This window comes from Felis catus, chromosome C1, assembly GCF_018350175.1.
Source record: "Felis catus isolate Fca126 chromosome C1, F.catus_Fca126_mat1.0, whole genome shotgun sequence".
NCBI lineage: Eukaryota > Metazoa > Chordata > Mammalia > Carnivora > Felidae > Felis > Felis catus.
Genome location: NC_058375.1, coordinates 178,381,542 through 178,453,630, shown reverse-complemented (window position 1 = coordinate 178,453,630; position 72,089 = coordinate 178,381,542). Strand labels below are relative to the sequence as shown.

Genomic DNA, 72,089 nt, shown 5'->3' with positions numbered 1-72,089 from the left:
AATTAGTAGAAGAGCCAAAATTTAAACTCAGACATTATGAACACAAGTTGAAAGAAACAATCCTCTCTCAAACCCTTGGAACATCAATACTATTTAAGTTTTGACCACGAAATAAGAATAAATATGTTACTTTAATTAACTAGATTATTAGGACAGATAAAGATTTTTCATTTTTCTTTGCTGAATTAGCTGTGAATTTTCAATGTATTTCACACCTCCAAAACTTCTGTTCTGTGGCTTAGAATCATTGTGTTCTTAGCTTTCCTGACTTTCTCTTTATTACCATTAGCAACACTAACAGATGATTTTCTTTTATAGCCCATTTTACACAAATAAACTAAGTTTTTATCACTTTAGGGGAGTTTGTGTGCATGCTAATGAGCATAGAACAAGACTGCCAAGTAAAAACTCAGAGGCTGTACTGGACCCTTCCTTCCTCTGTGAGTCACTCCAGCACATTAGTGTTGCAAAGCCTGCAACCAAACTTCATTCCTCAGCCCAACTGCAAATCAGTACATGTTACGTTGCTTGAAAATAGTCAAAAGCACAAATGGTTAAGCCTCAAATCCCCGTCCTATAATTGCATTCAATCATCACAACAGACACCATGAAGTAGGGGTAGGACACAGATGAAAAAGGGGAAAGGATGGAAATCCAAATAGCTAGGAGCTCAGTATTTCCAACTAGAACTTTTTCTGCTTCGGGCAACCCTTTAACTCTTCCAGGTGGTGGCAGCAGGAAGGTAGCAAATGCAACAACGAACTGTCAAAGTAAAAATGTCTTAATGTTACAACTGTGACTCGTTAAGATATAAAGTGTGTCAAAATTTACATAACTCATTAATGAGGAAATCAGCAGAATGATAAAGCTGGTTCAGAGAGTATTTACAGGGGCGCCTGGCTCAGTCGGTTAAGCATCAGACTTTGGCTAGGTCGTCATCTCACAGTTTGTGGGTTTGAGCCCCGTGTCAGGCTTTGTGCTGCCAGCTCAGATCCTGGAGCCTGCTTCAGATCCTTGTTTTCCCTCTGTCTCTGACTCTCCCATGCTCACGCTCTCTCTCTCTCTCTCAAAATGTAAATAAACTTAAGGAAAAAAGAATATTTAGATAACTGAGCAGGTATAGAAATTGAAGAAAGTATCTTGGAATAAGACTACTGCATTAGATTCAAAACTGATGGATATTCTACAAAGCAATAAAAATGTAACCTTAGGAGTTATACTTTCTAGTAGACAGAAATGTTTGCATCTCTACCAGATAAAACTCTATGCGTGGACATGTAACTTCACAGAATTCAAGCCCTAATCAATAGCAAATGATATGCCAAACAAAAGGATGTTCCCCCAAAGAATTAAGTTATCCTTGGATGGGCCTCAATGACGCTGCAAGGACACATAGCCATCCCTTTGTCTTATTTTTAAGTTTTTTGGTATAAATTTTTTTGTAACAAAACTTAAGCAGAAGAGCCTTGTCTTAGCCACCTTTAGAGAAACACTCTATTCCATTACAATAAAAACGTATCTGGTCTGCTTTGCAAAAACAAACAACAACAACAACAGCAACAACAACAAAAACCTTCCAGTTCCAAACTCTAAAAAGATTCCTTCAGACTACAGCCTATTTTAGTCATAGAGTATTTTTGTTGGATAATGTATTTCGCCTATAAACAAGAACATAATGAATGAATGAATGAATGAATCCCATATTTCAGTTTGATTTATATATTCTCTGTATGCAAAGAATTCATTTAGAATTCTTTTTAGAAATGCAAAAGCACCTTGGCGAGGTGATCTTAGAGTCAAATGATGTCCAGAGAGGTTAAGCAATTTACCTGAGGTCACACTATGACTCTGAAACTGAGCTCACAGAGAAACTTCAAGTTGCACAGAAAAACATATGGGGCTCTAACAGGTGAATTTCTAACTTCCTGTGATTGGTCTATTGACAACCCCCGTCTCTGACCCTCAAATCATGCTCCTGTGGCAGAAAACAGGCTTTTTATCAAGGAGCTCATGTTTAAGGACTATGAGGACTTTTTAACTATTACTAATCTTCTCCAGTAAGATGCACAGCAAAATAAACAGGTTAATTCAGCTGCAGAAAAAGAAAGATGAAAGTTTAGACACAGCACCATTTACATTGGCTAGTCAATTTATTTCGCTTTTTACAATTCAATCTTCTTCTTTTCTAATTTTTTTTCTTTTAAGTATTTTTTCTTCCAAAGAGAAATCTGCCTCACTGATGAACACTTAAATTGTAGAAAACAAAGCTGTATTGTTAAAGTAATCAGGTTTTACAAAAGATAGAGTATATTACAAAAGAAAAAAAAAAAAAACAAGGGAATTTGACTACTGAATAACCTTGATGGCAGATTAGAACGCATGCCATTTCTCATCTTCTTTTTAATTCTCCTTATCTTCAAATTGAATTTTTGAATACAGGATGGGCTGACAGTATTGAGAGAGTTTTGTTGCTTACTTTGAAGTATTTATGTCAGCCGTAGTAATTATGCTTGAGCAATAGTAGTCTTTCATCGTGAATTTGTAGAAGACGGATTTTTCCCCATCAAAATTATTCACTTAAAATGAGAGATTTGGCATTGGCAGATAAAGCTCAATGAGTGTTAAAATTGGATGCTAATTGCCACCTTGACTCTGCAATCCCTGAAGAGTCTTTGAACGAAAGGTTTCACACAATTTTAAGTTAATTCAAACCTATATTAATTGAAAATACATATGCATGCCACAGTGGCATTTTTGCATTGATGGAGACAAAGAAATCTGTCAGAAAAATAGAATAACCAAACTGGAATGTCAAAATCTGAAAAGTTTAGGAAGAAGTGTAATATCAAGAATACACCTTTTCAGTTGCATTTCAAGTTTTAACCCCATAGTATCCTGTAATTATCTTAAATTCTAAGGGTGGGCTTAATATTTACCATCCAACCTGGACAATTGAAAATATCTTTTTTATTGAAATACTCTTAAGTATACCATTCAGGGGCGCCTGGGTGGCTCAGTCGGTTGAGCATCCGACTTCGGCTCAGGTCATGATCTCATGTCTGTGAGTTTGAGCCCCGCGTCGGGCTCTGGGCTGACAGCTCAGAGCCTGGAGCCTGCTTCATATTCTGGGTCTCCCTCTCTCTCTCTCTGCCCTCTCCCACTCATGCTGTCTCTCTCTGTCTCTCAAAAATAAATAAACACTAAAAAAAAAAAAAATTAAAAAAAGTATACTATTCAAAGTGACTTAATAGAAATCTTTTAAAAAAAAAATTGAGAGAGAGAGAGGAGAGAGAGTGCGTGAGCACAAGCGGGGGAGCAGTAGAGGGAGAGAATCTTAAGCGCGTGGGGCTCATGGGGCTCATGGGGCTAGGTGTCACAAACCGTGAGATCATGACCTGAGCCAAAATCAAGAGTCTGAGGACGCTTAACCGACTGAGCCACCCAGGCATCCGTGAAAAGAAATCTTTTTAAATGGAAGCTGATGATTCTTATTCAGCTTTCTCAAGGTTGTTAATAAACATTCCTTTTTAAATTAAATGAGTATATCCAAATACAGAACAGATGTATCAATAAAATTTGGACAGCTTAAGCTGCCCAAAGCAGTGTTTCCTAATAGTTTTCTTGGCACATTCAAACAATTTCATATTCTCCTGTTTGGGCTAAATGTAAACTAAAAAGGAGAAGTATGACTGGTTTCACACAAGTGACCAGAATGGGGCCCTTGGGGGTGCCAATCCTAGGCTATGACGTGACAAATTGGAGCCGTAAAAGAGCAGAGATCCTTTATGACCCAGAAACCAGCCCCTGAAGGCTGGGGAAACATCCAGGGTCCCATTCCCCCAGGGGAAAAAAATTTTTCTAATTGTTCTTAAAAATACAGTGAAAAGACAATGACGCTGTCCATTTTGGGTTTTTTTTTAAGCATCTGAATTAGATGTATGTGAAGGGGCATGCCTTGGGGGAACAGGGAGCTGAAAATCTCCAGGATCCTAAAACAGAGAAACTTTTTATTTTGTTAAGTGAGAGTCACAAGTCCAAAAAGGTCCTCTGGCCATTGAATCATGTCTTGTGTTCCAGGTGACCCCTCCCCCCCTTTTTTTCAATACCTCCTTAAAGTCATTAGAAATTTATATCTTGAGCGAAATGTACCATTTAAAAAAATTTTTTTTAATGTTTTTATTTATTTTTGAGACAGAGAGAGACAGAGCATGAGCAGGGGAGGGGCAGAGAGAGAGGGAGACACAGAATCTGAAACAGGCTCCAGGCTCTGAGCTGTCAGCACAGAACCTAATGCGGGGCTCGAACTCATGAATCGCGAGATCATGACCTGAGCCCAAGTCAGACGCTCAACAGACTGAGCCACCCAGGCGCCCCCGAAATGTACCATTTTAAAAATAAAATTCCTTCCTGGAACTCAGATACAAAGTCACGAAGGTCACACTTTGACCTATTCTAGTGAATTGATAGATGGGGACTGGATGTAACAAGCTGCTACTGTTCCGATTCCTTGAATTCCGGCATCAGGTGCGTATTCACACAGATTGAATGGGAAAGGCGTGGACATTAGCTATGATTTTTGTGCCCAGGGCATGAAAGATGCTACCTAAGTGCTAACTTACAAGGTTTCGTTTGTCTACCAACTTCACAGGTGATGGGATAGAAAAGGGAAAAAAAAAATTGTTGTTGTTAGATAAAGAAAAAAAGCCTCAAACTAAAAATGTCAAAGATAATCTAACCAAAGGAGATATTCTAAAGCCAGTGGTGACATCATTGCCTTCCACCTTACCATAACAAACACCGTATACTTTTACTGGAATTACATTAAAGCATGTTCATGTAATTCTAAAAGAATGAAATATCACTATCTCAAGAGATGATACTATTTCCCAAGGTATACATGCCCTTAGGGATTTTAGATTAGAATATGATATGTGCATTACATATATAAACAAGGTAAAAAAAGGTTGTACTTAATGATAAAATTGAGCAAATACACTGGGAGCATGACGTACCGTAAAGTTATCATTTATAATGAAAACAAAAGTAATCTGGGAATAAAGACTTTGAAAAAGCAGGAGAAATAAATTCACAATCTTGTAGACAGTCAGCGTGAAGCTAGAAATTGAATTTACTAACGTGTTCTATGCCATTAGTAATAAGTTTCAGAAGTCCCTAGGTTTTCCTCTGCTATGTTCAGTCTTTTTGTTGTTGTTTCCAGCTGTTGTTTTAATAAATGGAAACATTTCATATGTAAAAGAAATGACATATTAATGACTAGAACCTACAACAACGTTATTGGTAGCATATGTTCAAGACGTAAAATAAATCATTTAAAATATGTTTAAGTTACTCAAATCCCAATTTTTAAAAAATGAGCCACATCAAGGAAAACACCTAATCAAATGGCTCCTTGGCCAGGCAGCCAGATCTCATTTTCCCCTCAGCCTCTCAAGCTTGGTAGGTCTATGTTGCATTTTCCCTGGTAAGGACTGGTATTTTCCTTTTTATAGTTCCTATGTAGCAAGGTCAAGCTTGAATCTACTTGACTTTTTCTCTTTGTAAGCAATAAGTCTCCTGTAACCAAGGCAACTGATATTGGCTCCGATTACCTATTCCATATTGGTGAACAGTCCAAGATTATATTCACAGCCATAATGAATATGTTTGATAGCTTCAGAGTTCCAGCTAATATAGACAATCTTGGGAAGAACTTTTCTAAATAAAGGGAGATACTTGCATTTTCCTTGTTTTTTTCTTTTTTAATTAAACCAACTTTTTATTTTGGAATTATTTTAGATTTACGGTAAAGTAGAAAAGATAATACAGAGAGTATACCATTCATCTATTAACATCTTACATTACCATAATACATTTGTCAAAGCCAAACGAAGAAAAACAAAAAGATAAAAATCCCACAGAATACAAAAACATACCCAATACAATCCTTGGTACATTGCTATTAACTAATCTTTAGATTTATTTGTATTTCATCAGGTTTTCTATAAATATTCTCTTTCTGTCCCTGTGATTCAATTCAGGGTACTATATTTCATTTACTTTTCATGTCTCTCTAGTCTCCTCTGGTCTATGATGGTTTCCCAGTATTTCTTGAGAGAATTTCCCAATATTCGCCAGCTTTCTCCACTGTAAGTTCTAATTCTCCCTTCCTATAGTCTATTATTTGGAATTTAGTCACTAAGTCTAGCCCACCCCTCAAGGCAAGAAAGTTTCCATCATCTGAAGGGGAGAGTATCTATAAATACAAAATGGAATTCTTTTGTAAGGAAGATCTGTCTCTCTGCCATTTAATCATTCATTTATCCATCCATCCATCCATCCATTCATTCATTTTGTTGTTCAAATGATTCCAGCTCTTTCAGGTTGGCTCCTATGTTACTCTAACATGAGCCCATTCTTTTGTTTTTCTCTCCTAGGTTTTTGGAGCTCCTTTTCTTTAAACTATATCATTGGGGCGCCTGGGTGGCGCAGTCGGTTAAGCGTCCGACTTCAGCCAGGCCACGATCTCGCGGTCCGTGAGTTCGAGCCCCGCGGCGGGCTCTGGGCTGATGGCTCGGAGCCTGGAGCCTGTTTCCGATTCTGTGTCTCCCTCTCTCTCTGCCCCTCCCCCGTTCATGCTCTGTCTCTCTCTGTCTCAAAAATAAATAAAAAACGTTGAAAAAAAATATAAAAAAAAAAATAAACTATATCACTTACTTCCTCGGGTATCTCATCTAGTCTCTTGGCTTTAAATAATACCAGTATGCTGATGTCCCTCAAATTTGTAGCATTAGCTCAGCCTTCGCTTCTGAATTCTAGACTTGTATAGTCTTCTGCTTCCTCCTCATCTCCACTTGGGTAGCTGACAGGCATTCCATCTCAACAAGTTCAAATCAGAACTTTTAATCTTCCTCTCCCACCCACCCCCAATCTTCATCTTCCCATGTCAGCCAATGATAATTCCATATTTCTTGTTGCTCAGGTCATATCTTACACCCTTCTTTCCATCCATTCATCCGCTCACTCAGAATCTCACTATCTCTTATCAACTCCACTGCTATCAGCCTGATCCAATTCACAGCCATCATTTCCTTGGCTTATTGAAAGAGCCTCTGCACTGGTCTCCTTATTTCTTCCGCTCAAGTCCTTCTCCAGCCCATTCTTACACTGCTGTCAGGATAATCTTTTTAAACATAAATTAGATCATGTTATTCTCCTCCTCTAAACTCTTTATTGGTACTCACAGTAATGATCAAATTCCTTAGCCTAAATTCTTGTAGCCCACAACTCTCCATAAATCTTCTGTGCTTCCCCACTACCACCGACACCACACACACACACACACACACACACACACACACTCTCCCAGTGTCACTCTCTGAGTCCTTCTCCTAACAGTCTCTCCCACGTTCACTGTGTGCCAACTACACAGGCTCCTATGCTACTGACCAGTCCACCAGGCATGCCCCTGCCTTAGGGTGTTTGCACTTACTGTTTCATCTGTCCAGAATGCTTTCTCCCCACCCACCCACATGGCTCATTCCTTCACCTCCTTCAGGCCTTTCCTGAAATGTTATACACTTAGTGAGGCCTTCCTTAGCAATGTCCCCTCCAATCACTGCCCACCTCCTTCTTTCTTAACACTACTTATTCCTTTGCCTGATTTAATCTTTTCCATAGCACATCATCAACCACGCTATGTATTGTATCTTTTTATTGTCTAGATTCCCCCTTGAGAATAGTTAGCTTCTAAAAGCAATGTGTTTATTTCTTATATTGATTACTGTACCCTCAACCCCTAGAACCATCTCTGCCCTTTGTAGGAACCCCCAGTGCTGCCACAACCTAACACTGCAATTATATGTCATCACTGACAATATTATAGCACTTCCTAATGTTGGCAATGGAAACGATTTTGTGCCAGAAGTTCATGTCCCATCCAGCAGATGTCGAATGTTGCTGTGTTTCACTCAAAAATATAAAATATCCCACCGCATCTCTGTTCAATAGCCTTGGAAAAAAATTCCTGAGTCCAAGTCCAAGGCAGAATATATACAAGATAAGCGTCAGACATTTTTTCACACTCATAGGGGAAGGGAAAAAACATCTTGAAAACTACTAGAGTCATGTCAGAGGGATTCTGGAACCAGCTTGAAGAGATTCTCATTGGCCAAGGAAGGGAGAGTTTGAGCATGATAAGAATAATAGCTTTAATGGATTTAAACACATCGATATGTTTAAATCCATGTGTTAACAATGATGCCCAAAAAATCTAAATGATCATATTGTAGATACATTAAGTCATTATTTTGAAAACTGGTAAATAAAGAAAAGTAATCTAATGTTTAGCCTCCCTTTCTATATGAACTTGACCATTAATAACCAAATAGTACATGAGAGGTATTTTTCTTCATACAAGTATTTCAGCTAGCTAATAAGTAAAAAAGAATGACATAGTAATAGGATATTACCATTTTGCAATATCTAATAAATTATAAAGTCTAGATATCAGTTATCAATGGCTGATGGCATCACAAGAAAGAGAGAGAGAGAGACCCAGACACCCTCTTCCTGCTGACAGAACACTACAATATTCTATGAAATAACCCTGCTCCCCCAAAAAATCCAAATCACCTCATGAATCCAATCAACCTTCAAGATCTAATCAATAATTTGCAGGAAAGATAGAGGACAGCAGAGCATGCTAAGAGACACTAAACGGACGCAATCAACAAATCCAGGTTTGCAGAAACTCAAAAACTCGTTTTTTTCCACAAATAAATTTCAAGTACAAAAGAAGGGGGCAGGGAAACCATAGGAATTTAGAGTGTAGTAAAGGTGGCATGTCACATCTTTATGGAAAATGCAGATTATTTAACATGGGATATTAGAATTCCTGACAGGATTTTGAAAAAAATGAAATTAAATCACTTATACTGAAATAAGTACAGGAATATAAAAGATTTTATACATCAGTGATTTGTTTTTTACGATATTGAGATACAGAGGGTCCATCTAAGCAAGGTGGCAGACCAAAATCCATGATACAAAGTAATCATAATTTTGACAACACTAATTTTAAACTTTTGTAGAGAAAAACACCACAAAATATGTCAAATATAAACAGCAAATTGGGAAAAAATATTTGTGACATGCATATCAGAAAATGAGGTATTTTTTTTTAACATTTAAAGACCTCATTTTAATTTTAATTTTTTTTTTTGAGAGAGAGAGAGAGACAGGGAGTGCACACAAGGTGGGGAAGGGCATGGGGAGAGACAGAGAATCTGAAGCAGGATCCTTACGCAGCCCAGAGCCCAACACGTTCCCCAATCCTGGGATCAAGACCTGAGCTGAAATCAAAAGTCAGACACTCAACCGACTGAGCCACCCAGGTGCCCCAACGTTTAAAGATCTCTTAAAAATCCATTTGGAAAAAACACAAACCCTCCAATAAAAAATAGACGAGGACATGAAGCACCAATTCCCAGAAAAAGACAAGGAGATTCATTGCAGTCTTGTTCATAATAGTCAAGTCTTAGGAATACATGTTCATCAGTGATGAAAATAAAAAACAAAAATTAAAGGGGAACATATAAATTAAAATAAAATTAAAAGACATATCAACTGGGGCACCTGGGTGGCTCAGTCAGTTAAGCAACCAACCTCAACTCAAGTCATGATCTCGGGGTTTGTGGGTTCGAACCCTGCATCAGGCTCTGTACTGACAGCTCAGAGCTTGGAACCTGCTTTGGATTCTGTGTCTCCCTCTCTATCTGCCCCTCCCCAGATCGTGCTCTCTCTCTCTCAAAATAAATAAACATTAAAAAACATCACAATGTCCACAATGTGTGGACACTATTTGAGTCATAACTCAAATGAAAATCTTTTCCTAAAGGAATGATATTTATGAAATAAATGGAAATTTGAATATTGACTGAGTATTTGATATCAAGAAATTGTCAATTTTTTGGCTTGATATGTTTTAAAAAGTTCCTATCTTTTAGACTGTCATACTGAAATAACTATGAATGAAATTATATGATGTCTGAGATTTCCTTCAAAATAAATAAGGAAAAAAGAGATAGGAAAGACCATAAGGTGATAGTTGGTAGAGTTGGGTGTTGAGTACACGTTGGTTCATAGAATTATTATATCTACTTTATTGCACAAAGTTCCCATAATAAAGTGGAGGCTTTTTAAATTTTTATTTTGTAAAAGAAGAGACAGCATAGCTTGGTTTTAAGATCATGGGCTTCATAGTCAACTGCTTAAATTTAAATTTTAGCTCAAGCAATTACTTGAATAGCTTCTCTCTCAGTTTTCTGACATGGAAACTGGAGGTAATAATACCCACCTCTAAATAAATAAATAAAAATGCAAAACAAAACAAAACAGAATAATAATATCCACCTCATTGGACCGCCACGAAGATGACTTTGCGATAACACCCGAAAATTGGCAAACAAAATGCCTTTGACTTTGATTTCCGAAAATCATGACATAGATGTAATTCTTCCTGTTGCATGCGGTATTACTTCTAAATTTTCCTCACACCGCCCCCATCAGTCCAAGTAAGTAGACTATCAGAATCCCAAGACAAGAGGTGATTTTAGAAAATTCCACAGTCTCTCGTTTACTTGCTACCGGGGATCACGTTCCCGCCAGACCGTTACTCAAACGGTTTCTCAGAGATGCTCACCTGGCAAGACGCTGACAACCAACACCAACTTGCGAACCATGTGAGTGAGCCAATTTGGAAGTGGATCACCAATCCCCAGCTCGGCCTTCACATGGCTACCACCCCAGTCAACAACTGACCCAACCTCATGAGAAACCCTGAGCCAGAACCACCCGGCCAAGGCACTCCTGAATTCCTGACCCACAAAAAGAATGAACACTGTAAGAGACAATGAATGTTATTTAAAGCCCCTAAGGTTTGGAGTAATTGGTTACACAGTAACGGAAAACTAATAGACATAAAAATATGTGAACATTAAAATTCACTGGTAAATATAAATCTAGCTGTAAAATGCTACGCTGGTTTGCATAATTCTCAGAAAAATGTTCTTGAATGAACTTCAGAGAAGTTCCTCTACAAAATCAGTGCTACTCATGGTTAATACATGGATTAATTAATACAAAAGATTTAGTACTGACCAAAAAAAAAAAAAAAATGAATTTGCTTTCTTGGGTACATTATCCACTTGTGTGAAAACAAAGTATATTCTTGAAAAATAAATATTTGATTAAAAACTATCTAATGTAAAGCATGAGATGTAATATAGATTGTCAGCAACAAACTGTTCCTCATGGCATGTGTAATTTTGGTTTGCGGTCAATTTTTTTTTTTTTCTCAAGTGATCTTAGTATTTTTGTTGGAACCATCTGGCAATACTATTTCCAAACATGCATTGGAAGTTCCAGTATGGAACTCTGCGTGGAGCTATGCAAATAAGGTCAGGGATAGTTAGAGCTATAAACTATAATTGACGAAGATGTTAGTTGAACAGAAGGTCCTCTATTTGCCAAGCACTGTGCTAGATGCTTGAAACAGAAAACTCAGTCGAGTGTAGATTTTAAAAAGCTCAAAGAGTCTGAGAACTCTTTTAAGCATTAAAGGCACTGATACAAGGGAAGATCAATTCAAAACGGAGGGGAAGAGGACAATAAACAAAATCATGGGCCATAAAGAACTAAGAGGATTGAAGAAAATAAAGGCTGGCTAAGAGTTATTAAACTTCCATTGCAGAGATACTGGAGGTTCGGCTAACACCATCACAATGTCTAGTAGCTTTAGATTTTCTCTGATATAATTATTATATCAAATGTTGAACTGATAGGAAAGGTCATTGAAAAACCGTGACTTCCGGTTACCGACGAGCTGGAGCCTCTCAGGCAGAGGCTCTCCTCCTGTCCCTGGACTGTGGGTTCCACTTGCCTTTCCAGCTCCCAGAGTCGGCTCCAGACACACAGTCTTGAGATGATGATGTGATATTGAAAATACCTGCACAGTATACACGATTGAATCCCGGGTTAGGCCACTTTTTTGCATTTTTAAGATTTGATGGCGCAGGGATCCATTTGTCTTGCTACCGCCCAACACAAGCCCTCTAGGTGAGTCCTCCTTGCATATTAAAACTGTCCCGTGCCAACCTGGAGTGGCCTGCCTCTTTCTTTGGTCTCTTGCTGCCCTCCGTGCACGGGGCGATTTCAGATTTCAGGGAAGCTCCTGAGAGCGATGCGAGCTGACAGAGCAAACTCAGCTCTCAATTAGCTCTCATTCCCTGGGGGTGGTTTCCATCATTCTCAGTATTTTAGATAACCACACAACTTGTACTTGAAAAATATTTATGCAGAACTATGTATGTCACACGACAGTTTTTAAGTGAGAAAAATTTTAAGGAACTGCTTAATAGCTCTGCACATCCTAAACCCAGTAATTCCATCTTTTTTTTTTTCAGCTTATTTCTTTATTTTGAGAGAGCGAGAAAGTGGAGAAACTGCGAGAGTGAGCGGGAGAGGGGCAGAGAGAGGAAGCGAGAGAGAGAGAATCCCAGGCAGGCTCTGTGCTGTCAGCTACATCTCACAAACCATGAGATCATGACCAGAGCTAAAATCAAGAGTTGACTACTTAAACAACCGAACCAGCCGGGAGCCCTCCCCTAATAATTCCCCTTCTAAGGAGAAATCTTTTTAAAAAAACTTGCATTTATGGGCAAAAATAAGTGTAGAGAATACTCTTCGCTGTATTGTTTATAATAGGTAATGTTGGGTAACTTTAGTGGAAGAAATAAAGGATGGTTCTTTCCTTCCTTTTCATTTTAGGGTTTGTCTAATTGTTCTTCCTTGTTTATTTTTTAAAATTATCTTTTTTAAAATTATCTTTAAATTCAATTTGTCTGGCTCTAAGGAAAATGTGCATTAGTATGTTTACTGGTTTTGCCTTAAATTTACACACTGACTTAAGAGAATTGACATCTCTACAAGGTTATGCCATTCTCTCCAAGAACAAAGAATATCTTTCCATTTGTGTTTTTCTTTCTTTCACGTAGTTCACAGAGACATCCTTCTCTCACAGATTGCTGATATTGGTAAGGTGGAGCCTAATGTGATTGAGGGGAAAGAGTGGGCATATGACCCAGGTTCTACCCATCAGAGTAAGTGTTGGGCTCAGGGAGAGATATATGACCTGACCCGGACCGATGAAACTGCTTGAGAACTCTTTCTGGATCTATTAGGAGAGACACTCTGCTAGTGTTACTAAGTCAGCAGCATGTAAGCTTTCAGTTATTTGGGAAGACGCTATGAACAAAGTCAACACCAAGGAAAAGGCAGTTCAAGTAATGGAGTGAGTCAGGTGCCTGACAACAATCTTCACGTACCAGGATCCAGCCTTCCTGACTGTGCACGCTGGAATCGATGCATTTATTTTCTTTAAGCCAATTCAAGTTGAAGTTTTATTACTTGCAACTGAAAGAGACAACAGGACTAAGAGAATACTTTTTTTTGCTAGTTGAGAATTCCATGTAGAGCATGACTCTGTTGTTAGCGAATCATTTCTGTCTTCTACCTTGGTCACTCATATGTCACTTCATCTGGATCAAAGTCTTGAGATAGGGAAAGGACATAGTGGGCGATTTCCAAACCCTTTCCTCCCTAGAGAGAGCTCAGGTCAGCAGCCGCACACGTCACTTTCTTTGCAAACTGTTTTGTCTCTGTAGCCGGACAAGAGGTTCTTTACTTAGGGGATGTAATTAAACTCGTAAACATGTAATTAAACATGTAAAGATTCAGCTCAGGAAGAATGAGCCTTTCTCAGCCTAGTCCTTTCCAGCCACCAGACAATTTCATGTGCATGAGACTCCTGATAACAGCGAGCCTGATACGTCCTTTATTTCTGAACATAACGATCAGCCTCCTAGTTATTGCTTTACAAAGCGGAGATATGCTGTGTTACTGATTAAACACATATAAAGGACAGAAGGTATGAACCTGGAGCCACTGTTGCTAAGCAGTTTAAATATGTGCAACCAAACACTACAAGATAACTTTAATATACTGGTCCTCATTTCACATATTCCGCTGCTTATGTCTTGCACCACAAAACACAAAGAGGCCCGTAATACAAGAGACCCAGCAAATGCACAGACAAAATTTCCCAGCAGGGGCCTCAGCCTCTCACAGTGTGGGGCTCTGCCTCTCAGTGATGTGAAAAGCCTGTCACCGACTGACTTTCCAGCTGATGCTGCAGCCTTCTTACATTCTGGATAAGCAATTTCTATACTGTTAGTTTCTCACATGAATTTCACAAATGCTTCAGATGAGTTTGGCACAACCTAGTCATCCAAAATTTCTGAAGAAATGACATTTCTGTCCCTCGGAAAGTAAAGTAAACTCGCAAATGCATTTGAGAATTTTGCTTTAAATATTATGTTACAGATTTCAGTTACATTGTATCTATTGGCAGTTATGACCTTATTTCTCTTTAGTCATTCTATATAATATGACATATAGTCTCTAAAAAATGTATCAGAATCTCTAGAAAACTGTAAATCATTACTTGCTCCTATCCATTCCTCTACCTTAAATTATTAGGGATTTATGATGTGCTCAATTTCTTGAATTCTGCACTAGAGAGCTTTCATTCTTTATTCCATTCTTCCTCCTTCATTTCCTTCCCTTTTTCATTGTCTCCCTCTTGTCCTTTCCCCCTTATTGTGCAAGGTCTTTTGCTGGGCTCTGGGTTAATACATATGCATACATGTATTTTGGTGATAGAATTAAACTAATCTGTTATAGGTACATCGACCTGACCCTAAGCTTTGCTTACTGAAGGATTTAGAATGTATTCGTATATTGGGGTGCCTGGGTGGCTCAGTTGGTTAAGCATCTCACTCTTGGTTTCAGCTCAGGTCATGATCTCATGGTTCATGGGTTCAAGCCCTGAGTCAGGCTCTGTGCTGACAGTGCAGAGCTTGCTTGAGATTCTCTCTCTCTCTCTCTGCCCCTCCTCTCTCTCTCTTTCTCAAAATACATCAATAAACTTAAAAAAAAAAAAAGAATGTATTCAGATATCTCGATGGATGGTGGACCAAGCCAACCAGGAGCCCATTTCCAGCAGAAAAAAAAAAAAAAAAAAAAAAAGAAAAGAGAAAAAAATATTGAGAAAGAATTCATTCTTTTTTTTTAAGTTTATTTATTTATTTTGAGAAAGACAGTGCAAGCAGGGGAGGGGCAGAGAGAGAGGGGGACAGAAGATCCAAAGAGATCTCTGTGCTGTCAGCAGTGAGCCAAATGAGGAGCTCAAACCGTGAGATCATGACCTGAGCCAAAATTGGATGCTCAACAACTGAGCCACACAGGTGCCCCAAGAAAGAACTCATTCTAAGAGAAGAGAGAGTCAAGATGCACATTTTAGTCATAGGGATGAGGGTACAATAAAAGAGTGAGAAAGCCAGGTGATGTCACCACCATGGTTGAGTAGGAGACCCCAGCCTCTGCCTCCCCGCCAAAAAGATCAACAAATACACAGCCATCCATGAACAAATATAGTTCTGGAAGAGCTTAGATGTTCACTTAGGAAAGTTCAGATTTGAATGAAAATCTTCTGAGAATAACAAAGCTACAAAAGGGAGGAAGAATAACTTCATTTTCCCTGCATCATCTCACCCTCCAGGCTGATGTTACACAGCACCAAGAAGGAACTTCCCAGTTCAAAAGAGTCCCCTTACCAGGAAAGGGAGAATAGGGTAAGCAGCCAACTTCGCCAGCCTTTCATGGATCTACAAAAGACCCTCTTCAGTTTCATTTTATCCACAGACCAACAAAACAGAGACGTTTGGAGATGGCTAGGAACAAAACAGAAATTTTGGAGCTGAAGAATAGAATGACTAAACTGAAGAATTCAATATAGAGCTTCAATCACCAACTAGTTGAAGCAAAGAAAGCATCAGTGAATTCAAGGACAGACCATTTGAAAAGATCAGTCAGAAGGGCAAAAATGAAAACTAATGAAAAGGAATGAAGAAAGCCTATAGGACTGATGAAACACAATGAAAGAAACAACCTATGGATTACTGGAGTTCCAGAAGGAGAAAAGAGGGAGGAAGAAGCAGAAAGCTTATCTAAAGAAATAATGACTGATAACTTCCCAAAGCTATGGAGAGATTTCAACATTCGAGTTCATGAAGCTCATAGGGTCTCCCAAAATTTAAACCCAAAATGATTTTCTCCAAGACACATTATGATAAAACTGCCTAAAATTAAAAACAAAGAAAGAACCCTGAAAATAGCAAAAAGAAGCTTATCACTTACAAGAGAACCCCAAGAGGCTGTGAGCAGATTACTCAGCAGAAACCTTAGAGGCCAAGAGAGAGTGAGACAATTTATTCAAAGTACTAGAAAAAAAGTTGCCATCCAAGAACACTTTTCCCAGCAAATATGTCTTTTGGAATGAGAGAAAAACACTCCCAAACAAAAGCTGAGAGTTCATCACCTTATAAGAAATGCTGAAATTTCTTCAAGCTGTAATAAAAGGATGTTAGCTAGTACCATGAAAATCTATGAATATATAATTGCAGGGGCGCCTGGGTGGCTCAGTCGGTTGAGTGTCTGACTTCGGCTCAGGTCATGATCTCACAGCTCCTGAGTTCGAGCCCCACATTGGGCTCTGTGCTGACAGCTCAGAGCCTGGAGCCTGCTTCATATTCTGGGTCTCCCTCTCTATGTCTCTGCCCTCTCCCACTCATGCTGTCTTTCTCAGTCTCTCAAAAATAAATAAACATTAAAAAATGAAAATAAATAAAACACAATTGTAAAGATAAGTTTATCATTAAATTCAGAATTCTCCAAAACTGTAATATGATGCAGTGTGTTACTCACTGAACTCTAATATAAAGATAAAAGGACGGAAGCTGTAGCTATAATACTTTGTCAATGAATACACAATGTAAGAACATGTAAATTGTGGCATGAAAACATAAAAGGTAGGGAGGAAGTAAAATGACAGAATTTGGGTATTCAGTTGCAGGTTAAGTTGCTATCAGCTTAAAACAGGCTCTTCTACCTATAAGATGTTTCATGCAAGCCTCAGGGTAATCACCAAGCAAAAACCTATAGTAGATACAAACAAGATAAAGATAAGGGAATCCAAGTATACCACTATGGAAAATCATTAATTTACAAAGGAAAATAGCAAGAAATGAACAAAGGAACTACAACCAGCCAGAAAACAACTAACAAGATAGTAATAGTAAGCCCTAACCTATCAATAATTACTTAAAATGTAAATGGATTAAATTTTCCAATCAAGAGGCACAGACTGGCTGAATGGTTAAAAAACAAGACTAACTATATGCTGCCTACAAGATATCTACTCAGCTTTAAGGATATATGTAAGTTCAAAGTGAAGGGATGGAAAAAGATATTTTATGCAAATAGAAACCAAAAGAGAGCAAGATTAGCTATACTTCTATCCCACAAAATAGATTTTTAATAAAAATTTTAACAAGAGAAAACAGTCATTATATAATGATAGAATGGTTAACTTATGATGATAGGGAGTTAATTTCTCACAAAATGTATAATAATAAATTGTATAAATATAAATGCAACCAACATTGGGTCACCTAAATATGTTAAGCAAATACTAAAAGATCTTAGGAGAGTAATAGAAAACAATACAATAATAGTAGAGACTTCAATATCTCACTTTCAACAATGGATACATTATCTGGACAGGAAATAAATAAAAAAACATTAAATCTGAGCTATACTTTAAACCAAATGGGCCTAAAAGACATATACATAACATTCTATCCGATAGTGATAGAACACACATTCTTCTCAAATGTATACTGAACATTCTCCGGGATAGATCATATGTTAGGTCATAAAACAAGTCTCCACAAACTCGAAAAGACTGAAATCATACCAAGTACATTTTCTGACCATAATGGTATGAAACTACAAATCAATAACAAGAGAAAAACTGGAAATTTGACAAACCTGTGGAAATTAAGCAACACATTCCCAAACAACCAATGAGTGAAAGAAATAATCAAGAGGGAAATAAAAATATATCTTAAATAAAAATGGAAGCATGACATACCAAAACTTATGAGATGTAGCAAAAGCACTTCTAGGTAGGGAGTTTATAGCAGCAAGTGTTTACATTTAAAAAGAAGAAGAAGAAGAAGAAGAAATATCTGAAATAAATAACCTAGCTTTACAACTCAAGGAAGTAGAAAAAGAAAAGCAAGCTAAGCCCAAAAGTAGCAGAAGGAAGGAGAATAACCAAGATCAGAGAAGAAATAAATGAAATTGAGAATAAAAATAATTTTTAAAAAATCAACAAAACTAAGAGTTGTTTTTTTGTAAAGGTAAATAAAACTGACAACCTTTAGCCAGACTAACCAAGAAAAAGAGAGAGAGAGAGAGTACTCAAATAACTAAAGTTAAAAATGAAAGAAGAGAAGTTAAAACTGATAGCACAGAAATACAAAGGATTATGAGACTACTATGAATAATTATGCATCAACAAACTGAACAAACTAGAAGAAATGATAAATTCCTAGAAACATACAACCTACCAAGACTGAATCATGAAGAAATAGAAAATCAGACCAATAATAAGTAAGAGGATTGAATTATTAATCAAAAATCTTCCAACAAAGAAAAGCTTAGGACCAGATGTCTTCACAAGTGAATTCTACCAAACATTTTAAAAAGAACTAATACAAATTCTTCTCAAAATCCTTCCCAAAAGTTGAAGAGGAGGGAACACTTTCAAGTTCATTTTATGAAGCCAGCATTTCTCTGATACCAGAGCCAGATTAAGATACTATAAGAAAAGTATAGGCCAAGCTCCCTGATGAAAATTCCAAAATTCTCAACAAAATATTAGCAAACCAAATTCAGCAGTGCATTAAAAGGATCATATACCATAATCAAGTGGGATTCGTCCCTGGGATGCAAGAATGGTTCAATATATACAAATTAATAAAATATGATGTATCATATTAATAGAATGAAAGGTAAAAATCCTGGTTATCTCAATAGATGCAAAAAAGTCTTTGACAAAATTCAACATCCTTTCACGATAAAAACTGTCAACAATGTGGGTACAATAAAAACATACTTCAACATATAAAAGCCATATATGGCAAGCCCACAGCTGACATCATACACAGCAGTGAAAGTTTGAAAGTTTACCTTCTAAGATCAGGAACAAGGCAAGCGCCCACTATCACCACTCTTATTCAGCAGAGTACTAGAAATCCTAGCCAGAGCAGTTAGGAAAGAAAAAGAACTAAAAGGCGTCCAAAACTAAAAGGAAGAAGAAAAATTGTCTCTGTTTGCTGGTGACCTATTCCTGTCTATAAAAGATCCTAAAGACTTCACCTAAAAACTGTTAGAATAAACAAATTCAATCAAGTCTCAGGATACAAAGCTAACATACAAAACTCAGTTGTATTTATATACACTAATAATAAACTATTTGAAAAAGAAATAAAGAAAATAATTTCATTCACAATAGCATCAAAAAAGGTAAAATACTTAGAAATAAATTTAACCAAGGAAGTGAAAGATCTATACATCAAAAATTGTGAGACATTGATGAAAGAAATTAAAGAAAACATAAATACATAGAAAGATATCCATGTTTATGGATTGAAAGAGTCAATATTGTTAAAATGTCCATGCTATCCAAAGCATACTACAGATTCACTGCAATCCCTATTAAAATTCTAATGTTTTTTTTTTACAGAAACAGAAAAAAAATAATCCTAAAATTTATGTGAAGCCTCAAAAGACCCAAGTATCCAAAAAAAATCTGGAGAAAGAACAAACTTGAAGGCATCACACCTCCTGATTTCAAACTATATTCAAAGCTATGATAATCAAAACAATATGATACTGGCATAAAAGAGATACATAAGCCAATGGTACAGAATGGAGAGCCAAGAAATAAACCCATGTACAGGCAGTAGACTAATATTTGAAATACTCAACAGTGAAAGAATAGTCTCTTCAATAAAAAGTATTGAGAAAACTAGATGTTCATATGCAGAAGAATGAAATTAGACCCCTATCTTAACACCTCTCACAAATATTAACTACAAACGGAGTAGGGACTTAGCTCTACAACCTGACATCATGAAACTCCTAGAAGAAAATATAGGGGAAAAAACTCTAAGACATTAATCTTGGCAAATGGTTTTTGAACATCACAACAAAAGCACAGGCAACAAAAGCAAATATCAATGACTCAAAAGCTCTGCACAGCCAAAGAAACAATCAACGTAATGAAAAAGCAGCCTATGGAATGGGAGAAAATATTTACAAACCATGTATCTAATAAAGGGTTAATGTCCAAAATATATATATGGGACTCCTACAACTCAATAGCAAAAATAAATAAATAAATAAATAAATAAATAAATAATCCAATTTAAAAAGGGGCAGAGGAATGAATAGACATTTTCCAAAAAAAAATAAAAATCCAAATGCCAACAGAGACTTGAAAAGATGTTCAACATCACTAATCATCAAAGAAATGCAAATCAAAACCACAGGGAGATATTACTTCACACCTGTTAGAATGACTATTATACAAAACAAAACAACAACAACAAAAAAACAAGAGATAGCAAGTGTTGGTGAGGACATAAAAAGAAAGAGAACCCTTGTGCCCTATGCGTACAGCCACCCTGGGAAACAGTATGGAAGTTCCTCAGAAAATTAAAAGTAGATATACCATATGATCCAGTAATCCCATTTCTGGATATATACCCAAAGGAAATGAAATCACCATCTCAAAGAGTTAACTTCACTCCCATGTTCATTATAGCATTATTCACAATAGCTAAGACATGGCTGCAACCAAAGTATCCGTCAGTGGAAGAATGGATAAAGAAAATATGATATATGCACAATAGAATAGTATTCAGCCATAAAAAAAAAAGGAAAGCCTACCATTTACAACAATATGAATCTTAAAGAGAATTATGCTAAGTAAAATGTCAGACAGAGAAAGACAAATACTGTATGAGCTCATTTATATATGTGACCTAAAAAAGCTGAAATAGAGTAGAACAGCAGTTGCCAGACTGGGTGAAGGATGATGGAAATGAGGAGATGTTGGTTAAAGGGTGCAAGCTTCCAGTTACTAGAGGAATTCATTCTGGAGATCTAATGTACAGCATGGTGACTATAGTAAACTATATGTTTTGAGTATTGGATACTTGAAAATGGCCATAAGAGCAGATTTTAAATGTTCTCACCATAACAACAACAAAATGGTAGTTATATGAGGCAAAGGATGCGTTACCTAACCTCACCGTGGTAAACATTCCACAATATTTATGTCTATCAAGTCACTGCATTAGACACCTTACACTTCCACAATGTTGTATGTTAGTTATATTTCAGTAAAACTGGGTGGTGGAAAGAATGAGAAATGCTAAAGCAGACAGAGATTTAGAAGAGCAGAGTGGTTGGCATTGAAACCATCAGCCTTAGCAGCATCAGAAGGTGGCACTCTCAGTATATATTATGCATGCTCTCACAGCCCTAGCTGCCCTGAGCCCAGATTTAGGGACAGATTCAGCTGCTTCACTACCACATCTTACAGTCTCTAATACTAGGCAGTACTAGGTACTAAGGCAGTGGGGGCGTCAACAAGAAAGTAGTAGGTTCGTGAGGTCATCGACCAGTAACACTGACCATCATTGATGGATATCTGTGGACACTGCCGGAAGCTTTGGTGTTTCATGCTCTAGCAGCAATAGGAGATAGCAGCACACCCAGGGTCTGGAGGGAACTATCTCCCAGGACTCATCATCAGAAGCTGATGATGTGCCTGTATTGCTAATCATTATTATGCCAGCGTCTAACACAGTATACCTAACACATAGTAGGTATACATTGAATATTTATGGTATGTATGAGTAAATAATGGACGGATGAATGAATGGATGGATGAATGAACTAGAAAATATCGACACCACTGGAGATATGTTTTCATATAAAGGAATAAACTCCAAGGGTTGTCTTTAAAAATGTACGAAGGGAATATTTATGAACACTTAAAATTCCAGAAGTCTGAGGGAGGCAGAATTGGCATTTGATTGTAAGTAGAATCCTAATCAAGGATATTGGACTCATGTTTGAAAGAAAAACCACATGAATAGAGAAGATGATCAGCCACGTAAGCAGGGGAAGAAGGAGGATCCCAGAGGAAGAAAATGTTTACAAATAACTCCGCAAGTGTTATCTACAGAAAAAGAAATTCTGACTGAACAGTAACATTTTCAATTTCTTGGCAACATTACCCCTAGAGTACCTCAATCCATCCCAACTGGGGGACGCTTCTTGAGTCAAATCACTCCTAATATTTTGGATTCGTTGCTTACCAATCTTCTACCAATTCAGGCATTTGGTTATAATGCTCTCTAAAATGTGGCAAATTTTCCCATAGGAGACAAGGCTCTGAGAGCCCAGTCAATGCTAGGCCACCTTAAGGGATGGTGCTATCTCAGTATGCTGGCATAGTGATGCCGTCATGCAATGCCCTCGTGGTGGTGGAACTCTCAGGGTCAGTATTACAAGCTGTGGAAAGTGGTTGATGACTAGCCAGTGTATTAGACTTCTCTGCCTTGCCCTGTGCCTTTTCCAGCATAACCTGTCTCCCAGAGAGCCAAAGAAGAGAGGAGGAAAATGGTGGACACCACTTGTCAACTAGTGGTTTCTAGTCAACACGAGAAACATTCTGGAGTCCTCCAGATATGTGTAACGAACTTTTAAATCTCTGAATTTTTCTACAGAGTAAATAAAAGCAGAATCAGAGAAAATCCATTCTGGGTCTGCCACTATGATTATTCTTTGCTGGCCAGGGTCTCTGGTAAACTTTGTTTACCCTGTGATTATCCCAAATCTAATAAAAGCCAAAGTTACGTACTACTTGTTTCTGTGCATCTCATCAAATTATCAATTACCCCCAAATTACCAAGTTCATAGTTCACTGGTTATCTTGGTGCCTCTGAAACATTTGACATTGTAGATCGCCAGCTCTTCATGTAACTTTCTTTCTCATTAGACACAGTGATGTGACAACATGCTGCCTCCCTCCCTTTCTCTCCAGTAGCTTCTTCATTAATTCTAATTTCTCCTCCTTGGGGCGCCTGGGTGGCTCCGTCGGTTGAGCGTTTGACTTTGGCTCAGGTCACGATCTCTCAGTCTGTGAGTTCGAGCCCTGTGTCGGGCTCTGTGCTGACACCTCAGAGCCTGGAGCCTGCCTTGAATTCTGTGTCTCCCTCTCTCTCTGCCCCTCCCCCACTCATGCTCTGTCTCTCTCTCTCTGTCAAAAAGAAATAAAAACATTAAAAAAATTTTTTTTTAAATTCTAATTTCTCCTCCTCATACCAACTGAAGTTTTGGTCTTCAGACTTCTACTCTCTGTCCATTCTCCTAGCCAGTCCTGACCTATTCTGACTATTCCAACAACACTCCACCAGTATTTATTTACTGAGCAGCTCCTGTGTGATATCTATCATCTCCTTACTTGTGACTCACTCCCAGCCCTGACTGGAGTCTTGAACTTTAGATTCATGCCCATACCAAAATTTCTGGATATTTACACGTTGATGGCCTTAACATTGTCTCCAAAGCACAGTAAAAACAATTGTAAATTCTGTCACAAGTAACAAGATACACAAATCAAAATAGCCTAAACATACACGGAACTTATTGACTTAATCCCAGGTATACAGTAAAGTTCAGGATTCTGGATTCTTCTTTGTATCCATAAAGGTCACAAAAGCAAAAATATGGAAAGGGGAAGGCCGGGGGCACTGGTGCAAGTTGTTAGGCTGCATGCTATGTCTGAAGTTGTTTCCATGGACCTAGAAATTCCATCACATCCAGCCACCACAACCACTGAGAAACCCACCTTTCTCATACCAGACAGGCCCTTTTGGTCCCTTACCCTGGACCTGTAATATTCTGGACTAGTTGTGTTCTCAATTGTGTTACATGTGTAACATATATATACAATAAATCATCTCTTCTGCTGTTTTAAAAACAAAAATCCTCAGATGAGTTTCCTCATGGTAACAAAATGGTTGCAGCAATTTCAGGACCCCAAAATCTGAAATTTTGGAGATCACTGTGGCTAGAAAAATGCTTTTAGCCATTAATTAAGGCCACAGCTCCAGGCTTATTCCTGAATCAGTTATTGGGCAAGAGGATGTGATCATCATGATTAACTTAGGCCAAGCAGAGTCCTTCTCTAAAGCAAGAGGTGAGGCCAATCCCACCAAAAGCATGGTTGCTACAACATGGAACAGAATGGAATGGATGCCAGAAAGGAACCCATAGTTTTAGCTACATCTTGTCTATGTATTTGGGACCCAGGGAAAAGGAAGAATTCTGCATAGTTCAGTTTATAAATAGGTAAGGGTTCACTTCACTCCTTATGTATATTAACCAGTTTAAATGATATAGTTCAAAAGTGTATTCCTTATATCCCTGACTTTTAACAGAAGTATACAAAACACAATTTAAGCATTTAATGATGATTTGAGGTCATCATGATGTAAATGTATTACTGGGTTTTTGGGGGGTTTGTTTTTTGGTTTTGGTTTGGTTTCTGTAAATGTATTATGATACCAATTATAATGCAGTGACGGACCACAGTAGTTACCGAGCTGTGCGTGGCGGTGGCCAATTAGATGATTCCAGAGCACTATGCACTTTAACACGTTACCAACTTTTTGTGACTTTTCTTTCTCGTCCCTTTCTCCAAATTGCTATTTCTAATCTGCAGTGGAATTGGGAACCACATAATGAAGCTTGAAAAATTACGTATAAATTAAAAGTAAAACTGAAATTGCCTAGGAGGAAATACGCCGAAATGCAAACGGGTTGCCTCGGGACATTAACTTGTTTTTATTGATTTTTGTTTTCTCAGTATTTTTTTGTTCTATAATGGCTAAGAGTAGCTTTTATGATCTCTCCCTCATACACACACCACACACACATGCAAAACTAACAAAGTAAACACGATTTGGGTGGCGACTTAGAGCTCCCCAAGTGGAAAAATGTCCCAGGTATTACTTCCACGGCGTGTGACAGTTCCTCTAGGAGATTGGAGGCCTTGTTGTTGATTTCCTGATTCCTGTTCTCTGGTGTGCTCTGAGTCAGGAAGTATACATGCTTGAGAAGAGATCATGGGAAAGTCAGAACATACGAGAGGGAAGGTCCGCTGCCTACCTACCGTGAGGCCTCGAGCTGGTGGGTCACACCAGGCAGAGACTGGCCCTCAGCCTTACGGATGGGGAAACCCAGTTTGGCCTGTGCCCCGGGGTTGGACAGATCATGAGGATGATGACTCAACACTGTGGAAGCTCCTAAGTGACACATGTGCTTCTTACCCAGAATTCCAATTTAATGACAGACAATGAAAAGAGAGCTGCTACTCACAGGAATTTCTCTCCCGGCATAGAAGCCATATGGGGAGCCAAATTATAACTAGAAGACTGATTTGGTAAGCATAAAATTAGAACAAACTACAAAGTGGCAAAACATTAAAATAGCCTGGTACCTCCATTCATCATCACACTGGGTCTTATCTGCTAACCACACTGGCCTGCCTCATAAGGCCTTAGGCCACACCAAACACTGTGTTGTGGGCACTTTCTAACTTTGTCTCTATGACTCTCCATTTTGTTTACTTCCTTACCAAAGAGCCTCCTTTCTAATGAGCTGTCCTTTCTTCAGAGAACGTGTTGTACTTTCACAGGTTATAGATAAAGATTACTGCTCTTAAAGTTACTTTGCATACTTGTCTAAGCATAGCTCTGGGACAGCCATTTTCAAGTTCCAGGGTTGCCCCATGGTTACCTCCCATTCTACATTCTACCTTCAACTTCTAAGAGAGCTGAAATCCAGATAGAAAAAGGTTCAGATAGGGGCACCTGGGTGGCTCAGTCGGCTAAGCGTACGACTTCAACTCAGGTCATGATCTCACAGTTTGTGAGTTCGAGCTCCGCGTCGGGCTCTGTGCTGACAGCTCAGAGCCTGGAGCCTGTTTTGGATTCTGTCTCCCTTTCTCTCTGCCCACCCGTGCTCACACTCTGTCTCTGTCTGTCTCAAAAATAAACATTAAAAAAAAAAAGAAAAGGATTCAGATAAAACCGAACTCATTATTTTCCCCACAGCTCCCCCAAGAGTCCCCAAGAGCCAACTAGTTCCCCAAACTAACTTAAAAAATAAACTAGTAATATGCTTACTGTATACTCTTTTCCTTCTGCTGCCCCTTATTCTTGGGGTGACCAAGTCTTGTTTGTTCCTCTGCTCAGTGTCTTTCCCATGCATCATTTTCTTTCCACTTTCATTGCGCCACTATTTTTTTTATATCAACCTGAATTTCTGCAATAGTCCAGTCATTTCTTCCCTTGCCTCCTGTCTCTTCTCCTCTACCCTCCTCTACATATTAATCTTCTAGAAACTTTCTCATGCAAGATATTTAAGAGTTCTTTATTCCACAAAGAATGAAGTACAAAGCCTTGGACCAGTGCTCAAAGCCCTCCCAAATTTGGCCTGTTTTTTCTTTACTTTCTCAACATGAAACTCTTCAACATGAACCCACCTTTTCAGCCTCTGTATATCCTCTGGATAAAGGAAAAAGTCAGACAAACGAGGCTTATGTTTTGTAATCCAAATCTGTAGAGAAGAAGTCTCAGAAATTAACACCAACAGATACAGTTTGAAGATTTTCATTTTAACAGTTCATTCAGCTTTTTTTATCTAATTTCCTACATTTACCTTCACAGACACATACATAAACTGATAGAATCATGACTGGTTACCAGGTAATCAAGAGGTTTCCATGGTTTCAGTCATGCTTTTGAAGGAAACCTACACCTGTTCAAGGTAGGTTGTAAACCAATGACAACATTACACAGACATTGAGTAAACTGTATTGACTTGTGACATACCATCATTCATAAATATCCTGAAACAAAAATGTTTCTGACATTTAATGTGATAGAAACTCTGCTTATTTCTTACATAGGTTATGACCTGGAGGAACATAATATGAACTGTCAAGTTTAGTCACCTTTCGATAAGAGCCCAACACAAAATTATTTGAGTGATAAAGGGAATATATTGACTCACGTAAGCCCAAAGTCCAGAAACGGCTACATGCAGCTGTTCAAACATGGTCACTGGGTCACTTGTCCATATCTCAGTTCTGCATTTCTCTGTGTAGATTCTTTCTACATGGGAGAAAAGATAGTCACCAGCAGCGCAGGCCTGGCAAGCCCAGAAAAAAGATGGTGTCATTTTCCCAATATCAATAAACATCCTAGGTTGAGCTCTCAGTGAGCCACCTCAAGTCATGTGCCCATTACTGAACCAATCCCTTCTCCCTGCTGAGGCCAGAGGATGCCGTCAGCCCTGTTGATGTGGAGAAATCCGCATCAAATTAATTAGAATCTGGGGAGTCCAATGTTTGTCTCTTCCTTTACAGGAATGGAGAAAATATGATTTCCAGAGGAAAATCAAGGTGCTGTCATCAGAAGAAAGAACAGTTAGGAAACACACAGGTGACTCCTGGGGCAGATTTTTACACTCATGAACATTCCTATTTTCACTTATTTTAATATGCTCCCTAATGAGTCCCCCAGCTTTATAATCAAAAGTTAAGGTGAAGTTGGCAATTTGTATCAACTTTGTAACATCCATATCCTTAACCCAGGGATTCTATTTCTAGGAATAATAGCTATGCTAGTAAGTGCTTTCCTGTGTGCCCAATACTGGCCTAAGCACATTGCACATGACATAGTATACTAGGATGAAGTGGCATTATATCCATTTTTGAGCTCAAGAAGTTGAGCTTAGAGAAGTTAAGTGACTTACACAAAGTTGCACAGCTAATAACAGGGAAAGCCAGAATTCAGCCTCCAACGTCTTCAAAACTATTAGTTACTTCCCTCTTGAGTCTCTGTGGCATATAGTCTCATGAGATTTATTCTGAGAAATACAACAGGTGAGAAAAGATGCACTCCCAGGATGTTATTTATTATTTACGATTTGTCCACAGAACTCAAGTGTGAAATAAAGAATCAATAAATTATATCAACCTACATATGTTCCTTCATTATCAGTAGACATATACTAAGTTCCTACTTTATAAAATGCTAAAAGATTAATGGTTGGGGGTGTTTTTGCTCTGGTTTTGATTTTTTTGTTTGTTTTGGTTTTAGTTTTTTGGTAAGATTGTGAAATTATAAGTTTCTTCAAATCAGCTGCCTGAGCTACAAAAGCATCCACAGTCAAGGTTAATCAAACACAATACCTTGTGTATTGTTCTATATATATCACCATGTCAGTTTATCATTTAGGAAAAAATTGAGTACTTAATCTGTACAACCACTCAAAATATATCTTTGTATGGTGTAGCTGTCTGCTATCAGGCCAAAGGGAGAGTTAGGCTAAATTATTTAACCTTGATGATGCTCAGCACTGGAACATTCCATCAGATGGGAAAGTGAGTGGCCTGGAGCCCACGAGGGGCCAGTTTTAACTGCTGAACCCCAGACTGAGGGGCTTCCTTTAGCAGTTAGAAAGCTTCACTCTGCTCCAGGCCCTAAATCAGAACAAAGAGGGGGCGGGCCAGCAATACCCCTGAAGCTTCTAAAGAGTTTAGACTACTACTAGTAAGGACAGCTGGAAAAGTAGACATACTGGTGTAGGTTTCCGACATGCTGCCTGGACTGGGTGGGGGTGGGGGGAACTCAAATGATATACGTCACTAATGCATCATTGTTACTTTTTAAAAAGATATGGAGGGGCGCCTGGGTGGCGCAGTCGGTTAAGCGTCCGATTTCAGCCAGGTCACGATCTCGCGGTCCGTGAGTTCAAGCCCCGCATCAGGCTCTGGGCTGATGGCTCAGAGCCTGGAGCCTGTTTCTGATTCTGTGTCTCCCTCTCTCTCTGCCCCTCCCCTGTTCATGCTCTGTCTCTCTCTGTCCCCAAAATAAATAAACGTTGAAAAAAAAATTTTTTTTAAAGATATGGATATTAGTGCAAAATAAGTTAAGTTTTTACTAGACCTCAGATTTTGCAATTTTTTTTGTTTGTTTTTTTTAACCTCTCTCAATGCCTAGGAAGATCAGTTAGTTCATAATCAGTCTCTTTTTCACCATGCCTCCATTTCTCATTATCCTCAGGAATGTATCCCCAGCAAATATAGTCCTAAAACACTCCTGCAAAGCACACGAAGGAGAAGCTCATTTGCAGGAGAGTAATGATTTAGTCCTGTGAACTTTTCATTTGCATAATCCCCTTGCCTTTCCCCACTTTCTTAAGGTCTTTGATATTTTTTTTTTCTCCAAATGACGAGGGTTGGGAGAAAGAATTAAGCAAGCATCAAAGTCCCAGCTCTTGTGTTCTCAGCTATTACATTAATCTTTAAGATTCTCTCTCCCATTTATTAAAAATCAGTGACTCATCCAACTTTACACAGAAATCCACATCAAAGTTAATTAGAATCTTGGGAGTCTAATGTTTGTCTCTTCCTTTATTAATTCCTAGAAGGTTGAAGCAAGACTCCATGTGTGACTGCGGAAGAAAGAAAAAAGTTATAGTAGACATGACCTGCCAGTGTCAGGATTCAGAACTGGACCCAAGCTCACTTGGTGCAAAGAAGGACCAGTCTTCTAGGCAGCCCTCTTGATGGTCAGGTCAACCTCCTGTGGAACAGAGGTGAATCTTGACCCCAGTCTGAAAGATCGAGGGTGGAGGTAAGAATTAGGCAACGGAGAATAAAGCCCTGCTTGCTCATTTCTTTTTCCCTCCTTCCCCTATGATTAGGAAAAGCAGCCAATTATTCTCATGAACTGACTTTCTCTCCTTCCTTCCCGTGAAGTTTAAAAAACAAAAATACCATGCAGCTTTGCAAAACTTCTACTGGAAGCAGGGGATGGGGGAGAATGCAGGAGATAAGATAGGGGCAAGATGGAAATTATCATGCAGCAAGACATTTTTACAGTTCGTTTCTCCAAGTGTACCTGGACACAAAATGTAGGGAAAGGACATGAGTAGGACAGGGGATTCGATCGAATATACTTATTAGTGAGAAACTGACAGCAACAGCTCCAGGACTTTATTGCATATTTATTTTGCTTTAGGAGGTTTGTGTAGAAATCACATAAAACAAACTGAGGCGACTAATTTTCTCCCTAAACTGTTCTTGAAAAGTGTTGAGGAATTTCCTACTGTATTTTCTTATTTTAAAAAATTAGTTGCATTACCATCCTAAAGTCTAAAGAAAATGCAACAGGAAAGCCATGAAACCCACACTTCTGTCCCGCAAGAGGCTTGAATCACCCACAGATAAGACAAGTTACAGTTTTAAAACTGCATAATAACTGTATTTCATATTAGTACCTTTGAAACCACTTTTTATAAAGCCATATACTTCTCTGTGCTATATGTAAGGAGATAACTCGAAGTCCTAGGAAAACTTAAAACCAAAGAGAGTCAATAGTGAGTGTAACCCACACTGGAGGGCTGAAGCAGGCACTAGGCCCCCTGAGAAGTGTCCCCCAACCGGAGAGTACTTGGATCCCTCCCCAACCCAGGGACCACCATGTCTCTGCATGTGCACCTGCTTCCCCCCCCCCACCATGCCCTGAACCTGGCAGTGAACACTCTGCCAGTTGTCCACCCCCTGAATCACCAGGTGAGCCCCGAGGTGCAAGAAGGTAAAATTAAAAAAAAAAAAATGTCTCCCTGAGCTCTGGCCTGAGCTCTGTTTGACCCTAGAGGACTCTCAGAGTAACATGCTGGTGCTCTAATGTGGCCCACAGTTGAGTGCATCAGCACTTTCCCTTATCTGCAGCTCTCTCAGTCCCCGGGATCCAGCCAGCACTGCAGGACCAAGGACACATTTGGAGAACAGTCGCTGCAATGTATTCAGGACTTCCTCCCACCCTGATGACTAAGGCTTTGTTCTGGGTCAAGTTCCATATGCTCAGATCCTTTCCTCCCAGGACTTTTCTCTCCCTTTTCCACCACCTTTTTCTCCCCGTCAAAACACAACTGTCAGGCAATCTCACCAGCTTGATGCTCCGGAGCCCCAGCAACAAACAAGTCAAGGTCACTTCCCAGGGGGCTCTTCTGCCTCCAGTCAACAAGAAATCCAGTCAAGCTGAAACCCCTGAAGTGTTGATAATTCCAAGGAAGAGACTGGTTGGGGGCACGGGGGGAGAATGCAGAAGGTAATGGGACTTCCAGTCATACTGAAGAGTGGCCACAAGATTACTTTGGAGTAATGAATGGGTGCCATTACGTAGCATGGCTAAATGGTAGCGGTGGGAATGGGCACAACTGGCTTGAATGTGATAAGCAATTTATAATATTCACATTTTCATGTAAGATCACCTAAGACCAAACTTATGCTTCAAAATTTACGTAGCCAAGTTCATGTTGTTATGGCAGCTTTATCACACTTCTACCCATTACTGCCTATTCCCTTTGAGATATTAAAAGGGTTCCTTTCCAGCATCCCTTGACCTTTCCTTCCCCCAGATACCACCTTTAAACTTTGTTTTCATTTTTCAATGCTCAAACCACCCTGCTTTTAAGGATGTGTTGTTTTTTTGTATGAAACAAAATGATAAACGCTGAATTTTGACACACACTCTGTGCAACACTGATTCCATCCAAATGAGACCTTTTGTTTTGATTCAATAACAGAAATCATACAGAGGAGTCGTGCTTTGTGCAGGGATAGGATCCAAAGTCAGCATATAAAATAAAACCCATATGGCACCTGAGTTTATTTAAAAATCCCTTACACTAATTTGAAAGGCATAGTTTTGCGTGTACAGCCCCTTGCAGTAATATATACAGTTGACCCTTGAGCAATGCAGGTTAGGGGTGCTGACTCCTCTGTGCAGTTGAAAATCCACATATAACTTTTGACTCCCCCCAAACTCAACTACTGATATCCTGCTGTTGACCAGAAGCCTTGCCAATAACAGAAATGGTCCATTAACGCATACTTTGTGTGCTCTATGTATTGTACGCTGCATGAGAGGAAACTACACTTACGGTATTCTACTGTATTTATTGAAAAAATCCACATGAGTGGATCTGAAGTTCAAATCTGTGTTGCTCAGGGGTCAATTGTATATATCACTTACCAATGATTTCACTTTATATGTAATAGATATGAAAAATATCACCTTCAACATTTTTAATTCCATAAGAAAAGAGAGCGAGAAGTTGGTATTCTTCATTGAGTTCTAGAGGACGTGGTGGCTTTGTGTTTAGAGCGCATGTTCTATTAAATAAACACCAAAACTGTGTCTTTAAGAGCAAGAATCGTACGCAGCAAGAGGCTCCACTCTGAGAATCGCACACAAACTGAGACAACCCAGGGCAGCACCAGTTGTTGATGTTATGGCGGATGCACGATTAGGATGAATGTTTTTGCCTTTCTCTCACTTCTCTCTTGCTTGTATCGCGCGGTAGGCTGTCGCTTTGCTAAGCCAAGCACTTTTGGTTGAATTCCCATACATTGAATGTGTATGAAATGCAACTCCACTACAGAAGGAAAAAATTACATATCAGGTTGATTACCCACCAATGCTTGCTTATTTATCCATTTAATCTAAATACGAAGTTTGACTTCTTTTCACCAGGGGATTGAATCGTCCTGTTGCCACTGCTGCATGCAAACAGATGTCCATACACACATGCATAATATGCAGGCTGTGCCACACACACACACACACACACACACACACACACACAAGCACACTGGATTCCACCAAAGGGACGCTAAAGGAAACACCTGCCTCCAAAACCTCCAGTCAAGGCTCATTCAACTTCTTCCCACTAGTTATCAAACCCCTTGGCATCTACAACTCCCACCTCGCCCTTACCGTGCAGCAAAATGTGTCACCCACATCCCTGTGCGCCTGGAGGCGCCTACGTGTGGTCCGCAATGACCCACTGGCACTGAGCTCTTCTGGGGCCCTACATGCTTCCCGCCCCATTCGGGTCCCTGCTGTGGTCAGCACTTTTCCAGCCGCCACCTCTTTGGCCTTGCCCCCACCCCGACCCAGCGCTATGGGAGGAGCCTCTATGATTGCTACCTTTGCTGAGGCGCCAATGCTACCACTGTGTCTCCCCTAGAAAGACAAGAAGCAGAGGAAAACAGAGGATATTCTTAGGTACTAGTCAGCTCTTTCCTTTGACAGTCCAAGGTCTGAATTCCTGGATTATATGGAATCTCGATAATACTACATCAAGTGGGTAAGCGGGGCCTCGCCAGCGGTAGGACAAATTTCGAGGTGGTTGATTACAGGGAGGCGATTAACGTGAAATGAAAACAATTATTTGCATAGCACTTAGAATGGTCTAAGCACTGTTTTAAGAGCTTTACACACATTAACTCACTTAGGGCAATTATTTTGGCCCCTTTCAGTATTAAGACTGTTTGTACCTATGTACGGCCTGCTAGCCACAGCTCCAAATTTTTCATAGAAGTAAAATCCTTTTCTCTCCCATAATCAGTCAGAGTGACAGTTCCATCTTCCGAGTCGGGGCATACTTAGATTACATTGTCCTGACACCTGGCTTCCCCCAAATTCTGAACAGTCCTAGATTGCTAGGTTATAATATAAAGCTTTAGCTTCCTAGGAACAGATAATGTGTCAATTCACATTTTTAAACCTTTTTTTAAATAAAAATGATTAGGAAATGCTTATATGTCAATACATACATATGAATGTATATGTTTATCTCATATATATCTCATAAACATCTCTCTCATATATGAACATATATATGATATATAAACATGTGTATCATATATAAATATATATGTAAACATATATGACATATAAACATATATGATACATAAAATATATAAACATATATATCATATATAAACATATATGTGATATATATGAATTAAACATGTATTAAAAAAAGAGTAAAATGAACCCTTATATAACAAGTCCCATCTTCAACAATTACCAGCTTGTGAAAATCTTGTTTCATCTGTAATCCCCGCCCCGCCAAGAGAATTATTTTGAAGCAAATCACAGACAGCCTATTATTTCATTCGTAAGTACCTTGGTATGTGTGCCAGTTTTCAGTTTAAAACTCTTCAGCTCCGGAGCCCATGAATCGACTGAGTGCCCATCTTCAGCTCAGGTCATGATCTCAAGGTTCATGAGTTCGAACCCCACCCACATCAGGCTTGCTGCTTCCAGCACAGGGCCCGCTTAGGATCCTCTGTCTGCCTCTCTCTCTCTCTCTCTGCCCCTCCCCCATGCTTGCTCACTCTCTCGGTCTCCAAAATGAATAAACATTTAAAAAAATAATAAAGATTAAAAAAATAGGAATAAATAAATAAAACCCTCCAGCTCTAAATCCACCCTTCTTTGCTCCAATGTGCGATACTGGAGCTGGACCCTATCAACAGTTCTCTTTTGCAGGCAGGCAAGACGTTAGGCCTTGTCTGTAGAGGGCGCCAGAGGGATATTGGAAGAGGAAGTACCATCTTTTCGAAGTTCCACCGTCCCCGCCTGTTCCCATAGTTGAAAGCAGCTACAGCTCATGAGAGCACAGTGACGCTAGTATTTCTAGAGTTCTGCTAGTATTTCAGCTAGCTTCCCAGGGGGTCTCACAGGTGCCCCACCGGTGTCTTCCCATGGAGTTGGATGGCCGCCCCTAGCTGGTGCCACCCCAGTGAACTGTTCTATCCAGTGGACCACAAACTCGACCTCTCCGAGGAGATCTGGATCTTGCCATTGGAGGGTGACTGGGAGAGGGGGCCTTGTCCCTTCCTTGTGTCCTCTGTCTCTTCCCTGGGAGTAGTGGCTGCTCCTTGTATCTCTTCTTGTTCTATTCTTTAGTGTTGGCTTTACCCCGTTTACCTACAGTGAATGTTACTAATTAATAATTCTTTATATTAAACTCTCTCCAAACTACTGTGTGGTTTCTATTCTGACTACATCAACTGCTACAAAATGTAATTCCAAAAAATAAGGACTCTTTCAACACAGCCACAAAATCATGTCACACTTAATCATCATCTAATTACTGTTCAGATCCTCCAAACTGTCTAATAAATAATTTGTATTTTCTCTCCAATTGTTTCTTTTCCAATCAGAATTCAAATAATTCATTTGATTGATGTTTCTCTTAAGTGCCTTTTCTACAACCACCTGTCCACGTCGCCCTTGTTTTCCTCATATTTGATTTGTTGAAGAATCAGGGCTGCTGGTCTTAAAATTTCTTGTGGTATTGCTCAACTCGATCCTCTGTACCCTGTACATCCTATAAACTAGTACTTATATCTAGAGACTTGAATAGATTCCAGTTCAATTTTTTTTTTGAAAGAATACTGGTGATGGTATTTCTTATTGCTTCATATGAGGAGGTACATAATGTCTGGTTGTTTTTTTTGTTTTTTTGTTTTTTTGTTTTTTTTTTTTTTTTTTTGATTGATCAGGGAGATCCTGAATTGCCAACGAGGTCTATCAAGAAGGTTCTCATCAATTATTCCAAAATGACTTTAGAAGTTACTATTTTTTCTTTTGAAGAAAATGCCTTTTGACTTCATAACAATATTTCCCATTCAAATTTATAATTATATTTAGAGTTTATAATTTTACTTAGCATCTTTGATTTTCTCTCTCTCCATGATTCCTAATAGCATTAACAAAATTGTGCATTTTCTTTATCTTGAGTATATATACATAATTCAGAATAACAACATCACTAATGATATCTCTTCCTAATTCATTTTTAATTTAGGTTATATCCACTAAGAATGCATAGACAGAGGACTGTGTTTTTACAATATTTGAAATAATTCTTCTCTGTTGTGGCTAAACCACCCACAGAAATTTATTTCATTTTGCTTTTGCTCTAGATATGTATTTTATTGTGATTTTATGTATATGGGTGTGTTGTATGCATCTGTATGAAAATCATTTCCATGATTCTAAAGTTATATCCACAACACAGAAGTATTTAGTAAAGTCTAGCTTCCATCTCTGCTCTCTTCCTTTTAAGAAATCACATTTTGGGATCCCTGGGTGGCTCAGTTGGTTAAGTGTCTGACTTCAGCTCAGGTCATAATCTCATGGTTTGTGGATTCAAGTCCCGAGCCGGGCTCTGTGCCAACAGCTCGGAGCCGGGAACCTCTTTTGGATTCTGTGTCTCCCTCTCTCTCTCTGCCCCTCTTGCCCTCTGTTTGTTTCTCTCTCAAAAATAAACATTAAAAAAATTGTAATCACTTTTTATTAGTTTGACAATTCTTTCATTTTTAAAATTTAAAGCAAATATTCACATTCCCTTTTTAAAAAAATTTTTTTAATGTTTATTTTTTGAGAGAGAGGGAGAGAGACAGAGTGTGAGCAGGGGAGGGGCAGACAGAGAGAGGGAGACACAGAATCTGAAGCAGGCTCCAGGCTCTGAGCTGTCGGCACAGAGCCTGGCACGGGGCTGGAACTCATGGACCGTGAGCTCATGACCTGAGCTGAAGTCAGGCACACAACCAACTAGCCACACAGGCACCCCATATTCCCTTCCTTTAAAAAAAGGTAGTGCACTATATGTACTGTTCTATAACTGCTTTTTTCCACTGAATATATTCTAAAAATCACTTCACAAAAAAGTGTGTAGAGATTTCTATTGCACCTGCTTAGTCTTCCACTGAGTGAACACAGTGAATATAATGTAATGTATTCAACCATTCTTGAATTGGTGGGCATGGGTTGTGTCCACTCCTTTGCTCTTATAGGCAATGCTTCAATAAATATCTTTTTATGTTTTTGCCAATGTATCTTTAGTACTGTATCAGTTAGCTTTGGCTACCTATAGCACACTACCTCAAAACTTAGTGGCATAAAGCAATAGCATTTATCAGCTTAAGAGTCTGTAGGTCAGCAATTTACGTAGGCTCAGCCCTGTCCTTCCTTCTGCTGCTCTCACTCATGTGACTGAAGTCAGCTGTCAACTCAGTTGGAGCTGGATAGTTCAAGATAGACTTATTCACACGTCAGGAGGTTGGCAGGCAGTCAGCCAAGGTGCCTCAAGTGGCTGCTCATCCTCCAGTAGGTGAACTGGAACTCATTTATACGTTCTCATGGCACGCTCAGGGCTCCAAGCCCATTAAGAGAGAGCAAGCCCCAAAGTTCAAGTGCTTTTCAATTTTCACCTTGCATGAAGTTTGCTACTGTCATAGGGCACTGGACAAGCCAGCCCATTGTCATTGGGAAGAGGAGACTACCTAAAGATCGACAAACAGGCATGGGTATTCCAGCAGCCTTTGCAAACAGTTGGCCACAGAGATAGAGGCAGGATTGTTGGGTCACAGGGCACAGTCAAATATGAAATTGCCAAGTCCCGCCCTCAACCCTAGAGATTTAAACAGTTTACATTCCCTCCAACTATGAATGAAAGTTTCTTTTTTATAAATTTTTTGAACATTTTTATTCATTTTTGAGAGACAGAGAGAGACAGGGTGTGAGCAGGGGAGAGACAGAGTGGGGGGGGGGGGGGTGGGAGGGGACACAGAATCTGAAGCAGGCTTCAGGCTCTGAACTGTCAGCCCAGAGCCCAATACGGAGGTCGAGCTCATGAACTGTGAGATCATGACCTGAGCCGAAGTTGGATGCTTACTACTAAACCACCCAGGTGCCCTGAAAATGTTTCTTATAGTGTCACCAAGAGAGTCTGTTTTCAAACTTTTATAATTTTGCCAATATAAAAGTGAGGAATGGCATTTTGTTTAATGTTTATCTTTGAGAGCGTGAGAGACAGAACACGAGTGGGGCAGAGAGAAAAGACACAGAATCTGAAGCAGGCACCAGGCTCTGAACTGTCAGCGTAGAGCCCAACATGGGGCTTGAACTCACGAGCTGTGAGATCATGACCTGAGCTGAAGTCAGACGTTTAACCACTTAACCTACTGAGCCACCCAGGCACCACTCAATAACATTTTAATTTGCATCCCTTATTATGAGGTTTAACATTCCTTTCATATGCTTAGAGGCCATGTGAATTTTGTGTGAACTGCTTATATTTTTTGTCCATTTTTCCAGAGTGAGTGGTCATCTCTTTTACAAGCTTTTAATATATCAGGAATGTTAGCTCTTTTTCAGTGGTATAAATTACAAATATTTTTCCCAGTTTGTCTTCATACTTTTGTAACCATGCAAATGTAGTCAAATTAATCTTTAATGTTTCAGACTTTGAGCCATTGTTAGAAAAGTTTTCTCCATTCTCAAATAACTCACCCATGGTCTTCTGATATTTGTATGCGGGGGTGCTATTCAATTATCCCATTTTCCCTATCGAGATACCACCTATATTGTAGACTAAATTTCTTTAATTGGGTCTGTATTCAGTTGATGTATAAAGTATGACTAATCCAAAAATAAATAAAGTATGACTAATCCTAGTTAAACATGTGAATTAGTCAAATTCTGTATTTCTATTCTCCATCTTCCCCTTCGCTATAGCTGAATCTGCACTCCCTTTTAAAATCAAACTCCACCTCCTGTCCAGCACTGTCCGGTGAGTCAGCAGCAGTCTCCAAGTTTCCACATCGATTAAGTAGTTAAAAGTATAGGCTTCACTGTGTGGGTCTTTGTCAATTTCTGGTAGTGCGATATGAAATTACTCAATCCTTCTAAATCATAGTCTCTATTGGTAACATGAAAATAGCAAAACCTCCCCCACACGTTCATTTAATTGAGATAATCTAGGTGACTCACTACCATTGTACTGGCTCATAGTAAGTACTTAATAAATTACAGGTAGCCAATTAAAGTGGAGGAGAGGACCCTTAAGCACTAAGTGACAAAAAAAAAGTATCTAAGATTGGAAAATATGGAGCTTAATGCAGAAATAGCTTTGTTGGCAGCGATTAATATATGCCATTGGTGGGTACACTTGCATGAGCACATGAATAAGCTGGGAAAAAACACACAATTATATGTTTCATTCAGGGATGCTTTTCTGTAGACTGAATAGTAGGGTCTTTGCTTGGCAAGGAATTTATACAACTTCGAGTATGCCAACACTGAAACGTTAACTATGAAAAGAAAGGGCAAAACCCTAAGGGGCAGAAGGCACTTTCGGACAGCTCATACCTTAAGAAAATTAGAGTTTTTAGAATCAAAATCTGAATAGTTGAACACCTGACCTGAAAACACTGAAGTTCCAGTGTATCCCTTCTACTCCTGGCATTCAGTGTACCTTCTACACCTGCCACTTCTTATCATGTCCTGCCAGAGGCTCCCATCTCAACTAGAACTGCTCAGGTCAAAGTGGTATACCCCAGGTAGCCAACTCCTTCCAGCCACAGTCCTAGGACTGAAAGGCATCCTGCCCAGCTGGTCTTCATTCCAGTAGTTTCCGTCTGAAGAGTCTAGGATGCCAAGTATAAATCTCGAGGCCAAATAAATAAATATAGTAAGGGCAGAGCTGGAGCTAAATTGAAATAAGGGAACAGGGTAAAAAATACCAAGGTCTTGGGATTACATTTTTGAGATGTGTGAGAGGCTGGGTTTGGCAGTACTCTGACGTGGTTGGAGTTCTTTAACTCAGTGAGGAAATCTAGAGCCGACCTTAGCACATATGAATTAAGCTAACAATGGCTTTTTAAATATCAGAAGAGTGAACTGCCCCTGGTCCATGGGAAGAGGGGTTAATTTAGGAAAGTGCTTGAGAAAAGTTTCTGCAGTGATGGCAATATTCTGTATCTTGATAGGGGCTTGAGTTACATAGGCATGGGCATTCATTAAAACTCACAAATGTACACCTAAGATTTGTGCATTTCTTTGTATGTAAATTTTACACTAAAAACTGCAAAATATTGAACTCTAGTGAATAAATATGCTGAAATATTCATGATGTCTGCTTGAAATGTATTAAAAATGGATAAATGAATGCAATGGATGTGATAAAACCAGTCTCAGATGTTAATGATAAAATCTAAGTGGTGAGGGGTGCTTGGGTGGCTCAGTCTGGGGAGTGTCTGACTTTGGATCAAGTCATGATCTCACAGTTCCTGGGTTCAAACCCTGCATCGAGCTCTGTGCAGACAGCTCAGAGCCTAGGAGCCTGCTTCAGATTCTGTGTCTCCCTCTCTCTCTGTCCTCCCCTGCTCACACTCTGTCTCTGTCTCTCTCTCTCTCAAAAATAAAGATTAGGGGCACCTGGTGGCTCAGTCGGTTAAGCGTCTGACTTCAGCTCAGGTCATGACCTTGCGGTCCCTGAGTTCGAGTCCCCACATCAGGCTCTGTGCTGACAACTCAGAGCCTGGACCCTGCTTCAGATTCTGTATCTCCCTCTCTCTCTCTGCCCCTCCCTCTCTCTCTCTCTGCCCCTCCCCCACCTGCACTCTATCTCAAAAGTAAATATTTAAAAAAAATTCTTTTAATAATTTTTAATTTTAGTGGTGAATGTACAAATGTTTGTTCTATAACTTGTCCAACATCACTGTATATTTGAAAATTTTCATAAGATGTTGGGAAGTTACCCAATGCTTTATCAGAAGCAAACAAACACTCTGCCCTCTGGGTGCACAGCAATTCTGAGGACTGTCACTGGGAATATGGAATTCCTTCCAGTGTACCCTCTGCCTTCCCCTTGGCCATTGACCTCCTCTGTGGCACACACTCTGGCCCGCATGTCCTCCCTCTCCCTCTGCCATTTCATAACCACACCCTCACCCACTGGGCAAAGGTGAAGGAAAAAACAGCACAGGGTACCCAGCTATTGAGCAGATCTTTGTGAAGACTCAACCCTACAGTGCTGTCATGGTAAATTGCCAGCATACATACTTTTCTGTGCCCAGAGAAGGCTGCAAAAGCTTGACTGTGTGTGTCACACACTCACACACACAGCCTAATTGCAATAACTAATATAAATTGCTTAGTATTTCAGATATAAAATTATAGAAAAGATTGTCTTCTGACAGCATGAAGAAAATGATGAGTATTTGCCTTATTTCCACTGCTCATGGAGAAAGAGCTTGACATTTTTTGAGCCCCAGATATGGTTGCGATGTTTTTGCATCCATTGGCTCACACAGCCTCATTATCCTCATTTTATAACAAAGCTCATGGACATGGAGCCAGTAAATACATCTAGGACTCAAAAACCAGGATCTCCTCAGCTCAAAACTTTTTCACCAAAGCACATCGTCACTGACATTTAAAATAGGTTATGTCCTGCAAAGCTAACGTAACTACAACAACAACAGTAGTCATGGGGCCAGGACTTTACAAAGAAAGGTACTTCCATATTCTACTTCACCCGTTTTTACCAAAACACCACCCACCAAAGGGTATTTCTGACAGTTTACACTAGTCAATATATAGTTTGTCAATATATAATTTTTACATTCTGCTGACAAATAACAGAAAATCTGGCAAACTTTTCCATATTTTCTATGGCTTTGGGGGGCAGTTTGGGGTTTAAGAAACCTGGTTAACTGAAAGGAATTTACTCTTGATGTCAGTGTTGCTAGTTCATACGTTAAAATTAAACAGTCCAACTAATCCCTAGTGATCTTCTGTATCATGCTCAGACCATCTGACAAAAATTCTTACCCAATGGAATGGAAGCTTTTCCCCACGTGTTAAGCCAGATCCCTAAACTACAGAAACTATAATCACCCAGTAGATGGCACTAGTTGTGCGGACTACTCTTTTTATTCCTTTTCTATCCTTAGTCCCAGGACCTAGGTCAGAGATCTTACTCTATTAGGGTTGTATCTGAAACAAGACTAGCCCCACATAGCAACCAAGTAATGCCTTGCATGTTACTTGTGGAAAATATTTAGCTGCCCTTGTACAGAACAAGACTGCCATCCTGTAAGTAGTGGGATCTACTGGGCATTTTTAGGAATGTTTACCATGCCTCGACCACCCTACTTTTCACTTTGGCCAGCCTCACTCCACATAATAAAGTAGGGGGCTGAGGAATGCTCTGGGAGATAAGAGAAAGGTAGAAGATACTGTAAACATGTACTTTGCTGAGATAAGCAATAATAAAATCTACTTGTAAAAAATTCAACAGAAACCTAGGCTGAAAAAGCTTTTTACTTTTAGGCCCAAATGAAGCTAGGTGACTCCATTATAAATAATCTGATCTTAGTATGGACATAATTTGAATAGTTCTATTTGAACCTAATTCAAAACTCAACAATGCTCACATCTAGAGGCCATACTCAAACCCTACTCTGCTTGGGACTACCCTACTTTACCTATCAATTCTGTGCTTTGGAGACATATGCTTCTAAGTACAATTTTCCCATGTTTTACAAACCAGAATTTTGGTATATTCTAGCTTCACAATAATAAATGAAACTAAGGATGTATGGAGATATGCATGTGTCGTTTTAAAGCAAAGTTATTTCTGTATTGGGGGAAATGTCAAGGGCAAGACACAAAAATCTTCAGGGTCATTATCTCAAGTGCTGCTCTACCAGACCTACACTTACAAAGTCCCCTTCTGGTCCAGCAGGGAACCAATTCCTAGTCCTAACAAGTTCCTGGGGAAAATCTCCTACAACTGGCTTATAAACCATTGCTTCAGTTTTACTCAACATACAGTCAACATATGGACAAGACACTGAACTAACTCTACGTCCAAAAGATTTTGCTGGAGTAAAACAAAACTTTTTGGCTGAAAAGGGTAAAGAACCGGTTTCTAAAGCCAGGCCAACTCCTTACGTTGAGGTTGTCAGTAAGCACACGTGATAGTGAGGACTGTGGGGTCTATTCGCAGTTCAATAGCTAGTCTCCAAGCTTTGGGTTGGCGTGGTCCTAAAACTTGGGGAGTCACACTGCAGTTGTGGGTTACCTACTGAGGCCTCTCAAAAGGCTGAAGTGTCTACCAGTCAAACTGGTTAAAATGCTCATTTTACTGCATCATACCAGTTACCTCATACTGGTAAACAGCCCTTAAAAACATCTTTGGGTTGAATGTTCTTAGTGTGAAAAGTACTAAATAAATGGCTTATTAGGAACAGTCGGACTTGGTTTTCTCCAGTCTGTTTCTTACTTTGTGATCTGTGCTTTGAGAAACATCATTAGACACTTTCAGCTCAGAAACCTGGAGTAATCTGGTCACAATATTTGAACAAAAGTCTGGTGTGTGCCTAATAAAACAAACTTCCAGGAATTTGGGAGAAAAGTTGAATACACCTGGAAAGCAAAATGTTTTTCCTAAGCTTCTCCCTGAGGACCTAACAACATACCATTCATGGCAGTGCTGTTTTCCAAAGGTCACAATCAGATTTCCTCAGAAGCATACCTTAACTGTTAATCATTAGGACTTCTTTGCGAAATGTGGGAGTGTTTTAATTACCCTGACATTTAATCATTGGCTGAAACCTGGTTTCCACCACAGCCAAGAACATCTGCTTTCACCCGTCATACAACCAACCCCTACCAGAGAACTGTCACCCTCTTTTCTATCAGAAACGTAAAGACTCATCAGATAGGAAAGGGGGGCAAGTGCTCCATGTTAATACTGCCTTTTCCACGGTTTTCAAGGTTTGTTGTCTCTAGACCCTTTCCAAATACATTAGAGAAAATGGTCTTAAGAGTCACGGCAGCCTAAATTTGCTTGGAGCAAACAGTAATCACTTTCTAACAGAAAAGGGAAGTCATTTCAGTAACTGAAATTCCAGATCTACATAAACTTAAAACTGCCGTTGTGTCTTCACATTGATGTAGAACAGTCAATCTGTACCTCTGAGAAAACTTTTCAGGACTAGTTAACCAGCTACCTCTACTCTAAAGATTCTTTTTTACTAACCTCCCATCTGTTTGTTTTCAGCATCATCCCTTTGGCATTATATTACTCAACCCAGCAAATTAAACATTCTTTCAAAATGTTAAATGATCAAAATGTGAGTGGCAAGTACTCAGTGCTACAGATACTCAGGGCATCAAATTAAACTGTCCTCAAAGCTAAAGCGGATTCCTGAAACTACAGGAACAAAGCAAGAGCTGGTAATAAAAAAGCAAATCCTGTGTAAATGCCTAGGGGAAAGCACACTGCACCCTTCACTATTACCCATCATCTTCTGGCCTTACGAACTTCTGGATCGTAGTAACAACCCAAAACTGGCCCAGAGAGGAGGGGCCAGCTGGCCGATGACACTTCAAACCTCTTCAGAACTGTTCTGCCAAAATGAAATGGGACCCAATCCTAGCAGCGTGTATTGCTATACTAAATGATTTTTGTTTTCGGTAGGTGTTTAAACATTTAAAAATTCACAGGTGAAAGCACCAGGAAAGAGGAAGGTAGAAAACTTTCTTCCTCTTCTTGATGAGTACCGTCCAAGCAGACTGGTAGGGCAAATATTCATTATGGATTGTAATTCACTTGGGTTTTGAAGGCTTCCCTTAAGAAAAAAGAGATTTGTTAATAAATGATAAAGAACACAGAACAACAAGATTAAATTACTGAGGCAAATGTCAGTTACAAAAGTAAAAGCTTAGATCTTTCTCTATTTAATATCCGTGTTAAAGGGTAACAGTATTTCCACACCTAAATGCATTTTTTTCTATTCTTGAGGTATGATTAGAGGACAAACATTTGACTGCCTATTGTAGCCAGAAATGATTCTGATCACTTACATGGGAAATCCTCAATAACTCTATAAAGGGATGATATTACTTACTTGTTTTTTCAAGTTGTGGAACTTAATTAAGGCTCACAGGTTTTAAGTGTCATAATTTTCCTACCATCATAGGTGAGGAGACAACAGGGCTGGGATTGGAAGCCCAGCAATGAGCTCAACCTGAGAGTTTACTTTTCAGAAACTCCAAAATTCTTCCTTTTAAAATCATCTTTAACACTATATTCTCCCATAAACAGCTTACAGTATTATCGCTCCTACCGCTACTCAGATTTTAAAAAAGGTTTTTTTAGTATTTTAGTGTTTTTTTTTACTCCAAGCGTTTGTAATTTTGTGAACATCTTAAGAAAATATTAGTCACAAAGCCAAATTAGCTACAATCATTGAGTAGATGATTAAGGAAAAACTTCTAGCACACATAAACCCCAGTTACTGAAGTACTATGAACCATAAATAAGTTCCTTGAGATTAGTCATCATCCACCTCTAACACTCTCCACAGTGCCGAATATGCAGCGTGTAATGAAATCGTTAGATACACTGAATTAGGGTACGTGAATATTCTGGCGCCAACTTTCATATTCGAAGGCTATGGAGTTCTTAATAAAACAGAGTCTACTTATTTTGTGACTTAGGTAGGGGAAAAAAGACAGTGACAAATACAGAGCTAAGCAGTCGCCAGGCTGAAGCAACCATTACAACTACGGTAAAATGTGCCGGCTCTCCACTGTAAATCATTCAAAGAGCAAAAATAAGGTAGGTCTGTTAACATTAATGCAAGTTTTATTCAAGAGATAGTACTGAAGAACTGAATTCTAACAACAGAAAAATTTGCCAGTTATCCACTCTACAGTAAAAAGTGGAACTGGGGACCACTTAAAACACATAAATAAATTCTACCTTTACATCTCTGAATAAAGCTGTATTCACTTGAGAGAGAGAGAGCCATGTAACTTTTGCTGATAAGGCTTTGTGAATTGTGTTCAGAAACTCTGACAACACACACATACATACACTCTTCAAAGAAGGCAAGTCCCTAGGATTTTCACTCCAGGATGAGTTTCTGTAAGTACTTAGGACTGACTTAAGACTGCATGTTTCTACACGAATTTGATTTGAATTGCCTTCATTCTAATATCTATCCATCACAACTTTTAATAATTAAATCAACATTTATTATGACTTTATAACTCCCTCAAATTACACGTTAATATTTGACATGGTAGTTTCAAAAAATAAATATTCAAGGCCTCAAGTTTTAAATTTTCCTTCAGTGTAATGCGCAAAGTAGATAACAAATATTAATAGGACTACCCTAAAATAAATGCAGCTTTCTTATAAAAATTACTTGTTATAATACAGTTCCCATTCTATTCTGTAATTCTGACAAAGAATATATTTTTTGGTAATAAAACAAGAGTTTAGAATGGTTCAGTCCTTGGAAAACCTTAATGGCAGTCACTCAGTGAAGACATCAATCATTCCTAGAGTCCCAACTCAAAAATTGCTATTAGCATTGACTGAGTTTTTGTGTTTTTTTTAGTGGTTATTGCTTCAGTTGGCAATACCTGAATTTAAGACAAAAGAACATCTCCCACTAAGCCTTATTTTAAATATTACAAAATGTATACAGAAGATAGACTCATAGAGGCTATAATGCTGATGTCTTAAGTAACTCACCCACGAAATGGGTGCAGGCTTTTTAGAGGATAACCATAGATCTTCTGGCTCTAAAAATAAATGCCCCTACTTTTCAGAGTGTTCCCATTCTTCAAATTCTTCAACAGGAGACTTGAGCAGCTTAACAGTTTTGCTATAAAAACAAACCACTCTTGTTACCAAACCAAAAACAGAAAAGGAAACCGATAAAGGACATAGTTTTCACAGTTAACGATAAATAAAAGTGCAGTAAGTGTTCAAGTAGGGCATGTAGTTTAAAAACTACATGTGAGTATTTGGCATAGGTCATCTTTTAAAGGCTCTCCGAGGGTCCCTGCCATTACTTATTGTGGTCATGACTGTTTGATTATTAGCCGTTCCTTGTAGCTGTGGATTTGTAGGTCCCCGGCCATTGCTTCTACCAGCATATGAAAATTGGCATCCCCTTGATTCTGGGCCAGTTTGAACCCCATTTCCTAAAAGAGAATACAAAAGTTCATCATCATTTTCAGACACTGACCTAGATCTACAGAAGTACACCTATCTGAAGTCCTAACGCACACTATTAATGCTAACAAGTAGTATTAGAGAAAACAAAGGCCTTTATTGTTAAACTACTGGAAAAAACTCAATGTGGGCTCTAGGTTTTTCCAGATGTATGATTACTGTAAATACATTCACTTGATGCTGATCAGCAGGGAGACAGAAATAGATGATTGGGCAATAGAATGAAAAATTAGTAGAGTACAAAAGCAAAGGTAATGCACTGCCTACATTGTAAGGGAAAAAGAAAAAAAAAAACAAAGGGGAAGATGGTGTATGAACACTGGCATTAGGTTCAAACACGGTTAATAACACTTCAAAAGAACAGTGTAATTCTAACTTTGCAAAGAAAAGACAGCAAGGTTTCCCACAATGTGATGATCACCAGCTGTGCCAAAACACGCAGCCCCAGGTCAAATAAAACTTCAGCCACCCTAACAAACTCCAATCCCAAAGACTTTTCCTCAGTTATTTAAGAATAAAAACTTCAAAAGACCTTTAACACAGCTGTAAGCACCATTAACATGACATTTGAGAGTATTTGAGGTCTTTGTAAAGGCGATTCTTTTAAAGAGGCAGCTATCAGCATGTGAAAAATTAAGGTTGAGCTATTAGTCTAAAGAAAAAAGGCTTTTGGTGTGCCAAAATGACCAGTAATTCTGCACCTATTAAATAACCACTAGATCACAGAAATTTTGTTTAAAAAAAAAAAAATTGATGGAAAAACATATTATGCATCACCAAAACAGATTTCTTGTTATTAGCCACTGTTTAAATATAGAATGTGCTCTGGAGGTGGGTGGGGGGATGGGTGGAATAGAGGGGATTAGGAGGACACTATCTTCATGAGCACTGAGCACACATGGAATTGCTGAATCACTACACTGTACACCTGAAACTAATGTAACACTGTATGTTAACTACACTGGAATTTAAATTACACAAATAAATATATGTGTAGAAACATTTTTAAAAAATGTGCTCAATAAATTAGCTGCAGAAGGTATCTGCTATCTAGACAATCAGTTATTTAGGAATTCCCTGTTAACCAGCACTTCCCTTTTAGTGCGAGTCTACGCCTAAAGACAATTTTCTTCTAAACCTTTCACAGGATACAATCTCTTAATTCTTAACATCTGATCACAAATACGAAAAAAAAAAAAAATCTTACCCACTGGTCCAAATGTACCTGTACCCATATTATTATTCATGGAATTATTCTTCTGTTCATTTTGTGCCTAAAAAATATGTTTTTAATTTAACCAGTTGAAAATCTATTAAAAAATTATTATAATAACATGTTGTATCCACTCTTTAATTGTTAAAGTTTTTTGGTTTTCGGTTTTTTTTTTAATAAATTTTTTTAAAGATCTACCCAAGTCCATTCAATGTTAACATTCAGGAATATTTCCCAAATCTTTCACAGCTTCTGTTACATCTTACTGTATTTTCCTGGCATTACTCCCTACTCCTCAAAGTACTAAATGGCATATATATTTAATACACGATACTAAAGATACATATACAGACTCACAAAACATAGAGAATAAAAATACTTTAAGAAGATTTTTTTTTCAACTGTCTTCATTATAACCTGGGTACGACAGGGTTGGACACCTAGTCACAGAATTAGAGTACCCAGTCGAAATTACCCTAACCATAAAAATAGACTATACATGTGGATTAATTACCCCTCTGCTCTGTTGTCCTCGATAATCTGGGTTGGGTTCACTGAAATTTGGCACTTCTGAATAAACCATACAAAATCTGAAAGAAAATAAAGCACAAAGTTAAATGACTTCTAAAATAATCAACCTTTCTTCATATAACATGCATAACTGATAGGAAAGAAGAATTTAGGTGTCAAATGAATTAACCAAAGAGCAACATGCTAACTACTTATACAACAAAAACTTCCAAAATGCTATTTTGTTCCATAAAACAAAGTAGTTGAAAATATCCAACTGCCTACATGTATAAAACATTCTATTTTTTAATTCTGTACTGCAAAAAAATAAATCATGTCAAAGATCAAAGACACAGAAACACATCTTTGTGCTGTTTTTCCATATAGGCTGATGCCACTGAACCATGTTTAGGGTTCCAGAGTGGTTTTTCCAGCAGTGGTGATGGATTTGCACTGATCCATTCACACACTCTCATCCAGTCCCTCTTTTGACCAATCACTGTGAATCTGCAAAGATAATCATTCACGGTTAAGAGTGGAATGTGCAGGTATGAATAAAGACAAGTGGCTATAAAGACAAGTTTATCCCAATGCTTCTTGTAGGTCGACTATGGCATATATTAACATTACACATAAGCATTTACTTAGCTCCTCACCCCATAAATAAGAAGTTAAAATCAATTTTGGCAAATCCTAGACTGACCTTGTCAGTCACTAAGAACCGATTGACCTCCAGTGGTTCTTCACGTAAGTGACCTCTATTATTATAAATACTTCTGTACACATGAAGGTCAGGACAAGATCCTAAATCCGTTGATAATAACGATGCTAAGAGCTTTCAATAACATGTTGCTCTAATACTATTCTAAAAACAAACATAAGTGAATTCTAATTTTTCTCCTAGCAAAAGCAAAATGTTGTTTCTGATCTTTAAAAGCAACATTGCTTTATCTTTTCCAAACAAAGAATCTTATCCCTGTAGTGTGGAAGAGTATCTCCCCCACAACCCTTTTTTCAGTGCCACGTGTGGCTTCTCTTTAAAAATATCCTCCAGTGTGATGGGCGTTAAGTAGGTATCTAAGCATTAACCAAACAGAATGGACTAATGATCTGGCTCATTGCTAACACAATACTTTATGAATACATCCCAAATGTCTAGGCTGATATGGAGGCTGAATTACCTTTACACCCCTAGAGAGGATGGTTCCTCCAAGTCAGGGTGGAGATTACGAGGGTAGTAGTGTATGGAAGCTCGCACTGTGGCTGCCTGTACGGTACCTAGACTGTGGATAAATACAGGACTTCAATTGTCATCGCTGTAAGTCCTTTTATCACGAGTACAATTCACCCATAAATGAAAAGAGATAAATTTATGGCCTGAAACCTAGCTTCTTACCTAGCTGCTTATTTGGCAATTCCCTAGAAGACAGAACTTATTTCAAATGGCACTGTGACACCTGAAAGCTGCACATTCCCAAAGCCTACAGAAATGGCCCCAGCGGAGCTCGTCTCAAGTGCAACTGGATTCTCTTTGCTGGGGAAAATGGACTTTCTCAACCACAAGAAACAGAATAGATGGCTATTAAACTGGTACATACGTGTAAAGTGGTTTCTACAGTCTGCTGTGGAAGGCATTCAGTATACCAGTCAAGAAAAGCCAAGAGAAATTTATTACAGTTAATACCTACCAGTTACTCTGTAGATATTTTATGCAATGTATTCAATTATAGGAAATGCGTTTTAATACTTACTCCCCAATTTTTTGAAGTTCTCCACCCCTTCCAGTATAAAGTGTCAAACACCCTTTCCACATGGAGGCATACCTAGACAAAAAAGAAACATCAGCTCTATAGAAACACGTGTATGTCCTTCTACTTAAGTAAAACTTTATCCTTTGGTTTTTTTTTTTTGCATTAGGGTTAGGTGGAGATCAAACTCTGTGTTTATGGTAATAAATCAAATACAATTCATCTCATTTTGATTGTTACTTACAAAGGAATACAACGAAAAACAACTGCCAAATTCTGACATAATTGTCTTACCTATAACTACCCTTAGAGAGTTGAAAGTCTTTTTTGCAAGGTAATAAGCATTGTTATACTCCAAAGATCACGTCTTTAGCCAATTAACAAAAGAACTTTCAACTGTAGAGATTTAAGCAGAAATTATTTTTCAATCACAGAATTTATAAAAATCAACACCAAGTGTTTACTTTTACACTCATTTACTTGGTCTACTCAGAAATTAATGGAATAGTTTTTCCTCTGCCTCCTTAAAACACATAGGGTAGATAAGCTACTGAAAATTTAGTAAAATTTAATCAAGGACCTTAAAAAAAAAAAAAAAACCCAATCTCTCACCTATCTGCCTTTCCAAATCTGCAATTTTTAGCATCAACTTGGCTGAACAGATTATTTATTCTGATCAACTTTGAATGCACACAGCATCATTAAATATTCCTACACACAAATCTAATAGAAATGTAAATTAAACATTATAAAATCAGTCCAAGGTTTGGTTTTCAGTTGTTCTCCATACAACTACAATGGTAACCTTATGACTTAGAAGGGTGAATTATAACTAAATGTTGTTTAAGTATAGTGACGGTTCCTCTTTTAATATAGGTTAATAAACACTTACTAGTTCCATACTATATATTCCTCTTTAGTAAGGACCTATTTATTAAAGACTCCAGCACACTCACACTATACAAAAAGTGACTTGGAAGAGATAGTGCACTAATATTTCACCTTGGTAGCGTAAAAGTTAATGCATATTGAGAAAAAATTGGAAGTTACTACAAGTAAACATTTAACTGGCACTTGTGTTTTGGGAATGAGATCAACACTAGCAGGGTGTCCTGATAAACCTATGAATATTCAAATTACCATTATTTAGATGTATGCCTTTCTTCGAAAACTACTTTTCTTAGATACAACCTGAATTTAAGGGCCTTCTAATAAACAGGCCAGACTCCGCTGGATATGTTATTTTAGTAAGTAAAGTATAAATATTTCCGTTTTCCAGAAGACGAAGTTAAAGAAGTGTATTAACCTCAAGGTCACACTGTAGTTAGAAACCAGTGGAGTTTCTTTACTTTTGAATTTTCCTTTAAATTATATTCCTTGAAATTCCTGTACAAATACTATACAGATACTGAATTTAGTTTTTCCACAAATTTTTTGAGGGCCACATCTATGTGTTTTCCGTGACTACAAAATATGAAATATCTGAAATGGGATGCTGTTTACACTGTATAAGATACTTTTAATCACTGGATGAGAAATACTTTGGCAGCCAAAAAAACTTTAATTATGCTAATCCTCACCACACCCTCACAGGCAGGAATTCTTTTGTGTAAGCTACAGATATGGAAATTTAAAAGACACGATTAGTGTCCTAATGAGTCACTGTATGAGAATAAAATGTCTACGTTCTGACTCTCACTTCCTTCTTTGATGACACTGCCTCACTTCCTGAAGATGTTGTAAGGCCTGGAAGATATTATCAAAGGGCTCTAACCTCCTCCATTCAGGGTGATCCAACACTTCTCTGAGATTCTATTTACTTTGCCAACATCAATCTCCGCCCACTTTTCTTATAGTTGTGACAAATAAATTCTAATTCTACTGACCACAGAACTTCCAAAATCCATTTCAAGACCCTTTTCTGACCTTATACCTTCCTAATTTAAATACCTGGTAAATTTTTAAAGGCAGGATAATTGCCAATCAAAAAACAGACCAAAAAAAGGTGTGCTAAATTATTTTTAAAGGCCAATCAGCCAACTGAATCTTTTGGATGGAGGTAGCAGAGACCTCTTTCTGCCAAACATTTCCTGCATATCATTCTGGTTTTTGTACTATGCTGACCTTACGGCAATAGGCACAGGAAATTACTCTCCAGAAGGTGCCTTCCAGATATTGTCAACTTCCCCTCTTAATATTTACATCCGAGTACAAATTTGACACACCACAAAAACTGCTAAATTGTTCAACTACAATCTTATGTCCTCACTGTCTAAATAAAATATAGGCAGGACTTCAAAAGTCACTAAAAAGGGGGAAAGGTTGGAAAAGAGCTGACAACTGTATTCAATAATTTGTGGGGGGAGAAAAGTATTGACTATATTAATTTTATCAATCTACTAAAAATACTCAATAATCCCCGAAGAGTATTTAAAAATCTACTTAACCTGTAAACTGAGGGGGGAGTGGGTTAAGATTCCCTGGTGAAACTGAACACTTTTACTGGCGAGGGTATTACATCCCAACGCTGTCCACTATCTAAAGTTAACATCCAAGGGGCTCAAAACTGCTTGGAGGCCCACAGAAAAGAATGGAACTCCAGAACTTGCCAAGATCCCCCATCAGGCAATGATTCGGCAGACTGCTATTTTGGAAGCATTCTCCCTCCTCCCCATTTTGTGCACACCTACCCTCTGGTCAACCGAATAATATCCCCTGGCTGTATAAGACCTCCGATTTCATCCCACACGGAAATAGTGATGCTGCCCGTTTTATCTGCTACTTTGCATGATCTCACTTCATGGCCGTCTTTGGTTTTGGTCACGCGTCCTGTGAAGATTTAAAAATCACAAGGGGGGAAGGGGTGTATTAGATGAGGACTTCCAGAAAGGATCTAACTCCTCCTCCGGGATCCAAACGCAGTGGAAAGGTGGGAAGAGGTCGAGCCCCGGGTTTTCGCTGCAGGTTGGATCCGAGCCCCGGCGGGGGCCACCAGGGCCACGTGGATGGGGGGAGGGGAGGGGGAACGGAGGAGAGGAGGAGGGGAGCCCCCGGCTAGCAGCGGCGGCGCCCTTCCCTCTTGCCCCAGAACGCAAGGGGGCGGAGGGGTGGGCTGCAGACCCCACTTACCTATCTCCAGGACAATAAAGACGACATTTAAGTTTTTCAGTCCGGGCTTAATATCTTTTATAAAAAGAGGTGGGTCGCTGACCCCATTCATATTGAGGCAGGTGCGGCTACGGCTGCGGAGACGCGTGTGGGCAGGGAGTGGGACAAAGCTTCCCACCCTCCCGGGCAAGGGCGAGGGCGCAGGGGAGACTCTGGGCGGGGGTGGCGAGAGAACGGGCAGAAAGCGGTTAGTCAGGGATCACGGAAACCAGCCCAGACGGCACTGAGTCCCAAAAAAGGAAGGAAAAAACCGGGCTCACAAGTTTAAAAAGAAAAAAAAAGATGAACTAGTCCACACGCAAACCCCGCTCCCAACGGGGCGACAGGAAGGCAAGCGTGCGAACCGCCTCCTTTGGGTAAAAAGGCAAAAAAAAAAAAGGCAGCGAGGGGACGTCTCTGCCCTGAGTCCCCCTCACAGTCACAGCACACACAAACACACACACACACACACACCACACGCGGGCGCGCGCCCAGTCTGTTCCAGGCTTCGAAAAGAGACAGACTGTGACAGCGAACCCGGAGCGGAGACCTAGCAACCGCGCACTCAGCGTCCCAAACAGCGACTGCCGAACGCACCCGCGCGCAGGCTGGACCCCAACCCCGGCCGCCACGCCCCTTATGACGTCACGTAGCGTCGGCACGCCCGTCGCCCGGCCCTCCGGGCTTGTAGGAAGAGAAGCTAGGGGTCCGGAACCGTCCGGCGTCGTCCGCGCAGCCTCCCTCTTTCCTCCCCGGCTGTCAGCCTGGGCCCCGCCCTCTCAGCCTTCCAATAGGCGCTCGGCCCCGCCCCGCCCGTTCCTGCTTCCGCCGTCGCTGCGCCGCGTCCGCTTTGCCCTGCAATTTTCCCAGTGCCGGTTTCTAGTGCTCGCTGTCCAACTTGAGGGTATTTTTGCTCTCGCTCAGAGTTCAACCGTCCACCCCGGCCGTTTAGTCCCGTGGTCACAAGGAGCAGTTGCTGTGTTAGGACCCAGTGGGTACGTTAAAAAAAAAAAAAAGTGTGCAGTTGAGTCCAGGTTTAGGCCTGGGTAACTAGTTGGGTGGAAGGAAAAAAAAAAAAAACAAAATAGGCAGGGATGGGTCTTTAGCTACAATGCTGGAATTTTAGTACCACAAGGGAACTGAAGATTAATTCGACCGCCTCTTTTTAAGCATATGTAAATTGAGGTCCGGAACGGTGAGATATTTTGTTGAAAGTCACCCAGCAACTTGTGAGCAAGCAAGACTTGAACACCAATCATCTGACCTGGTCTTGGCACCTTGGCACTGTAATAGTAGGCAGATAAGTAGTTAAATTCCTTTGCAAGTTTCTTATTTTTCCTTCCCCTTCCCCTCGTACATGTCACCCCTTTGTCACTTTGCTTTTCTTCTCTATGCTTTTTTTTTTTTAATGGACTTATTTTTAGGAAAGTTTTAGATTCACAGCAAAATTTAAAGGAGAATATAGAGATTTCACATATATCCCCTACTCCCATGCGTGCTTGTCCTCTCCCATTTTCATGTTCCCCCGTGGAGTGGTACATTTGTTATGGTTGATGAACCTACATTAACACATCACTATCCCCCAAAGTTTATAGTTAACCTTAAGGCCCATTCTTGGTGTTTCATGTTTTATGGGTTTGGACAAATGTGTGATAACTTGTAGTCACCATGACAGCATCATACGGTGTAGTTTCACTGCCCTCAGAATCTGTGTCCCTCCCTCTCCCCCAGCAACCGCTGATCTTTTTACTGTCTCCCCAGTCTTGGCTTTTCCAGAATGTCATATGGTTGGCAACATATAGTGTGTGACCCTTTCAGATTGGCTTCTTAGTAACGTGCATTTAAGTTTCCTCTGCCTTTTCATGTCCTATCAAGTTATGCATTTGTTTTTATACATCCAAAAAATCCTGTAACAGCAGTTAGAAACCCTGAGATATTATAACCTGGAAAAAAAATGAATAAAGTTTTCTTTACCTCTTTGCCCCACATAGTGGAGAGGCATGTGCTTTAGAAACAAACCTGGGCTGCAACTCCTTAACTGTGTGACCTTTGGGAAAATTAAGCTTTCTAGTCATAATTTAAAATCTGAAAGATGAAGCTGGCCTCAGGGAATTACGTAGGATCACAAATAGTCTAACCAGTGCCTAGTAAATAGTAGATACTCAATACTATTTCCCCCACTTATTTTTTATTATTAAAGAAGAGAAGGGGTGCCTGAGTGGCCCAGTCAGTTAAACATCCCACTTTCGCACAGGTCATAATCTCACAGGTTTGTGAGTTCAAGTCCCACATTAGGCTCTCTGCTGTCCCTGCAGAACTGGCTTTAGATCCTCAGTCTCCCTCTCTCTCTACCCCTCCGCAAGCACACACATGTGCACTCACCTGCTATCTCAAAAATAAACAAACATGAAAAAAATAATAAGAGAAGAACAAGAGTAGCTTAAACTGTGATTGCTTAATCCTTCCATCAATCCTATGTGGTGACTGCTAACTTTTATCCCCAATTTACAGATGATGAAACTCACCAGAGACCACATAGCTAGAGAATGGCCAGACTCAGTTTTGAATCTAAGCAATCTTGACTCCAGAGCCCTCCAGCTTAAAGGTAATTTTTAGACTTAAATTACAGCGGTAGAATTAAACATTTTAGTAGTACGATGCATCTGTAGGGCTTTAAAGAATCCTTTCCTTAACTATTTGTGATGGTGACAGAAATGTTGAGAAGAGTCAGAATTTGCAGGGCAGAAGCCTTAATTTTTCCTTGATTCTTAATATTTTTAGATCAACTCCCACTTCCCAAACATCTGCGAGGAAGTGGCATAGATATATTACAGCCCGAGAAGAGTTTCAGAATGATCAGATTAATAGGAGAAACAAGACATTCTTAAGGAAGCAGAAGCTCCCATCACATGGACAAATAAGGCCTGGAGAGCCAAAGACACGGGTGTAATGCTAGAAAGTGGTGTGAAATAATCTCATAGGTATGATTTCAACATCAAATAAAACAAATGATGAAACATGTAATGGCAGAACCACATCCATCCTCAGGGCTCCCAAGGACTACCATCACTTCAGATCAGAAGCTCTGATTCCACCAAGGTTAATCTAGCGGGACTTGATGCTTCATTTAGATTTTACTCAAAGGTGTGTTCTTCAACACAGGCAAAAACGTTCTCACAGAAGTAATATTTAAATCAGACCTTTTTCAAAAAAAGAAAAAGGTGGACAAGATCTTTCAAAGATTAACAATAGATAGGAAACCAATTAAGAATGTTGGGCACCCTGTAGCCGAGAGTTTGGACAAAGCAAATTAGCCACTCCTTGCAGCCTCAGTCATTTGTTCCCAGAAAGGGGATTAAGTAGAGCTGCTCAGACTAATTTTATTGACACTGATAAAGAGGAACCAGTTAGGAAACCAAGCCCCACAAAAGCAGAAGCTGATGCTCCTCAGCCCAGCCCCGCCCTTACCCCCACTGGAGAGAACTCAGCCCAAACATCTACTTCCTTCCCTGACTAACTCAGCTGTTCTCAGAAAGGAAGTGGCAACCAAGTGCTTTTTCATTCGCTAAAATTAAAGACATCTGAGAAACAAGATGGTGTGGTCAGTGCTGGAACTCTTCAATCCAGACCAGTTGGTTTCAACGAAGCCCAATCACTCCTCAAGAGTGGTGGTTAACAAAAAGAGAAAGGGGCTGTCTAGAAAAACAACAGTTGCCACGCAGATAATCTTTCCTAATGTACAATTCAATGAAATAAACAAAGATCCTTTGTCACTGAGGACGAGTCAGTTAGGTCATAATGATTATACCGCTGATTCTTTACTACTTTCACAAGATTACTTCATGAGTTTCCTTTTAAGACTATTGTTCCTCAGGCCCTCCTCATTTGCAGAGACCAAACATAAACTTATGAGACAGTGAGAGGCTAATGGCCAGAACCTCAAGACCACCATTCCGTGTAAAGAAGATATTGTTTAGTGAGATCCAGTACAATACAGAAGGATATCCATCAGAATCCTGTACATAAGGTTCTGGTTATCTGGGTCCTCAGTGATAAAGGTTTTCCTGTAAATTTTGCCACCGCCCACACCCAGGCTCACTTACGTGTTTTGCTTTCTGGGATCACAAAAATCATTTTCACTTTCGTTGCATTATGCATCCATTCAAAACTATTACAACATCAAAATAGCTGGCCAAGGAAAATAGCTGACCAGTAGTGTTTGAAATTAGACATCTTCTGTGGTGAAACTAACAAAAAATTAACAAGAACTACAGTGTTCTCATATTACAGAGGTGATCTACTTTGTAATATAATTGGCAAGATCAGCAAGAAATGGTGTTTTCTTACTCTTCTTAAAAAGATTTAACCAAAAGACTCATAAGTAATGTTTAGTAATATTTTCAATATGTAATGCTAACACACTGAGCATTTGCTATGGGCCAGGCATTTTATACTTATAAGCACTTTATACTTATTAATATATTATTTAATAATTAATATACAAGAAGTTATTAATATATTAATATATTTAATAATACACAGGAAGTCATTTTATAGTAAGTTATGGAGCTACGATTTAAAACTGTTCCCATGAAATAGCTTTATCTGTAAAACAGGTTATCTGCCCTTAAAAGTGCATTTCTTTGGTTATCTAAGTGGGTAATTGGATTTTTTTTGAAGGCTTTGTAGTTCATAGTGATAAGTGAAATTACACATTACTTAATCCCTAATGTCTGATTGCAGTGGGGGCAGTGAAGTCCCCTTGTGAGGAATAACTTTGTAGTTCCTCTTGGGAAGAAATGCATCCCTAAGTAGGTTAATTCAACTGAGCTAGATTATCTTTTTAATGATAGCGTGAACAACTTTGGTTTCTGTGTTCTAAAAAGTTTCTTTCAAGTGCACTACACGTCCAAATAACTGCCTGAGTTTATTGTTTATGCAGCTGAGAAAACAATATTACTGGCAACTGAACTCAGAATTCATAAAAAAAATCATTTCTTTATTGGGAGATTTGTCTAACTGGAGTATGTATCATAATCCTCAGACTTAAAGGAACATTGTAGGAAATGCTACAAATCACACATACAAAGAACATGAGAAGGTATCTGTTGAATCAGAATTCTTTTTCATACTGTGTGTCTAGATGCCTCAAAAAGAGTCACTTGCACTGCTTGCTGGTGTGTTCCCTTTGTCCTATGTTGCCACCGACGGAGGTGCCCATATGACACCCCAAATTCCTATATTGAAATCTAACCCCCAATGTAATGTGGAATTTGGAGGTAGGACCCTTGAGAGATGATTAGGTAAGAAGGTAGAGCCCTCATGAATGGGATCGATGCCCTTATAAAAGAGACCACAGCAAGTTCCTTCAGCCCTTATGCCATTGGGAGGATGCAGCAAAAAGACAGGCAGGCCCTTACCATACACCAAATCTGCCAGTGCCTCGGTCTTTGACTCCCCAGTCTCCAAAGCTGCGAGAAATAAATTTGTTTTTTAGAAACCACCCAGTCAATGGTATTCTGTTAAAGCAGCCCCCATAGACTAACACATATGTAAAAATAAATAAATCTGGGGTAATTTTCAAAATCAACTCTCCTGGTTTCAGAATCGCATTCCTTAACATACTCTAGTTGGCCTTACAAGGAGCATGTAACAGGTTCCCGTAACATCCTGCCTGAACGTGTTAGGGTAGAGGGCTTGATGACTCTTCGTGGAATGTTTGTTCTCTTGGTTTGCCAATAATAAAAATAAATACCTTTTCTTATTGCAGAACATTATACCATTTAATCTTTTTTTCTTTTTTATTTATTTAAGTAATCTCTACACCCAATGTGGGGCTTGAACTCACAACCCCAAGATCAAAAGCTGCATGCTTTTCTTATTTTAGAGCATTATATGGGGTGCCTGGGTGGCTCAGTCAGTTGAGCATCCAACTTCAGTACAGGTCATGATCTCACAATTCGTGGGCTCAAGCCCCACGTCAGGCTTTGGGCTGACAGCACGGAGCCTGCTCCAGATTCTCTGCCCCTCCCTCGCTTGCACTCTCAAAAATAAGTATTTTTTTTTTAAAAATCAACCTATAGAGCATTAAAAAGCTCACGCACATTCTCTCCTTTCACACGCATGCAAGCAGGCACGTATGTCAGTAAGTAACCTGGAAGAAACAGCCAATGCTTCCATACACACCCCTAATTAAGAGTATTTTCCATGTGGCCATGGAGTGTCTGGGTTGGAAGAATGCTTACATGTAGATAATGTACTCTAACCCCTTCTTTTTGTATATGAAAAAAATACAGGCCCAGAAATGTGAACAAGAGTACCACTATAGCCCCTAATGAATTAATGGATCTCAGTAATAATCATTATCATGACAAGGGGGACATCCAGTCCAAAACAATTAAATCAGGATCCCTAAAGGTGGGACTCAGGCATCACTGTATGCTAAACCACAGCAGGTAAAAAGGGACTTTTTTCCAAAATATTTTCCTTATTTTCCACATACCTATTAATACTCTGGAACACTATTTCCTTTACTCTAGCTTGAGCAGTCCTGCACTGAGATAAATTTCCAGAAATGAAATTACTGAATGTATAGTGAAGACTTTTGACATGTATTGTCAATTGACATTTTAGGAATTTTGAAGAGATTTATACCCCCATTTGCCCTTTGTATATTCATCAAACATAGTTTATTAACTTATTCAACAAACCTTTACTGAACAACTACTATGTGCCAGCACTGGGACTGCATCAGTTAAAAAAAAAAATTAATACAAAAATCTCTGACTTCATGGAGCTTACATTCTAATGGGAGTAGACAGAAACAATAGACCAAATCAAGTTATATAGTATGTTAGAGGGTGATGAATGCTAAGTTGGAAAATGAAGCAAGGGAGGGAATTGAGCAGGAATGACTGGTGAGAGTGGACAGGAAAAGTGACATTTGAGTAAAGATAAAAAGAAGAGGAAGCCATCGAAAAGGCTCAGGCTGCCTGGCTTTTTCCAGGAACAGTAAGCAGGTTGCTGTGACTGAAGCAGAGTGAGCAAGGAGAATGTGTAAAAGATGAATGGGAAGGGGACATATCATATAGGAGGACTTGGACTTTGACCCTGAGACAGGAATCTGTTGGAATGTTTTGAGCAATGACCCACATGCTAATCAGACTTAACAGGATCACTCTGACTATAGAGAAATAAAAGGAGCAAGGGTGGAAGCAGGAAAGACAGTTAAAAGATTATTGTATAAATCCATTTGAGATATGTTGTGGCTTGCACCCAGGATGGAAACAGTGACCTTGGTAAGATGTGATAAGAATTTAGGTCTATTTTGAAGATAGAGCCAACAGGCTTACTCTCTGGTTGTAAGTGGAGTTTGAGAAAATGAGATGCATCAAATATGACTTCCAGACTTTTGGTCTGAGCAACTGGAAAGAAAGCCGTCACTCACCGAAAAGGGGAAGACTACCAAGTGGAACAGTTGGGGGGATGTGGAAGGATCCAGATGGCCACGTTAGACATGAAAAACTGTGAGAAGGAAGAACACTGCAAGCAGAGCGGTGTCCCGGATGCCAGGTGAACCGAATGTTTCCATGAAGAGGTGGTGATTGTTGTGTCAAATGCAGCTGATAGATGAGGTGAGCTAAAACTGAGGGTTGATCAGCAAAAAGGAAAGTCATGGCTGACCTTGACAAGAGCAGTTACACGCTGGAGCTGGTGAAAGCTTGAATGGATCCAGTCGAGAGAGAATGGAAGTCAAGGAATGGGAAATACTAAAACAAGGATGCCTAACTCTTTTGAGGGGGATTACTGCAGAGCAGAGGAGAGAAAGGGGCCAATAACTTAAGGGGAAAATGGAACAAAAGAGATTTTTTTTTTAATATATGAAAAATAATATCATGACTGTGGGCTGAAGAGAATGATTCAGTAGATGGAATTTCTGGAGACACCTTGTGCTTGAGTAGGTAAGAAGGGGTGGGAGCGAGGGGCCCTGTGAAAGGGTTGATGGGAGCATGGAAGATTCTAGCACTAGGGGAGATGCTAGTGGGTGGAATGTCATGGTGGTGTGAGCGTATGGAAATCCTCTTCCGGTTGCTACTACTTTTTTGAGTGAAATAAGCCAGATCATCCATTTAGAGTGAAGATGGGGAGGAGATGCTGGAAGTTTGAAGTGTGGAAGAGGATATGAAATCATCGTCAGGGAATGTGGGACAGTGAGTGAACTAGGGAAATGTATTACGATTTTACAACAGGACCGATTTCTTACTTGAAGGCAATTCACAGTAAATTTAGAGCTAGACCACCACACGTAGTTTTGTGTTTTTTTCTTCAGACATGTCCATCTGTGAAGGTTTGGGCACAGACTAGACTGAGACCTACTGAATCTCCAGTGTTGGAGTTTTGACAAGTGATAGTAACCCTGTTTTGTTTACAATACATGTTTTACAGATCTTTCCTGGTTTGTGATTTGCCTTTTCCTTCTATCTCAATTTTTTTGTACTACAGTAACTGTTTATTTTCATATGGTCAAATCTATTATCTTTTCCTATGGTTTCTTCCATTGAGCTTTTACTTGAGGGAGTCCTTCCTCAAGAAGGGATGATCTAAACTTTCTTCTATACCTTCCCCAATTTCTTATGGTCGAATTTTAACTCTTTAATCTATCTGTATGTATGCTGTGATGCAAAGTTCTAATAAAATAGTCTTTAAAATATTTCTTCTTCTCCACATTATTAAAGAAACAATTCCTTTTCCTTGAGTTTGTGATTTCTTTAAAATATCTTTCTATATTTTATAAGTTCTAGTTCCAGGTTATCATTTCTAAGTTACTAATTCTCAATACTTAAAATGCTTTAACAATTGTATGTTCATAATTCTTCAGGATCAGATAAGGCAAATACCAGTCTCCAGGCTCTCTGTTACAGACATTCTTTAACCATTCTTACTTATTTTTCTAGAAAATTCTGTCATGATTCAAAAACAGACCCCTCTCAGGATTTTTTTGGAATCAAAAGAAGCCTAAATTTTAATTTGGGAAATATCAATTTCTTTATAATATTTAAGTTCCCAGGGGCGCCTGGGTGCCTCAGTCAGTTAAGTGTCCGACTTTGGCTCAGGTCATGATCTCACAGTTCGTGGGTTTGAGCCCCGCATCCGGCTCTGTGCTGATAGCTCAGAGCCTGGAGCCTGCTTCAGATTCTGTGTCTCCCTCTCTCTCTATCCCTCCACTGCTCACCCTCTGTCTCTCTCTCTCTCTCAAAAATAAATAGACATTAAGAAAAATGTATAATATTTAAGTTCCTCATTCAGGAATCATGCTCTGATTCTCTATTCTGGTCTTTTAAATTGTACCGGGTTGATTACTCATTCATGTTTTTATACATTTCAAATTCCCCTGAGATACAGTTTTACTTTGATTTTGATTTTGCTAGAATGAGTCCTCAAGTAAATTCCCCAGAAAGAAAAGCAGAAGGTAAATTTCTGATACTTTACAAGAAAATTTTTTTTTTCCTCTTATGCATATGATTTTTTGGGCAGGTATAGGATCTTCAGATTGTAGTTTTTTTTCTCTTGATAGTTATCTCCAAGTTCAATGGATAAAATGTTCCTTGAAATACTACTATGACAAGGGACAAAAATGGAAAACAACCTGTATGTCAAAAAAAAAGATTTATTAACAATAAGTTAGTGAATCATTAGTAGGGAAGTCTGAGCTATTTTTAAAATGAGGTAAATATATGCACATGATAAAGAAGATTATGTGGGGGAAAAAATGAGGCTGCATAATAATATATATATTATGATTAGATTTTTGAAAAATAAAACCCTACATAGGTATATATTGGTATATCTGTTTTCACATCTATTGGGAAGGACACATCAAACAAATATTAACAAATCACAGTGGGTATTAAAACCAGTGTGTGTGGGAAGAACTTTCACTTTTTACTTTCTGTACTCTAAGTTATTTGAAGTTTTAAAATTAGGTATTATTCTTAACAGGCATATAGTTTTATACAGCCAGTGTATACATTTACTTCACCTTTCTCTGCACCTAAACTGTTGACCACTCCCTCCCACAAACACTGGGCTGGGTGCTTCTTCAAGTATTCCCATGCCATACTATATTGATTTGAATTCTACAACTTTTCACTTTAATTTATAATTGCCTTTTAGTCCGTTTTTTCCAAGCAGACTGAAAAGTCAGGTACTTTCCCTATTTCATCATTTTCTGTTATACCTTATGAAGTAATTGTTCAATAACTCTTTGCTGCAAATGTCAATGATTTGAAAGAGAATGTGTGTTATGTAGTTCTCCGGAAAGTAAAAGAGGCAGTGTTCGGTAGATAGAAAAGAGAAGTGATATAGGCATAGTGGAAAGTCCTGAGGGTGAGCTGGGTTCATTGATTGGTAAGCCAGTCCACCCCGGGAATGGTTCCCTTAACTGCCATCTAAGTAGGTCAAAGGGAACAAGGTGGAGACTTAACTGGAAAAACTACTCAAGAGAACTAAGAAGGTCACTGGCCCTCTCCATTGGGGGAATTCCACACCTAGATAGGAGAGTATTATGTCAGGGTCTTTCTCTGGTAACCTAGCTGTTCACATATCCTCTGTGGGCAGGAGCCGTAGGAGTGGCGTGAAACTTCTGAAGGGGAAGTTGGAAGGCAAATAATCATGGTAAAAGCAAGAGAAAGCAGGACTTGCTTATTAGGGAAAAGACCAAGCTGTCCCCAAAATGAAATGCCAAAAAGTATATATACATCTACATGCGGAGCGTAAATAACATGGAAGTTCACGTCCTTCTCATGTTACAGTAAGGTGAGCAGTTCAGCTTGGCAGGGAGTCTCTACTCCAGAGTCACTCCAGGATCCACCCTCCTTCCATTTATTATTGCTTCACTGTTCCCTGAGGTAATCTCTTCATCCCTATGGTCAAAGTTAGGTTGTGGGCACATTCAGTGCTCCCACCTATGGAAAAGGCAAAGAGGAATTCTAAGGCAAGTGGCTTATCTTTTAAGATCAAGATGACCCAGAAATAACACATTACTTCAGCTTACATCCCATTAGCTAAAACTTAGCCACATAATCACATCTAGTTTTGAAAAGAGGGTAAAGATGTAGTCTAGCTGAGTAGCCATGTATCTAGTAGCCATCCATCTATTTTTATGGAAGAAGGAAAATATAGGCAGAGAAAAACCAGGAGTTTTTGCCATACAAAGAAATCAAATATTGTGCTCATAAGCTGACTGACAAAAGTGGCATTGAAACCCTAGTGGCCATGAAATGCTGGTATAAGACTACTAATTTGTATGCAGTGCAAAAGCTAAGGCCTGTGGAAGTAATTTAAAGCTAAATGCATTTAATTTAAAGGATTGTTTTTTTATTATGAGATAACGTCCTATTTTTTATGTTAAAATGCCTTCGATACAGTGAGAATGGTAGATTGCATGTCTTTTTTTTTTTTTTTTTTTAAGTAAAACAACATTGACAATACTACATCAGTATTCCCATTTTCCATTTTGTGTCTGTGTGTTTGTTGAGATTTTACTGATCCTTGAAATGTTTATACAGGACCAATGTTCCATATGACAACCAAACACAGAGGGTCAGCAGAGAGGCCAGTAATTAGGATGGTTATTATCCCCTACTCTTCCTTCAACATGAAGATGGCATCTCACCCATAGGTTAGGTTTTCTAAACTCTCCCTGCTGGAGCTACCATCGTCTCCCTCTCCATAGCCAGTTAGGTTCCCCTCCTCTGGACTCCCGTAGTACTCTTTACATGGTTCCACCATAGCATTTATCCTACTGCATTGTATTAAAAGTTAATGTTTCTCCTATTTGAACATGAGCACCTTGGAATAGGGACCCTGTGCCCATTGAAGATACTAGTTCTTTTTGAACAGGAAATATCTGTATTAGTTTGTTGGGCCCGCCCCAGCAAAATACTACAGTCCTAGGTGGTTTGAACAACAGAAATTTGCCTTATCACAATGTATAATTCTAAAGTCAAGCTGTCAGCAGGATTTGTTGCTTCTGAGGCTTCTCTCCTTGGCTTACACATGGCCACCTTCTCACTGTATCTTCACGTGATCTTTCGTTTGTGGGAAGGGATCCCTGGTGTCTCTTTATGCACCCAAATGTCCTCTCCTTATAAAGACACCAGTCAGACTACATTAGGACTCACCCCAACAGCCTCATTTTAACTTAATCACCTCTTTAAAGGCTCTGTGTTTAAAAACAGGCACACTTTGGGGGCACCTGGGTGGCTTAGTTGGTTAAGTGTCCAACTCTTGATTTCAGCTCAGGTCATGATCTCACGGTTGGGGAACTGGAGCCCTGCACTGGTCCCTGTGCTGACAGTGTGGAGCCTGCTTGGATTCTCTTATCTCCCTTTCTCTCTGCCTCTCTGTCTCTCTGTCTCTCTTTCTCTCAAAATAACTAAATAAATTTTTAAAAAACCAGCACATTTTGAAGTACTGGGAATTAGGACTTCAGCATATCAGTTTGGGTGCAGACATAATTCAGCCCATAACAACATCTTTATGATCTTTGAGGATTATAAACTAATCAATGTTTTTATTATTGATTGATCTTATTGATTAGTTTTTTATATTAGAGTGAGCAGGGGAAAGGGGCAGAGGGAGAGAGAGAATCTTAAGCAGACTCCACACTTGGCACAGAGCGTGATGCAGGGCTCCATTCCCTGACCCTGAGATTATGACCTGAATCGAAATCAAGACTCAAGACACTCAACAACTAAGCCACCCAGGTGCCCCCATGTTTTTATTTTTAAATCAAATCAGTTCTACACATAAATGTAGAAGTAGAAAGTCAAAATCTCCTTTCATCTCACTCTTCATGGTAGTCACTCCCAAAAGTTAGAGGTAATCAGTGATTCTGGAATGAATGAGGGAGCAGTAAGGTGGTCCGCTATTACACCTGAGGAAAATGAGACACCAAAAGGCTAGGCAACAGTTTTAAGGTCGCAAAATTACTTAATGGTAGGAGGACCGTAACCCAGTTCTACCAATGTCTCACCTAACATTCTTTCTACTATCCTGTGCTACTTCTTTTTAGCATTTAATTGTTAACTAAAACTTGTGTTCGTCATTTTTAACACTAAAGTGTGTAAGCTGAAGATTTTATATTTTTCTTTAAAAGTTACCAAACTCAACTAATGTAAATGCTTTTCACTTATAACTTGTCTTAGGATCTTCTTGCAGCAAGAAACAGATATTCATTTAGATTAATTTTCAGGTACCTGTTGCTGCATAACAAATCTTGACAAAACTTAGTGGCTTAAAACAGCAACTGCTTTATTTTTATGATTCTGTAGGATGGCCGTCTGAGAGTGACTTCTGATGGCCTCGCCAGCAACCACACAAGGTCTCTTACGGCTAAGACTCTGGAACTCACACAGCGTTGCTTTTGTCACCGTCTGTTGGTCAAGGACAGTCTCAAGGCCCACCCAGATTCAAGGGAGTGGAGAGATAGCCTCTGCATCTTGATGGAAAGGGTGGCAACATCATACTGCAAAAATGCATGTGGATACAGGAAAGTGTGACTCATTGGGGAGCATTATTATAATGTTTTTCCATAGCTGACATTTCCCACAGGATAACATTCTGCTTGCCAGCCTTCCTGTTATGCCCACAGCTTCCTTTAAATAGGGGTGCTTGGGTGGCTCAGTCGGTTAAGTGTCCAACTCTTGATTTCAGCTCAGGTTATGATCTCACGGTTGGTGAGATTGAGCCCTGTGTCATGCTCTGCGCTGACTGCAGGGAGCCTGCTTGAGATTCTCTCTCCCTGTCTCTCTGCCCTTCTCCCACGCTTGCTCTCTCCCTCTCTAAACAAACAAACAAACAAACTTTAGAAATAAATAAACAAACAAATGGAATAGTTGATATGGTTTCATACTTTGTGCCGTGTAACTCCACCACCTGGCTGTAAGAAGTTGGACTGGAAATTAGTGCTTATATTAGTTAGGATTAGAACCACATTCCAGTGAGACAAAATCCCACATGGCTGGGTTTAAACAAGATAGAAGTTTATTTCTGGCTCTTGTCAAAGTCCAGAGGTAGGTTCTTCAGGATTGGTATTGGCCCCTTCTATCTGTTGCTCCATTGAGCAACAGTACCTCCCATTTTTAAGGTTGCCTCATGATCCAGTATGGCTGCCAAAGCTCAATTATCACAACCAATTCCACCCAACAGGAAGGGAGAGGGGGAGGAAAAATAGAACCCACTCTATTTAAGGATATTTTCTGGAAGTTACACATCCATCTTCCTCTTATATCCCATTGGCCTGCACTTAGTCACATAGCCATACTTATCAACACAGGAGATTGGGAAATGTACTGGTGGCCATGTGACTGGCCAAAAATCCGGAGTTCTATTACTACAAAATAAGGAGAGAGTAGATACTGATGGGTGATCAGCAGTCTCTATCACAGGGCTTGACCTAAAGGCATGTAATGTGGCCTGGTATGAGATATATGCCCAACAGAGATGTATGATTTATTAACTCGTTCCTTCTGCAAACATAGTATACATTGTGTCCTTTCTACAAGCCAAGCACTGTTCTAGCTACTAAAAATAGGGTAGTAAACAAAGCAAAGTCCCTGCCTTCCTTCAGTTAATAAACTCTAGTTGGGAAAGATAGGCAATAAACAGTATATTGTAAAATACTGATTTTGTGCTATGAATAATTGGTGTAGGCAAGGGGATATATAGTTAAGGCATGTGGGTAGGAAGGGATATTTATTTTAGGTAGGTGACATGTGAGCAAGGACACGAATGAGGTGAGGAACAGCCACGAAGTTCTAGGGGAAAAGGCACAGGCCAAGAGAGCCGTGACTTCAAAGGCCTTAAAGCAGGAGCATGTTTGGAATGTTTGAAGTAGGAATCTGGCGTAACTAGAAAAGGAGCTGGGGGAGTGATAGGAGATGGGGATGTGGAGATAGCCGGAGATTAGACTATAATAAGGACTGGGTAGTGGAGTGTAAGATACGCTTTCTTTAGGAGTCTGAAGGCAAAGTTGTGTCAGGGGTTCACAAGGTCACCCCCAGGTTCAATAATTTGCTAGGAGGATTCACAGGGCTCAGCGTACAGTCAGACTTAATGGCTAAAATAGTAACAGGATGCAGAGCAAAGGGAAAAAGTGCATAAGACAAAATGTGGAGGAAATCAAGTACAAGCTTCCGAGAATCTTCAGTGGAGTCACACAAGAGGAACTTATTTCCTCCAGTGACAAACTGTGACAACAGGTATGAAATGCTCTCTACCGGGGAAGCTTATTACAGACTCAGCACCCAAGGTTTTTTTGAGGATTGGTTACATGGGTGTCCTTGTCCTGGTCCATGCCAAATTCCTGACTGCCAGAAGGAAAGTATGTATTTAGCATAAGCCATTACTGTTTGCACAAACAGTTGAGGCAGCTTGAGCTACTCTTACCATTTAGCAAATGGTCAGAACCCTCCTGAAACCTAAGTTCTCAGATGCTAGTCAAGGGCCAGCCTTGCAAGCAGGTCTTTCTAAGAACAGCAGTCCCGGGGCCTTTTATTAACTGTTTTCTGTACAAAAGCACACAGAGAGATGCTCCAAGCAAAGTGAAATAGGAACCAGAAAACTAAGCAGAGACTAAGCCAACTCCATGAGCTAATAGAGGCAATGAGTAAATAAAATTCATGAGATAAATAAACTAGCCAGAGGGCAGTAATAACAGCAGGAGGAAGAAACAGAGAAGAAAGAAGCTGAATCAAGTGAATGGAAGGGTATCTTGTGCAAGAGGAATTCCCATCTATATGACAACAACCCCAGTATTGCTTTTGGGACATTAGAATTGCTCTGTGGTCCTAGGGACTGATGAACAATGCTCTGCTTCTTCCTGAGGCCTGATTGTTCCATTAAAATGGCTCCATTTCCTCGCCTCCTAATTTCTTTTTGTACCTTTGTAATAAATTCCAATCATCCAGGATCAGAAACATGCCTTGTGCTGTGCTCCTTGAAACCTGAAAGCACCTCACTAATACACCTGGGTTTTCAGCCATTCAAAACATAGACTTAAAGAGGAAAACTAATATGGTGGCCAAGGGGTCACTGGCCAACTGGGTGAAGGACCAAGATTCATAGCATAGAGTGAAACTCCCCACCTACCGCCGTGAAGCCATGTTCCAGTCATATCAAACTATGCACAACTATACTCACATGCAAAGTGGACTTTTATTCCTTTTTGATTTTGGTCATGTTTTTCACTCTGTTTAGAATTTCAGGGGTTTCATACTTACGCATACCTAGCTCAAATGCTGTTTGCATTATCTATGAAGCCTCTATGACCACCTCTCTCCCCTCACTCTTCTCTGGCCTCTCTGGAGTGATTCTTTCCCTCTGCACTGCTATCTCAGCTATTGGTACATATTTCTGTAGTAACGATTACAAAGGATATTGTAATCAACTATTTAGGCATTTTCTCTGAAACAAATTATGTTCCTAGCACAATGCTTCATAAATGGTAATTAAAAAAAATTTTTTTTTAACATTTATTTATTTTTGAGAGAGAGAGAGAGAGAGAGAGACAGATCACGAGTGGGCAAGGGGCAGAGAGAGAGGGAGATAGAGTATATGAAGCAGGCTCCAGGCTCTGAGCTGTCAGCACAGTCTGATGAGGGGCTCAAACTCATGAACCACAAGATCATGACCTGAGCCGAAGTAAGATGCTTAACTGACCAAGCCACCCAGGCACCCTGGTAATTTTTTAATAAGCGTATATTTGGTGACTGAATGAATGAACAAATGAACAAACGAACCAAGAAACAAATGCAACGAGTCACATATTGAACAGTTCTGACCCCAGGATTTAAGGCCAGATCTCCTTGACCATTACAGCCCATTCTTAATTCCCATGCTTAAAACAATAATCTCTCTCATCTATTGGGGAACTTTTTCTTTTCTAAAATTGCATTGCTTTTATGTTATTTTCTTGAAGATATTATTACTTTACAGATGTTCACTAGCCGTATTAGCATTGGTTCTAATGATTTTCCTAGTGAAAATAAACTTCTTTTTTTATTTTCTAAATATGGGAGGACTTAAATATGCCCCATCCAAAAAAGTATATGCTAAGTACACTCAATTTGGTAGTCTCCAAGTATGTTTATACAAATAAGTAAACACAGAATTGCTCTCCTGCTATGAAAGTACTTCCTATCACTAGTGCCTCATGTATCTATGCATATTTTTAATTAATTTTCCAAACGGGAATAATTTCAAGTAGTATTGTTTTCACAATCCACTACTTCTGGTACTAAAAGTGAATTAATTGCCTAAGAGATTTTACATACAACCAATTCTAAAAAGCATCGTTATGATCGCGGCAAACATTAAATAGAGTCTAAGTTCGTTACTCTTTCTGCAAGATCTCTTTTGATTAGTGGCCTTTTAAAATCTGATAGATATTCCACAGCTTTCCTTTACTTCCTTGAGAGCTATTAGAATTAAGACTTTTTTTTTTAATGCTTTGATGACATGCTGTAGTTGACTGTCGTTAACACGCAAGAGGTTTCAAGAACTAAATGAAATATATTCCCAGAAATCGAGGACAGGTTTTTTGTTTTTTGGTTTTTTTAAAACAGCATCATCTAAAATTGAAGCTAATTAGAACTAATTTCAAATCTGTAAGGTTAGCCATAGAAAAGAGGGTTTACAAATACATGTGGATGAATTTGGGGTGTTGCCCAATTCTTATATGTGTGGAGGGGAGGATACTGCTGTGGGCTTGGAGAAAAAAAATTCTATTTTGGGGGCAATTTCTTTGGTTCAGGCACTTAACATATGCTGTCACTTAATCATTGCAACACTTCTCTAAAGTAGGACTCTTATCCACATCCCACAGATGGGAAAATGAAGATAGGAGGGAGGCTTCAGGCTCCACCCCTACTGCAGAGCAGAACTGAAATTTCAACCAAGTTTCCCTGAATCCAAAGTTTGGGTCTCCACCACCCTAAATACATGGCCAGGTTATCACACCACAGGATACAAACTGCTTTATGTAAATAGGACCTATTCTGGATATCATCCCCAAAATGGAGTGATCTGCTTAGAGACTGAATTTTAAAAACAAAATTAGAATTGAAGAAGGGTCAGCAAATTATGGCCCCAAACTTACTGGAAAGGTGCCAACCACGTGTGTTTGCCATTGTTGCCGATGACTGCTTCTGGCCACGAGGACAGAGTTGAGTAGTTGTGACAGAAATCACATGGTCCTTAGAGCCCAAAATGTTTACAATCTGACCTGTTACAGAAAAACTGTGCCAACCTCTGGAATAGAATCAATATCCAATGCTGTCCCGGGGAGACGGGATCACTGTCAGGCAGACACTGGAGAGCTGTACAGAGTTGCTGCGGGATCTGCCCACTCTGCCTTCTCCTAGAGGAAGTATTTTATAAAAGGAGTCCAATTCCTTTTGCCTTAACCTCTTGGCCACCAAGGAATCTCATTACAAATACCATTCTCTAAGTTCCGTGGTAACTGAAAACATGTATGAAGAAAACCACAAATAACATAATTGCTATGAAAACACAAACTAACTATAAATTCGAACAGAAAT

At 39.3% G+C, this 72,089-nt stretch overlaps 1 protein-coding gene and 2 long non-coding RNA genes across 6 annotated transcripts; 1 reads left to right on the top strand and 2 right to left on the bottom strand.

The window, feature by feature from the left end:
• Nucleotides 1–24,924: 24,924 nt before the first annotated feature.
• LOC123379402 lies at nt 24,925–25,954 on the bottom strand. The gene is made up of 2 exons (XR_006583784.1): nt 25,742–25,954; nt 24,925–25,215 (listed from the first exon to the last, which is right to left on the bottom strand). It is a non-coding gene; the product is annotated as an uncharacterized LOC123379402 (long non-coding RNA).
• A 15,472-nt stretch (nt 25,955–41,426) lies between these two features.
• On the bottom strand, nt 41,427–54,222 carry NABP1 (nucleic acid binding protein 1). 4 transcript variants are annotated; one of them, XR_006583443.1, is made up of 7 exons: nt 53,470–54,078; nt 53,031–53,169; nt 50,344–50,415; nt 48,597–48,672; nt 48,077–48,143; nt 46,384–46,838; nt 41,427–44,467 (listed from the first exon to the last, which is right to left on the bottom strand). XR_006583443.1 is itself a non-coding variant. In XM_019838397.3 (6 exons), the coding sequence occupies exons 3-6, from the start codon at nt 50,403–50,405 to the stop codon at nt 46,669–46,671; spliced, it is 375 nt and encodes a 124-aa protein (XP_019693956.1). In that variant the 5' UTR covers nt 50,406–50,415; nt 53,031–53,169; nt 54,085–54,222; the 3' UTR covers nt 45,469–46,668. The 4 variants fall into 4 exon arrangements, 3 of the variants coding, with proteins under 3 accessions (XP_019693956.1, XP_019693955.1, XP_003991031.1); XM_019838397.3 differs by lacking the exons at nt 41,427–44,467; nt 53,470–54,078 and adding an exon at nt 54,085–54,222 and having other exon boundaries at nt 45,469–46,838; XM_019838396.3 differs by lacking the exon at nt 41,427–44,467 and having other exon boundaries at nt 45,469–46,838; nt 53,962–54,088.
• Nucleotides 54,223–54,326: 104 nt separating this feature from the next.
• On the top strand, nt 54,327–70,109 carry LOC123378932. The gene is made up of 3 exons (XR_002744894.2): nt 54,327–54,482; nt 55,999–56,092; nt 66,822–70,109. It is a non-coding gene; the product is annotated as an uncharacterized LOC123378932 (long non-coding RNA).
• Nucleotides 70,110–72,089: the final 1,980 nt, after the last annotated feature.

What these genes read in the sequence shown, in the direction of transcription:
- NABP1 (XM_003990982.5), bottom strand. Translation starts at nt 53,560, where the DNA reads ATGAATGGGGTCAGCGACCCACCTCTTTTTATAAAAGATATTAAGCCC. An exon ending in GAGGACAACAGAGCAGAGGG is followed by an intron (nt 48,144 to 48,596) that starts GTAATTAATCCA and finishes CATATTTTTTAG; the next exon opens with GCACAAAATGAACAGAAGAA. An exon ending in AGGTACATTTGGACCAGTGG is followed by an intron (nt 46,839 to 48,076) that starts GTAAGATTTTTT and finishes ATTCTCTTTTAG; the next exon opens with GAAATGGGGTTCAAACTGGC.